Raw genomic sequence first — 72,089 nt, forward strand, 5'->3', positions numbered from 1 at the left:
TATGTACACCGCTGTCTGTATATGCTTGGAAATATCTACACCGCTATTTCTATAAACATAAAAATACATCCACCGCTATCTGTATAAACTTCAAAATATCTCCACCGCTCTCTGTATAAACATGGAAATATCTACACCGCTATCTGTGTAAACATGGAAATATCTACACCGCTATCTGTATAAACATGGAAATATCTAGACCACTATCTGTATAAACATTCAAATATCTACATTGCTATCTGTATAAATATGGAAATATCTCCACCGCTATCTCTATAAACATGGAAATACCTACACCGCTATCTGTAGAAACAGGGAAATATCTACACCGCTATCTGCATAAACATGCAAATATCTACAGCGCTATCTGTATAAACATGGAAATATCTCCACCGCTATCTGTATAAAAATGGAAATATCTACACCGCTATATTTATAAACCTGGAAATATCTACACTGCAATCTCTATAAACATGGAAATACCTACAACACTATCTGTGTAAACATGGAAATACCTACACAGCTGTCTGTGTAAACATGGAAATATGTACACCGCAATCTGTTTGAAGATGGAAATATCTACACCTCTGTCTGTGTAAACATGGAAATATCTACACCACTATTTGTATAAACATGGAAATATCTACACCGCTATCAGTATAAACATGGAAATATCTACACCACAGTCAGTATAAACATGGATGTATCTACACCGCTATCTGTATAAACATGGAAATATCTACACTATCACTATAAACATGGAAATGTCTACTCCGCTATCTGAATAAATATGGAAATACCTACACCGCTATCTCTATAAACATGGAAATGTCAACTCCGCTATATGTATATACATGGAAATATCTACATGGCTATCACTAAAAACATGGAAATATCTTCACCGTATACAGATCTACAACGCTATCTGTATGAACATGGAAATACCTACACCGCGATCTCTATAAACATGGATATGTCTACACCGCTATCTTTAAAAACATGGAAATATCTACACTGCCATCTGTATAAACATGGAAATACCTACACTGCCATCTGTATACACATGGAAATATCTACACAACCATCTGTATAATCATGGAAATATCTACACCGTTATCTCTATAAACATGGAGATACATGCACCACTATCTCTATAAACATGGAAATATCTACACTGCCATTTCCATAAACATGGATTTATGTACCCCGCCATCTGTATAAACATGGAAATATCTACACTGCCTTCTGTATAAAGATGTAAATATCTACACCGCGAGCTGTGTAAACATGGAAATATCTACACCGCTATATATATAAACTTGGAAATACCAACACCGCTATCTGTATAAACTTCGAAATGTGTACAACGCTGTCTGTATAAACATGGAAATATCTACTCCGCTATCTCTATAAACATGGAAATAGCTACACCGCTATCTCTGTAAACAAGGAAATATCTACACCGCTATCTCTATAAACATGAAAATGTATACACCGCCATATCTATAAACATGGAAAACTCTACACCGCCATCTACAAAAAAAAGGAAGTATCTACACTGCCATCTCTATAAACGTGGAAATATCTACACCGTTATCTGTATAAACATGGAAATATCTACAACACTATCTGTGTAAACATGGAAATATCTACTCAGCTGTCTGTGTAAACATGCAAATATGTACGCCGTTATCTGTGTGAAGGTGGAAATATCTACACGGCAATCTGTGCAAATATGGAAATATCTACAACTCTATCTCTGTAAACATGGAAATAGCTACACCACTATCTGTATAAACATGGAAACATCTACACCACTATCTGCATAAACATGCACATATCTACAGCGCTATCTGTATAAACATGGAAATATCTACACCGCTATCTGTATGAACATGAAAATATCTACACCGCTATCTGTATAAACATGGAAATATCTACCACGCTATCTCTGTAAACATGGAAATATCTACACAGCTATCTGTGTAAACTTGGAAATATCTACACAGCTATCTGTGTAAAAGTGGAAACATCTATACAGCAATCTGTGCAAAGATGGAAATATCTACACCGCTATCTCTGTAAACATGGAAATATCTACACCGCTATCTGTATAAACAAGGAAATATCTATACCGCAGTCTCTATAAACGTAGAAATATCTCCACCGCTATCTGCATAAATATGAAAATATCTACACCGCTATCTGTATAAACATGGACATATCTACACCGCAATCTGTATAAACTTGGAAATATCCACAACGCTATGTGTGTAAACATGGAAATATCTACACCGCTATCTGTGTAAACTTGGAAATATCTACACAGCTATCTGCGTAAACATGGAAATATCTACACGGCAATCTGTGCAAAGAAGGAAAGAACTACACCACTATCTAAGTAAACATGGAAATATCTACACCGCTACCTGTACAAACATAGAAATATCTACACTGCTGTCTGTATAAACAAGTAAATATCTACATCGCCATCTGTAGAAACATGGAAATATCTACACCACAATCTGTACAAACATGGAAATACCTACACCGCTATCTGTATAAATATGGAAATATCTACACCGCTATCTCTATAAACATGGAAAGAACTGCACTGCTATCTGTATAAACATGGAAATATGTACACCGCTATCTGTATATACTTGGAAATATCTACACCGCTATTTCTATAAACATAAAAATACGTCCACCGCTATCTGTATAAACTTGAAAATATCTATACCGCTCTCTGTATAAACATGGAAATATCTACACCGCTATCTGTGTAAACATGGAAATATCTACACCGCTATCTGTATAAACATGGAAATATCTAGACCGCTATCTGTATAAACATTCAAATATCTACATTGCTATCTGCATAAATATGGAAATATCTCCACTGCTATCTCTATAAACATGGAAATATCTACAACGCTATCTGTATAAACAGGGAAATATCTACACCGCTATCTGCAGAAACATGCAAATATCTACAGCGCTATCTGTATAAACATGGAAATATCTCCACTGCTATCTGTATAAACATGGAAATATCTACACCGCTTTATTTATAAACGTGGAAATATCTACACTGCTATCTCTATAAACATGGAAATACCTACAACACTATCTGTGTAAACGTGGAAATACCTACACAGCTGTCTGTGTAAACATGGAAGTATGTACACCGCAATCTGTTTGAAGATGGAAATACCTACACCTCTGTCTGTGTAAACATGGAAATATCTACACCACTATCTGTATAAACATGGAAATATCTACACCGCTATCAGTATAAACATGGAAATATCTACACCACAGTCTGTATAAACATGGATATATCTTCACCGCTATCTGTATAAACATGGAAATATCTACACTATCAGTATAAACATGGAAATGTCTACTCCGCTATCTGTATAAATATGGAAATACCTACACCGCTATCTCTATAAACATGGAAATTTCAACTCCGCTATCTGTATGTACATGGAAATATCTACATGGCTATCACTAAAAACATGGAAATATCTTCACCGTATACAGATCTACAACGCTATCTGTATGAACATGGAAATAGCTACACCGTGATCTCTATAAACATGGATATGTCTGCACCGCTATCTTTATAAACATGGAAATATCTACACTGCCATCTGTATAAACATGGAAATACCTACACTGCCATCTGTATACACATGGAAATATCTACACAACCATCTGTATAATCATGGAAGTATCTACACCGTTATCTCTATAAACATGGAGATACATGCACCACTATCTCTATAAACATGGAAATATCTACACTGCCATTTCCATAAACATGGAACTATGTACACCGCCATCTGTATAAACATGGAAATATCTACACTGCCATCTGCATAAAGATGTAAATATCTACACCGCGAGCTGTGTAAACATGGAAATATCTCCACTGCTATATATATAAACTTGGAAATACCAACACCGCTATCTGTATAAACTTGGAAATGTGTACAACGCTGTCTGTATAAACATGGAAATATCTACTCCGCTATCTCTATAAACATGGAAATATCTACAGCGCTATCTGTATAAACATGGAAATATCTCCACCGCTATCTGTATAAACATGGAAATATCTACACCGCTATCTTTATAAACAAGGAAATATCTACACCGCAATCACTATAAACATGGAAATATGTTCAACACTATCTGTGTAAAGATGGAAATGTCTACACAGCTGTCTGTGTAAACATGGAAATATGTACACCGCAATCTGTATGAGGATGGAAATATCTACACCGCAATCTGTGCAAATATGGAAATATCTACACCTCTATCTCTGTAAACATGGAAATATCTACACAACTATGTGTATAAACATGGAAATATCTATACCACGATATGTATAAACATTGATATATCTACACCGCTATCTGTATAAACATGGAAACATCTACACCGCTATCTGTATAAACATGGAAATAACTACACCGCTATCTGTATAAATATGGAAATATCTACACCACTATCTCTATAAACATGGAAATGTCTACACCTCTATGTGAATAAACATGGAAATATCTACATGGCTGTTTCAATAAATATGGAAATATCTAAAGCGCCTTCTGTATAAACATGGAAATACTTACACAGTCATCTGTATAAACATAGAAATATCCTTACCACTATCTGCATAAACACGGAAATATCTACACTGCCATATGTATAAACATGGAAATATCTACACAGACATCTCTATAAACATGGAAATATCTTCATCGCTATCTGTATAAACATGGAAATAGCTAAACCGCTATCTGTATAAACATGGAAATATCTCCACCGCCATCTGTAAAAATATGGAAATATCTACACAGTCATCTGTAGAAACATGGAAATATCTACACCGCCATCTGTACAAACATGGAAATATCTCCACCGCTATCTGTATAAACATGGAAATATCTACACCGCTATCTGTATAAACATGGAAATATCTACACCGCTATGTCTATAAACATGGAAATATCTATACCGCTATCTCTATAAACATGGAAATATCTACACTGCGATCTGCATATCCATGGAAATATCTGCAACGCCATCTGTATAAAGATGGAAATATCTACACGAGAATCTGTGTAGAGATGGAAATATCAACACCGCCATCTGTACAAACATGGAAATATCTACACCGCTATCTGTATAAACATAGAAATATCTACACTGCAGTCTGTTTAAACATGGAAGTATCTACACCGGTATCTGTATAAACATGGAAATATCTACACCACGATTTGTATAAACATGGAAATATCTACACCGCTCTCTGTATAAACTTGGAAATATCTACACTGCTATCTCTATATATATGGAAATATCTACACCGCCATCTGTATAAACATGGAAATAATTACACAGTCATGTGTAGGAACATGGAAATATCTGCACAACCGTTTGTATAAAGATGGAAATATCTACAACGTTATCTGTATAAACATGGAAATATGTACACAGTGATCTGTATAAACATGGAAATATGTACAGCACTCTCTGAATAAAGATGGAAATATTTACACCGCTATCTCTATGAACATGGAAATATCCACACCGCTATCTCTATAAACATGGAAATATCTACACCGCTATGTGTATTAACGTGGTAATATCTCCATTGCTATCTTTACAAACATGGACATATCTCCACCGCAATCTCTATAAACATGGAAATATCTACACTGCCATTTGTAGAAAGATGGAAATATCTACACCGCCATCTATATAAACGTGGAAATATCTACAACGCTATCTGTATAAACCTGGAAATATCTACACCGCAATCTGTATAAACATGGAAATATCTACACAGCTATCTGTATAAATATGAAATATCTAAACCGCTATCTCTATAAAAATGGAAATATCTACACCGCTATCTGTATAAACATAGAAATATCCTCACTGCTATCTCTATGAACATGGATATATCTACACCGCTATCTCTATAAACATGGAAATATCTACACCGCCATCTCTATAAACATGGAAATATCTACACCGCCATTTGTATAAACATGGAAATATCGCCACCGCTATCTGCATATACATGGAAATATCTACACCGCTATCTGTATAAACATGGAAATATCTTCACCACGATCTGTATAAACATGGAAATATCTACACTGCGATCTGTATAAACACGGAAATATCTACATCGCGATCTGTATAAACATGGAAATATCTACACCGCTATCTGTATAAACATGGAAATATCTTCAGAGCTATCTGAATAAACATGGAAATAACTACACAGCCATCTGTATAAACATGGAAGTATCTACACCACTATCTCTATAGACATGGAAATACCTACACCGCTATCTCTATAAACATACAAATATCTACACCGCAATCTCTATATACATCGAAATATCTACACCGCCATCTCCATAAACATGAAACTATCTACACCGCCATCTCTATAAAGATGGAAATATCTACAATGCTATATCAATAAACATAGAAATATCTACACCACTATCTCTATAAACATGGAAATATCTACACCGCTATCTGTATAAACTTGGAAATAACTACACCGCTATCTGTAAAAACATTTAAATATCTACACCGCTATCTGTATAAACTTGGAAATATCTATACCTCAGTCTGTATATACTTGGAAATATCTCCATCGCTATCTGTATAAACATGGAAATATCTCCACCGCTATCTGTGTAAACATGGAAACACCTAAACCGCTATCTGTATAAACATGGTAATATCAACACTGCTATCTGTATAAACATGCAAATATATACAGCGCTATCTGTGTAAACATGGAAATAACTACACCGCTGTCTGTGTAAACATGGAAATAACTACACCACTATCTGTGTAAAGATGGAAATATCTACAGCACAATCTGTGCAACGATTGAGATATCTACACCGCTATCTGTGTAAAAATGGAAATATCTTCACCGCAATCTCTGCAAAGATGGAAATATCTACACCGCTATCTCTGTAAACGTGGTAATATCTACATCACTATCTGTATAAACATGGAAATATGTACACCTCTATCTGTATAAACATGGAAATATCTACACCGCCATCTGTATAAACATGGAAATATCTACACCGACATAAGAACAAACATGGAAAAATCTACACCGCCATCTGTATAAATATGGAAATATCTACACCGCTATCTCTATAAACATGGAAATATCTACACCGCTATCTGTATAAACATGGAAATATCTCCACCTATATCTGTATAAACATAGAATCATCTACACCGCTATCTGTATAAACATGGGAATATCTACACCGCTATCTGTATAAACATGGAAACAGCTACACCGCTATCTGTCTAAACATGGAAATATCTACACTGCTATCTGCGTAAACATGCAAATATATACAACGCTATCTGTGTATACATGGAAATATCTACACCACAGTCTGTGTAAACATGGAAATATCTACACCAGTATCTGTGTAAAGATGGAAATATCTACAGCACAATCTGTGCAACGATGGAAATATCTAAAACGCTATCTGTATAAACATGGAAATATCTAAATCACCGTCTCTACAAACATGGAAATATCTACACTGCCATCTGTATAAACGTGGAAATATCTACACAGCCATCTCTATAAACATGGAAATATCTACACCGCTATCTGTATAAACATGGAAATAGCCACACCGCTATCTGTATACACATGGAAATATGTACACCGCCATCTGTAAAAACATGGAAATATCTTCACAGTCATCTGTATAAACATGGAAATATCTACACCGCCATCTCTATATACATGGAAATATCTACACCGCTATCTGTATAAATATGAAAATATCTACACCCTATGTCTATTAGCATGGAAATAGCTACACCACTATCTGTGTAAACATGGAAATATCTACACAGCTATCTCTATAAACATGGAAATACCCACACAGTCATCTGTATAAGCTTTGAAATGTCTACACCACCATCTCTATAAACATAGAAATATCTACACTGCCATCTGTATACACACGGAAATATCTACACAGATATTTGTATAAACATGGAAATATCTACACTGCTATCTGTATAAACATGGAAATAACCACACCTCTATCTCTATAAACATGGAAATATCTACAACGCCATCTGTATTCACTTGGAAATACCTACACAGCCATCTGTATAAACATGGAAATATCGACACCGCTATCTCTATAAACATGCAAATACCTACACCGCCATCTCTATAAACATGAAAATATCTACAGCGCGATCTCCATAAACATGGAACAATCTACACCGCCATCTGTATAAACATGGAAATATGTATACTGCTATCTGTGTAAAAATGGAAATATCTACACCGTCATCTGTATGAACAAGGAAATATCTACACCGCAATCTGTGCAAAGTTGGAAATATCTACTACGCTATCTCTGTAAACATAGAATTATCTACACCACTATCTGTAAACGTGGAAATATCTACACCGCTATCTGTATAAACATGGAAATATCTACACCGCTATCTCTATAAATATGAAAATATCTACACCAGCATCTCCAGAAACATGGAACTATCTACACCGCCATCTGTATAAACATGGAAATACCTTCAAAACCATCTCTATAAACATGGAAATATCTAAACTGCCATCTGTGTACCTATGGAAATAACTACAAAGCCGTCTGTGTAAACTTGGAACTATCTACTCTGCTATCCCTATAAACATGGAAATACCTACAACGCTATCTCTACATATTTGGAAATGTCTACACCGCAATGTCTATAAACATGGAAATATCTACACCGCCATCTCTGTAAAAATGGAAATATCTACATTGCTATCTGTATACACGTGGAAATATCTCCACAGCTATCAGTATAAACATGGAAATATCTACACGGCTATCTGTATAAACATGGAAATATCTACACCGCTCTCTGTATAAACATGGAAATATCTACGCTTTCTCTGTAAACATGGAAATATCTACACAGTTATCTGTGTAAACGTGGAAATATCTACATAGCTATCTGTGTAAAGATAGAAATATCTACACCGCAATCTGTGGAAAGATGGAAATATCTACACCGCTATCTCTGTAAACATGGAAATATCTACAATGCTATGTTTATAAACATGGAAATATCTACACCGCTATCTGTATAAACAAGGAAATATCTACACCGCCATCTGTATCAACATGGAAATACCAACAAAGCTATCTGTATAAACAAGGAAATATCTACACCGCTATCTGTATAAACATGGAAATATCTTCACAACTATCTCTATAAACATGGAAAAAACTCCACCGCCATCTCTATACACATGAAAGTATGTACACCGCTATCTCTATAAACAGAGAAATATCTACACCACCATCTCTATAAACATGGAAATATCTACAACGCCATCTACATGAACATGGAAATATCTACAGCGCTATCTGTATAAAAATGGAAATTTCTACACCGCCATCTGTATAAACATGGAAATACCTACACCGCTATCTTTATAAACATGGAAATATCTCCACCACGATCTGTATAAACAAGGAAATAACTCCACCACTATCGGTATAAACATGGAAATATCTACACCGCTGTGTGTATAAACCTGGAAATATCTACACCACTATCTGTATAAACATGGAAATACCTAAACCGCTATCTCTATAAACATGGAAATATCTACACCGCCATCTGTATAAACATGCAAATATCTACCCAGTCATCTGTATAAACATGGAAATATCTACACCACCATCTCTATAAACATGGTAATATCCACACTGCCCTCTGTATACACATGGAAATATCTACAATGCCATCTGTATAAACATGGAAATATCTACACTGCCATCTGTGGAAAGATGGAAATATCTACACCGCGATCTGTAAAAACATGGAAATATCTACACCGCTACCTGTATAATTATGGAAATATCTACACCGCTTTCTGTATAAACATGGAAATATCTACACCACAATCTGTATAAACAAGGAAATATCTCCACCACTATCTGTATAAACCTGGAAATACCTACACCGCTATCTCTATAAACATGGAAATATCTAAACCACCGTCTGTATAAACATGCAAATATCTACCCAGTAATCTGTATAAACATGGAAATATCTACACCGCTATCTCGATAAACATGGAAATACCTACACCGCTATCTCTATAAACATGGAAATATCTACACCGCAATCCCTGTAAACATGGAAATATCTACACCATCATGTCTATGAACATGGAAATATCTCCACTGCCATCTGAATACACATGGAAATATCTACACAGCCCTCTGTATAAACATGGAAATATCGACACCGCTATCCCTATAAACATGGAAATACCTACACCGCTATCTCTATATACATGGAAATATCTACACCGCTATCTCTATAAAAATGGAAATATCTGCACCTCCATCTCTATAAATATGAAAATAACTACACCACCATCTCCAGAAACATGGAACTATCTACACCGCCATCTGTATAAATATGGAAATATCTACACCACTATCTTTATAAACATGGAAATATCTATAATGCCATCTGTATGGGGATGAAAATATCTACACCGTGAACTGTATAAACATGGAAATATCTACACCGCTATCTGTATAAACATGGAAATACCAACACCGCTATCTGTATAAACCTGGAAATATCTACACCGCTATCTGTATAAATGTGGAAATATCTACATCGCTATCTGTATAAACGTGGACATATCTCCTCTGCTATCTGTATTTATATGGAAATATCTACACCGCTATCTGTATAAACATGGAAATACCTACGCCGCTATCTGTATAAACATGGAAATACCTACAACGCTATCTATATTAACATGGAAATATATACAACGCTATCTCTGTAAACATGGAAAGATCTGCACAGTTGTCTGTGTAAACTTGGGAATATCTACACAGCTATCTTGGTAAAGATGTTAATATCTACACCGCAATCTGTGCAAAGATGGAAATATCTACACTGCTATCTCTGTAAACGTGGATATATCTACACCGCTATGTGTATCAACATGGAAATATCTACACTGCTATGTTTATAATCAAGGAAATATCTACACCATCATCTGTACAAACATGGAAATACCTACACCGCCGTCTCTATACACATGGAAATATCTACACCGCTAACTGTATAAACATAGAAATATCTACACCGCCATCTCTATAAAGATGGAAATATCTACACCGCCACCTGCATGAACATGGAAATATCTAAACCGCCATCTGTATAAACATGGAAATACCTTCACCGCGATCTGTGTATACAAGGAAATAACTACACCGCTACCTTTATAAATATGGAAATATCTAGACCGCGATCTGTATGAACATGGAAATATCTACACCACGATCTGTATAAACAAGGAAATATCTCCACCACTGTCTCTGTAAACATGGAAATATCTACACCGCTATGTGTATAAACATGGAAATATCTACACCGCTATATGTAGAAACATGGAAATATATACACCGCTATCTCTATAAACATGTAAATATCTACACCGCCATCTGTATAAACATGCAAATATCTACTCAGCCATCTGTATAAACATGGAAATACCTACACCATCATCTCTATAAACATGGAAATATCTACACTGCCATCTGAATTCACGTGGAAATATCTACACAGCCATCTGTATAAACATGGAAATATCGACACCGCTATCCCTATAAACATGGAAAAACCTACACCGCTGTCTCTATTAACATGGAAATATCTACACCGCAATCTCTATATATATGGAAATATCTACACCTCCATCTCTATAAATATGAAAATATCTACACCACCATCTCCAGAAACATGGAACTATCTACACCGCCATCTGGATAAACATGGAAATATCTACACCACTATGTTTATAAACGTGGAAATATCTACACTGTCATCTGTATAAGGATGAAAATATCTACACCGCGAGCTGTATAAACATGGAAATATCTACACCGCTATCTGTATAAACATGGAAATACCAACAACGCTATTTGTATAAACCTGGAAATATCTACACCGCTATCTGTATACACGTGGAAATATCTACAACGCTATCTGTATGAATGTAGAAAATATCTACATCGATATTCGTATAAACGTGGACATATCTCCACCGCTATCTCTATAAGCATGGACATATCTACACCGCTATCTGTATAAACATGGAAATAACTAAAACGTTATCTGTATAAACATGGAAATATCTACAACGCTATCTGGGTAAACATGGAAATATCTACACAGCTATCTGTTTAAACTTGGAAATATCCACACAGCTAACTCTGTAAAGATGGAAATATCTACACCGCAATCTCTGCAAAGATGGAAATATCTACACCGCTATCTCTGTAAACATGGAAATATCTACACCGCTATCTGTATTAACATGGAAATATCTTCACCGCTATCTGTATAAACAAGGAAATATATACACCACCATCTGTATAAATATGGAGTTATCTACACCGCCATCAGAATAAACATGGAAATATCTACACTGCTTTCTGTATAAATATGGAAATATCTACAACTCTAAATCTATAAACATGGAAATATCTACACCGCTATCTTTATAAACATGGAAATATCTACAATGTTATCTCTATAAACATGGAAATAACTACAACGCCATCTGTATAAACATGCAAATATCTACACAGTCATCTGTATAAACATGGAAATATCTACACCACCATCTCTATAAATATTGAAATAACTGCACTGCCGTCTGTATACACATGGAAATATCTACACAGCCATCTGTTTAAACATTGAAATATCTACACCACTGTCTCTATAAACATGGAAATACCTACCACACTATCTCTATAAACATGGAAATATCTACACCGCAATCTATATAAACATGAAAATATCTACACCGCCATCTCTATAAACATGAAAATATCTGCACCGCCATCTCCAGAAACATGGAACTACTTACACCGCCATCTGAATAAACATGTAAATATCTACACTGCTATCGGTATAAATATGAAAATATCTACACCGCTATCTTTATAAACATGGAAATATCTACACCGCCATCTGTATAAACATGGAAATACCAACACCGCTATCTGTATAAACATGGAAATATCTACACCACTTTCTGTATAAACATGGAAATATCTACACCGCTATCTCTATATACATGGAAATACCAACACCGCTATCTGTATAAACATGGAAATATCTTCACCACTATCTCTATGAACATGGAAATACCCACAACGCCATCTCTATACACATGGAAATATCTACACCACTATCTCTATAAACATAGAAATTTCTACACCGCCATGTCTATAAACATGGAAATATCTACACCGCCATCTGCATGAACATGAAAATGTCTACACCGCTATCTGTATAAACATGGAAATATCTACACCGCCATTTGTATAAACATGGAAATATCTATACTGCCATCTGTGGAAAGATGGAATTATCTACAGCGCGATCTGTATAAACATGGAAATATCTACACCACTACCTGCATAAATATGGAAATATCTAGACCGCGATCTGTATAAACATGGAAATATCTACACCACGATCTCTATAAACAATGAAATATCTCCACCACTATCTGTATAAACTTGCAAATATATACCCCGCTATGTGAATAAATATGGAAATATCTACACCGCATTCTGTATAAACATGGAAATACCTACACCGCTATCTCTATAAACATGGAAATATCTACACCGCCATCTGTATAAACATGCAAATATCTGCACAGTCATCTGTATAAACATGGAAATACCTACAACTCCATCTCTATAAAAATGGAAATATCTACACTGCCATCTGTATACCCATGGAAATACCTACACAGCCGTCTGTATAAATATGGAAATAACTAGTCCACTATCCCTATAAACATGGAAATAACTACACCGCTATCTCTATATATATGGAAATATCTACACCGCAATCTCTATAAACATGGAATTATCTACACCGCCATCTCTGTAAACATGGAAATATCTACATCGGTATCTGTATAAATATGGAAATATCTCCACCGCTATCAGTATAAACATGGTAATATCTACACCGCTATCTGTATAATCATGGAAATATCTACACCGCTATCTGTATAAACATGGAAATATCTACTACGCTATCTGCGTAAACATGGAAATATCTACACAGCTCTCTGTGTAAACTTGGAAATATCTACACAGCTATCTGTGTAAACATGGAAATATCCACACCGCAATCTGTGCAAAGATGGAAATATCTACACCTCTATCTCTGTAAACATGGAAATATCTACACCGCTGTCTGTGTAAACATGTAAATATCTACACCGCTATCTGTAAAACGTGGAAATATCTACACCGCTATCTGTATAAACGTGGAAGTATCTACATCGCTATCTGTATAAACGTGAAAATATCTACAACGCTATCTGTATAAACTTGGAAAAATCTACATCAATATCTGTATAAACGTGGACATATCTCCACCGCTATCTCTGCAAACATGGAAACATCTACACCGCTATCTGTATAAACTTGGAAATATCTGCAATGCTGTCAGTATCAACATGGAGATATCTACAACTTTATCTGTATAAACATGGAAATATCTACAAAGCTATCTGTGTGAACATGGAAATATCTACACAGCAATCTGTGTAAACTTGGAAATAATTACACAGCTATCTGTGTAAAGATGGAAATATCTACACCGCAATCTGTGCAACGATGGAAATAACTACACCGCTATCTGTGTAAACATGGAAATATCTATGCCGCTATCTGTATAAACATGGAAATATCTACACCGCCATCTCTATAAACATGGAAATATCTACACCGCCATTTGCGTGCACATGGAAATATCTACACCGATCTCTCTATAAACATAGAAATATCTACACCGATAGCTCTATAAACATGGAAATATCTATACCGCTATCTTTATAAACATGGAAATACCTAAACCGCTATCTGTATAAACTTGGAAACATCTACAACGCTATCTGTGTAAACATGGAAATATCTACACAGCTATGTGTGTAAACATGGAAATATCTACACAGCTATCTGTGTATAGACTGAAATAACTTCACTGCAATCTTTGCAAAGGTGTTAATATCTACACCACTATCTCTGTAAACATAGAATTATCTACACCGCTATCTGTAAAAGCATGGAAACATCTACACAGCTATCTGTATAGACATGGAAATATCTACAACACTATCTGTGTTAACATGGAAATATCTACAGAACTATATGTAAACTTGCAAATATTTACACAGCCATCTGTGTAAAGATGGAAATATCTACACTGCAATGTGTCCAAAGATGGAAATATCTACACCACTATCTCTGTAAACAAGGAAATATCTACACCGCTATCTGTATAAACATAGAAATACAAACAACGCCATCCGTATAAACATGGAAATACCAACACCGCTATCTGAATGAACATGGAAATATCTTCACCACTATCTCTATGAACATGGAAATACCTACACCGCCATCTCTATAGACATGGAAATATGTACACCGCTAACTCTATAAACATGGAAATATCTACGCCGACATCTCTATAAACATGGAAATATCTACACCGCCATGTACATGAACATGGAAATAACTACACCGCTATCTGTATAAACATGCAAATATCTACACCGCCATCTGTATAAAGAAGGAAATACCTACACTGCCATCTGTGGAAAGACGGAAATATCTACAACGTGATCTCTATATGCATGGAAATACCTACACCACGATCTGTATAAACAAGGAAATATCTCCACCACTGTCTGTATAAACATGGAAATATCTACACCGCTATCTGTATAAACATGGAAATATCTACACCGCTATCTGTATAAACATGGAAATACCTACAACGCTATCTCTAAAACATGGAAAAATCTACACCGCCATCTGTATAAACATGCAAATATCTACACACTCATCTGTATAAACATGGAAATATCTACACCATCATCTCTATAAACGTGGAAATACCTTCAGTGCCATCTGTATACCAATGAAAATACCTACACAGTCAACAGTGTAAACATGGAAATCTCTACTTCCCTATCTCAATAAACATGGAAATACCTACACCGCTATCTCTATAAACATGGAAATATCTTCTCCGCTATCTCAATAAACATGGAAATACCTACACCGCTATCTCTATAAACATGGAAATATCTATACCGCCATCTCTATAAACTCGGAAATATCTACAACGCCATCTCTGTAAACATGGAAATATCTACATCGCTGTCTGTATAAACATGGAAATATCTCTGCCGCTATCAGTATAAACATGGAAATATCTACAAAGCTATCTGTATAAACATTGAAATATCTAAACCGCTATCTGTATAAACTTGGAAATATCTACACTGCCATCTGTATAAACATGGAAATATCTACACTGCCATCGGTATAAAGTTAGAAATATCTACACACCTATCTGTATAAACATGGAAATATCTACAACGCTATCTCTATAAACATGGAAATACCTGCACAGCCATCTCTATACACATGGAAATATCTACACCGCTATCTCTATAAACATAGAAATATCTACACCGCCATCTCTATAAATATGGAAATATCTACACTGCCATCTGCAAGAACATGGAAATATCTACAACGCTATCAGTATAAACATGGAAATATCTACAACGCCATCTGTTTAAACATGGAAATATCTACACTGCCATCTGTGGAAAGATGGAAATATCTACACTGCGATCTGTATAAACATGGAAATATCTACACCTCTACCTGCATAAAAATGGAAATAACTACACCGCAATCTGTATGAACATGGAAATATCTACACCGCAATGTCTATAAACATGGAAATATCAACACAGCTATCTGCGTAAACTTGGAAATATCTACACAGCTATCTGTATAAAGATGGAAATATCTACACCGCAATCTTTGCAAAGATGGAAATATCTACACCGCTATCTCTGTTAACATGGAGATATCTACACCGCTCTCTGTATAAACATGGAAATACCTACACCGTTATCTGTAAAAACAAGGAAATATCTACACCACCATCTGTATAAACATGGAAATATCTACGCCGCCATCTGTATAAACATGCCAATATCTACACAGTCATCTGTATAAACATGGAAATATCTCCACCACCATCTCTATAAAAATGGAAATATCTACACTGCCATCTATATACACATGGAAATATCTACACAGCCATCTGTATAAACATAGAAATATCTACTCCGCTGTCTCTATAAACATGGAAATACCTGCACCCCTATCTCTATAAACATGGAAATATCTACACCGAAATCTCTTTAAACATGGAAATATCTACACCGCCATCTCTATAAACCTGAAAATATCTACACCGCCATCTCCAGAAACATGGAACTATCTACACCGCTATCTGTATAAACATGGAAATATCTACACTGCCGTCTGCATAAAGATGAAAATATCTACACCGCGAGCTATATAAATATGGAAGTATCTACACTGCTATCTATATAATCATGGAAATACCAACACCGCTATCTGTATAAACATGGAAATATCTACACCGGTATCTGTATAAACAAGGAAATATCTAAAACGCTATCTGTGTAAACATGGAAATATCTACACAGCTCTCTGTGTAAACTTGGAAATATCTACACAGCTATCTGTGTAAAGATGGGTATATCTACACTGCAATCTGTGCAAAGATGGAAATGTCTACCCCACTATCTCTGTAAACATGGAAATATATACACCGCTATCTCTATAAACATGGAAATAACAACACCGCTATCTTTGTAAACAGGGAAATACCAACACCGCTGTCTGTATAAACATGGAAATATCTACACCGCTATCTGTATAAACATGGAAATATCTTAACCACTATCTCTATAAACATGGAAATACCTGCACCGCCATCTCCATACACATGGAAATATCTACACCACAATCTCTATAAACATAGAAATATCTACATCGCCATCTCTATAAATATGGAAATATCTACACTGCCATCTGCATGAACATGGAAATATCTACAACACTATCTGTATAAACATGGACATAACTACAACGCTATCTGTATGAACATGGAAATATCTACAACGCTATCTGTATAAACATGGAAATATCTACACTGCCATCTGTGGAAAGATGGAAATATCTACACTGCGATCTGTATAAACATGGAAATATCTTCACCGCTACCTGTATAAAAATGGAAACATCTACACCGCTATCTGTATAAACATGGAAATATCTATACCGCAAAGTCTATAAACATGGAAATATCTACACAGCTATCTGTGTAAACTTGGTAATATCTACACAGCTATCTGTGTAAAGATGGATATATCTACAATGCAATCTGCGCAAAGATGGAAATATCTACACCACTATCTCTGTAAACATGGAAATATATACACCGCTATCTCTACAAACATGGAAATACCAACACCGCTATCTGTGTAAACAGGGAAATACCAACAACGCTATTTGTATAAACACGGAAATATCTACACCGCTATCTGTATAAACAAAGAAATATCTTCAACATTATCTCTATAAACTTGGAAATACCTCCACCGCTATCTCTATACACATGGAAATATCTACACCGCTATCTCTATAAATATGGAAATATCTACACTGCCATCTGCATGAACATGGAAATATCTACCACGCTATCTGTATAAGCATGGAAATATCTACAACACCATCTGTATAAACATGGAAATATCCACACTGCCATCGGTGGAAAGATGGAAATACCTACACTGCGATCTGTATAAACATGGAAATATCTACACCGCTACCTGTATAAAAATGGAAATATCTACACCTCTAGCTGTATAAACATGGAAATATCTACACCACAATGTGTATAAACATGGAAATATCTACACCGCTATCTCTGTAAACATGGAAATTTCTACACCGCCATCGGTATAAAGTTGGAAATATATACACCAATATCTGTATAAACAAGGAAATATCTACACCACCATCTGTATAAATATAGAAATATCTACACTGCCATCAGTATAAACATGGAAATATCTATACCGCTAACTGTATAAATATGGAAATAACTACACCGATATCTCTGTAAACATGGAAATATCTACACCGCTATCTTTATAAACATGGAAATATCTACAATGTTATCTCTATAATCATGGAAATATCAACATCGCCATCTGCATAAACATGCAAATATCTGCACAGTCATCTGTATAAAGATGGAAATATCTACACCACCATCTCTAAAAACATGGAAATAACTACACTGCCATCTGTATACACATGGAAATATCTACACAGCCATCTGTATAAACATGGAAATATATACACCACTATCTGTATAAACATGGAAATATCTACACTGCTATCTGTATATACATGGAAATATCTACACCGCGAGCTGCATAAAGATGGAAATATCTACACAGCTATCTGTATAAACGTGGAAATAACAACACTGCTATCTGTATAAACATGGAAATATCTACAACGCTATCTGTGTAAACATGGAAATATCTACACAGCTATCTGTGTAAAGATGGAAATATCCACACCGCAATATGCGCAAGGATGGAAACATCTACACCGCTATCTCTGTAAACATGGAAATATCTGCACCACTATCTGTAAAAACATGTATATATCTACAGCGCTATCTGTAAAACGTGGAAATATCTACACCGCTATCTGTATAAACATGGAAATATCTACACTGGTATCTCTATAGAGATGGAAATATCTACACCGCGAGCTGTATAGACATGGAAATATCTACACCACCATCTGTATAAACATGGGAATATCTACACTGCCATCTGTATACACATGGAAATGTCTAGACCGCCATCAGTACAAACATTTAAATATCTACACCACTATCTGTATAAACATGGAAATATGTAAACTGCCATCTGTATAAACATGGAAATATCTACACAGCCATCTGTATAAACATGGAAATATCTTGACCAGTATCTCTATAAACATGGAAATACCTACACCGCTATCTCTATAAACATGGAAATATCTACACCGCTATCTACATAAACATGGAAATAACTACACCGCTATCTGTATAAACAGGGAAATATCTACACCACCATCTGTATAAACATGGAAATATCTTCACCGCCAGCGTTATAAACATGGAAATATCTACACCGCTATCTGTATGAATATGGAAATATCTACACCGCTATCTCTATAAACATGGAAATATCTACACAGCTATCTTTATAAACATGGAAATATCTACACTGTTATCTCTATAAACTTGGAAATATCTACACCGCCATCTGTATAAACATGCAAATATCAACAGAGTCATCTATATAAACATGGAAATATCTACAACACGATCTCTATAAACATGTAAATATCTACACTGCCATCTCTATACACATGGAAATATCTACACAGCCATCTGTACAAACATGGAAATATCTACTCCGCTATCTCTATAAACATGAAAATACCTACACCGCTATCTCTGTAAACATGGAAATATCAACTCCGCTATCTGTATAAACATGGAAATGCGAACACCGCTATCTATATAAATATGGAAATATCTACACCGCTATCTGTATAAACATGGAAATATCTACAACACTATCTGTGTTAACATGGAAATATCTACACAGCTATCTGTGAAACTTGGAAACATCTACACAGCTATCTGTGTAAAGATGGAAATATCTGCACCGCAATCTGTGCAAAGATGTAAATCTCTACAACGCTATCTCTGTAAACATGGAAATAACTACACCGCTATCTGTATAAACATGAATATGCCTACAACGCTATCTCTATCAACATGGAAATATCTACACCGCAAACTGTATAAACATGCAAATATCTACACAGTCATCTGTATAGACATGGCAATATCTACACCACCATATCTATAAACGTGGAAATATCTTCACTGCCATCTTTATACCCATGAAAATACCTACACAGCCATCAGTGTATATATGGAAATATCTGTTCCGCTATCTCAATAAACATGGAAATACCTACACCGCTATCTCTACAAACATGGAAGTATCTACGCCACCATCTCTATAAACGTGGAAATATCTACATTGCTATCTGTATAAACATGGAAATGTCTCCACCGCTATCAGTATAAACATGGAAATATCTACACTGCTATCTGTATAAACATGGAAATATCTAAAAAGCTATCTGTATAAACTTGGAAATATCTACAACACTATCTGTGTAAACATGGAAATACCTACACAGCTATCAGTGTAAACTTGGAAATATCTACACAGCTATCTCTGTAAAGAGTAAAATATCTACACCGCAATTTGAGAAAAGATGGAATTACCTACACCGCTATCTCTGTAAACATGGAAATATCTACACCGCTATCTTAATAAACATGGAAATATCTAAACCAATATCTGTATAAACAAAGAAATATCTACACCACCATCTGTTTAAACATGGAAATATCTACACCGCCATCTGTATAAACATGCAAAAATCTACACAGTCATCTGTATAAACATGGAAATACCTACACCGCCATCTCTATAAACATGAAAGTACCTGCACCTCCATCTCCAGAAACATGGAACTATCTACACCGCCATCTGTATAAACATGGAAATATCTACACCACTATCTGTGTAAACATGGAAATATGTACACCGCTATCTGTATAAACATGGAATTATCTACAACGCTATCTGTATACACATGGAAATAACAACACCGCTATCTCTATAAACATGGAAATATCTACACCGCTATCTGTATAAACATGGAAATACCTACACTGCTATCGCTATAAACTTGGAAATATCTACACCGCCATCTGTATAAACATGCAAATATCTACACATTCACCGGTATAAACATGGAAATATGTACACCACCATCTCTATAAACATGGAAATATATACACTGCCATCTGTTTACCCATGGAAATACCTACACAAGCATCTCTGTAAACATGGAAATATCTACTCCGATAACTCTATAAACATGGAAATACCTTCACTGCTATCTCTATAAACATGTAAATATATACACCGCTATCTCTGTAAACATGGAAATATCTACACCGCTATCTGCATAAACATGGAAATATCTACACCACCATCTGTATAAACAAGGAAATATCTACACTGCCATCTGTATAAACATGGAAATATCTACACCGCTATCTGTATGAATATGGAAATATCTACACCGCTATGTCTATAAACATGGAAATATCTACACTTCTATTTTCTTAAACATGGAAATATCTACTCCGCTAACTCTATAAACATGGAAATACACCGTTATCTCTATAAACATGGAAATGTCTACACCGCAATCTCTATAAACTTGGATATATCTACACCGCCATCTCTATAAACATGAATATATCTACACCGCCATCTTCAGAAACTTGGAACTATCTACACTGCCATCTGTATAAACATGGAGATATCTACACCACTATCTGTATAAACAAGGAAATGTCTACAATGCCATCTGTATAAAGATGGAAATATCTACACTGCGAGCTGTATAAACACGGAAATATCTATACCGATATCTGTATAAACATGGAAATACCAACACCGCTATCTGTATAAATGTGGAAAAATCTACACTGCTCTCTGTATAAACATGGAAATATTTACAACGCTATCAGTGTAAACATGGAAATATCTACACAGTTATCTTTGTAAACCTGGAAATATCTACACAGCTATCAGTGTAAAGATGGAAATATGCACACCGCAATCTGTGCAAAGATGGAAATATCTAAACCGGTATCTCAGTAAACATGGAAATATCTACACCACTATCTGTATAAAAAAGTATATATCTACATCGCTATCTGTATAACGTGGAAATATCTACACCGCTATCTGTATAAACGTGGAAATATCGACAACGCTATCTGTATAAACGGGGAAATATTTATATCGATATCTGTATAAACGTGGAAATATCTCCACCGCTATCTATATAAACATGGACATATCTGCACCGCTATCTCTATAAACATGGAAATATCTACACCGCTATCTTTTTAAACATGGAAATATATACAATGCTATCTGTATAAACATGGAAATATCTTCAATGCTATCTGTGTAAACATGGAAATATCTACACCACTATCTGTATAAACATGGAAATATCTACACGGCCATTTGTATAAAGATGGAAATATCTACACCGCGAGCTGTATAAGCATGGAAATGCCTACACCGCTATCTGTATAAACATGGAAATGCGAACACCGCTATACGTATAAACATGGAAATATCTACACCGCTATCTTTATAAACATGGAAATATGTACAACGCTATCTGCGTAAACTTGGAAACATCTACACAGCTATCTTTGTAAACTTGGAAATATCTACGCAAATATCTGTGTAAAGATCGAAATATCTACACCGCAATCTGGGCAAAGATGGAAATATCTACTCCGCTATCTCTGTAAACATGGAAATATCTACACCGCTATCTGTATAAACATGGAAATATCTACACCGCTCTCTGTATAAAAAAGGAAATATCTACACGACCATCTGTATAAACATGGAAATATCTATACGGCCATCTGCATAAACATGGAAATATCTTCACCGCTATCTGTATAAATATGAACTTATTTAAACCTCCATCTCTATAAACATGGAAATATCTACACCACTATCTTTATAAACATGGAAATATCTACATCGCCATCTGTATAAACATGCAAATATCTACACAGTTATCTGTATAATCATGGAAATATTTACACCACCATATTCATAAACTTGGAATATCTACACTGCCATCTGTATACACATGGAAATATCTACACAGCCATCTCTATAAACATGGAAATATCTACACCCCTATCTCCATAATCATGGAAATGCCTACACTGCTATCTATATAAACATAGAAATATCAACAATGCAATCTCTATAAACATGGAAATATCTATACCACTATCTGTATGCACATGGAAATACCAAAACCGCTATCTGTAAAAACATGGAAAAATCTACACCGCTATCTGTATAAACAGGGAAATATTTACAATGCTATCTGTGTAAACATGGAAATATCTACACAGCTATCTGTGTAAACTTGGAAATATCTACACAGCTATCAGTGTAAAGATGGAAATATCCACAACGCAATCTGTGCAAACATGGAAATATCTACACCGCTATCTCTGTAAACATGGAAATATCTACACCGCTATCTGTATAAACATGTAAATATCTACATCGCTATCTGTAAAATGTTTTAATATCTACACCGCTATCTGTATAAACGTGGAAATATCTACACCGCTATCTGTATAAACGTGGGAATACGAACGCTATCTGTATAAACGTGGAAATATCTCCACCACTATCTGTATATACATGGACATATCTGCACCGCTATCTGTATAAACATGGAAATCATCTACACCGATATTTCTATAAACATGGAAATATATACAATGCTATCTGTATAAACATGGAAATATCCACAACGCTATCTGTGAAAATATGGAAATATCTACACAGCTATCTGCATAAACGTGGAAATATCTACACAGCTATCTTTGTAAAGATGGAAATATCTACACCGCAATCGGTGCAAAGATGGAAATATCTACCCGGCTATCTCTGTAAACATGGAAATATCTACACCGCTATCTGCATAAATATGGAAATATCTACACCGCTGTCTGTATAAACAAGGAAATACCTACACTACCATCAGTATAAACATGGAAATATCTACACCGCTATCTGTATGAATATGGAAATATCTACAATGCTATCTCTATAACCATGGAAATATCTACACCGCTAACTTTATAAACATGGAAATATCTACCCCGCTAACTCTATAAACATGGGAATAACTACACGGTTATCTCTATAAACATGGAAATATCTAAACCGCAATCTCTATAAACATGGAAATATCTACACCGCCATCTGTATAAACATGCAAATAGCTACAGAATCGTCTATATAAACATGGAAATATCTACACCACCATCTCTATAAACATGGAAATAACTACACTGCCATCTGTATAAACATGGAGATATCTACACAGCCATTTGTATAAACATGGAAATATGTACACCACCATCTCAATAAACATGGAAATATCTACACCGCCATCTCTATAAACATTAAAATATGGACACCGCTATCTCCAGTAACATGGAACTAGCTACACCTCCATCTGTATAAACATGGAAATATCTACACCACTATCTGTATAAACATGGAAATATCTTCACTGCCATCTGTATAAAGACGGAAATATCTACACCGGGAGCTGTTTAAACATGGTAATATCTACACCGCTATCTGTATAAACATGGAAATACCAACACCGCTATCTGTATAAACATGGAAATATCTACAATGCTATCTCTGTAAACATGGAAATATCTACACAGCTATCTGTGTAAACTTGGAAATATCTACAGAGCTATATGGGTAAAGATGGAAATATCTACACCGCAATCTGTGCAAAGATGGAAATATCTACACCGCTATCTCTGTAAACATGGAAATATATACACCGCTATCTTTATAAACATGGAAATATCTACACTGCTATCTGTATAAACATGGAAATACCAACACCGCTATCCGTATAAACATGGAAATATGTACACCGCTATCTGTATAAAAATGGAAATATCTTCACCACTATCCCTGTAAACATGGAAATACCTACACCGCCATCTCTATAAACATGGAAATATCTACACCGCTATCTCTGTAAACATAGAAATATCTACACCGCCATCTCTATAAACATGGTAATATCCACAACGCCATCTTCAAGAACGTGGAAATATGTACACCGCTATCTGTATAAACTTGGAAATATCTACACAGCCATCTGAATAAACATGGAAATAACTACACTGCCATCTGTGGAAAGATGGAAATATCTACACCACGATCTGTATAAACATGGAAATATCTACACCGCTACCTGTATAAATTTGGAAATATCTACACCGCTATCTCTATAAACATGGAAATATCTACACCAGGATCTGTATAAACAAGGAAATATCTCCACCACTATGTGTATAAACATGGATATGCGAACACTGCTACCTGTATAAACATGGAATTATCTATACCGCTGCCTGTATAAAAATGGAAATAATTACTCCGCTATCTGTATAAACATGGAAATATCTACAAAACTATCTGTGTAAACATGGAAATATCTAGACAGCTATCTGCGTAAACTTGGAAATATCTACACCGCTATCTGCGTAAAGATGGAAATAACTACACCGCAATCTGTGCAAAGATGGAAACATCTACACTGCTATCTCTGTAAACATGGAAATGTCTACACCGCTATCTTTATAAACATGGGAATATCTACACCGCTATCTGTATAAACATACAAATATCTACACTGTCATCTGTATAAACATGGAAATATCTACACCACCATCTCTATAAACATGGAAATATCTACACTGCCATCTGTATACACATGGATATATCTACACAGACATCTGTATAGACATGGAAATATCTACACCACTATTTGTATAAATATGGAAATATCTACACCGCTATCTCTATAAATATGGAAATGTCCTCACCGCTATCTGTATAAACATGTAAATATCTACCCCGCCATCTCTACAAACATGAAAATATCTACACAGCCATCTGTATAAACATGGAAATATCTGCAACAACATCTGTATAAACATGCAAATATCTACACTGCCATCTGTATAAACACGGAAATATCTACACAGACATCTGTATAAACATGGAAATATCTCCACCGCTATCTGTATAAACATGGAAATACTTACACCGCTATCTGTATAAACATGGAATTACCTAAACCATTATCCCAATAAACATGGAAATATCAACACCGCTATCCGTATAAACATGGAAATATTTACACCGCTAGCCGTATAAACATGGAAATATCTACACCGCTATCTCTATAAACATGGAAATACCTACACCTCTATCTCTATAAACTTGGAATTATCTACACCGCTATCTCTACAAACATTGAAATATCTACACCGACATCTCTATAAACAAGGTAATATCTACACCGCCATTTGCATAAACATGGAAATATCTGCACCGCCATCTGCATAAACATGGAAATATCTACACTGCCATCAGTATAAACATGGAAATATCTACACGGCTATCTGTATAAACATGGAAATATCTGCAACACTATCTGCGTAAACATGGAAATATCTACAGCGCTATCTGTGTAAACATGGAAATATCTACTCCGCTATCTGTATAAAGATGGAAATATCTACACCGCTATATGTATAAACGTGGAAATATCTACACTGCTATGTGTATAAACGTGGAAATATCTACACCGCTATCTGTATAAACGTGGAAATATCTACGCTATCTGTATAAACGTGGAAATATCTACATCGATATCTGTATAACCGTGGAAATATCTCCACCGCTGTCTGTATAAACGTGGAAATATCTACACCACTATCTCTATAAACCTGGGAATATCTACACTGCTATCTGTATAAACATGGAAATACTTACATCGCTATCTGTATAAACATGGAAATATATACAGCGCTGTCCCAATAAACATGGAAATATCAACACCGCTATACGTATAAACATGGAAATATCTAAACCGCCATCTGTATAAACACGGAAATAACAACACAGTCTTCCGTATGAACATGGAAATATCTACACCACTATCTGTATAAACATGGAAATATCTACACTGATATCTGCATAAACATGGAAATTCCTACATCGCCATCTTTATAAACATGGCAATATCTAAACCGCTATCTGTATAAACATGGAAATATCTACACAGCTATCTCTATAAATATGGAAATATCTGCACCACTATCTCCATAAACATGGAAATATCTACAACACTATCTGTGTAAACATGAAATATCTACGCAGCTATCTGTGTAAACTTGGAAATATCTACACTGGTATCTGTGTAAACATGGAAATATCTACACAGCTATCTGTGTAAACTTGGAAATATCTACACCGCAATCTGTGTAAAGATGGAAATATCAACACCGCAATCAGTGCAAAGATGGAAATATCTACACCACTATCTCTGTAAACATCTAAATATCTACACCGCTATAGGTATAAAAATGGAAAAATCTACACGGCTATCTGTATAAACATGGAAATATCTACACCGCCATCTGTATAAGCATGGAAATATCTACACGGGGATCTTCATAAACATGGAAATATCTAAACTGCTATCTCTGTAAATATGGAAATATCTACACCGCTATCTCCGTAAACATGGAAATATCTACACCGCTGTCTGTATAAACATGGAAATTCCTCAACACTATCTCTATAAACATGGAAATATCTACACCGCCATCTGTATAAACATACAAATATCTACACAGCCATCTGTATAAACATGGAAATATCTACACCGCTATCTCTATAATTATAGAAATACCTACACTGCTATCTCTATAAACCTGGAAATATCTACCTGGAAATCTCTATAAACATGGAAATATCTACACCGCCATCTCTATAAACATGAAAATATTTACACCGCCTTCTCTATAAATATGGAAATAGCTACACCAATATCTCTATAAACATGGAAATATCTACATGGCCATCTCTATAAACATGGAAATGTCTACACCGCCATCTCTATAAGCATGAAAATATTTACACCGCCATCTCCATAAACATGGAACTATCTACACTGCCATCTGTATAAACATGGAAATATCTACACCGCTATCTGTATAAACATGGAAATAACTACACTGCCATCTGAATAAAGATGGAAATATCTATACAGCCAGCTGCATAAAGATAGAAATATCTACAACACTATCTGTATAAACATGGAAATATCTACACCTCTATCTCTACAAACATGGAAATACCTACAACGCCATCTCTGTAGACATGGAAATATCTACACCGCTATCTGCATAAACATGGAAATGTCTACACCGCTATCTGTATAAACATGGAAATATCTATACCGATATCTGTATAAATATGGAAATATCCACACCGCTATCTGTATAAACATGGAAATGTCTACACCGCTATCTGTATAAACATGGAAATATCTACACCTCTACTTCTATAAACATGAAAATATCTACACTGACATCTGTATAAACCGAAATACCGACACCGTCATCTGTATAAACATGGAAATGTCTACACCACCATCTGTATACACATGGAAATATCTATAATGCCATCTGTGTAAACATGGAAATACCTAAATCGCTATCTCTATAAATATGGAAACATCTACACCACTATCCCTGTAAACATGGAAATATCAACAACGCTATCCACATAAACATGGAAATATCTACACCGCTATCTCTTTCAACATGGAAATATCTACACCACTATCACTATAAACATCGAAATACCTACACCACTATCTCTGTAAACATGGAAATATCTACACCGCCATCTCTATAAACATGGAAACATCTAAACCACCATGTCTATAAACTTGGAAATATCTACACCGCCATCTGCATAACCATGGAAATATCTACTCCGCTGTCTGCATAAACATGGAAAAATCTACACCGCCATCTGTATAAACATGGAAATAACTGCAACGCTATCTGTGTAAACATGGAACTGTCTGCACCGTTATATGTGTACACATGGAAATATCTACATCGCTATCTGTATAAACATGGAAATATCTACACCGCTATCTCTATAAACATGGAAATATCTACAACGCTATCTGTATAAACATGGTAATATCTACACCGCTATCTCTATAAAGATGGAACTATCTACACCGCCATCTGTATAAACATGCAAATATCTACAAAGTCATCTGTATAAACATGGAAATATCTACACCACCATCTCTATAAACATGTTAATATCAAGACTGCCATCTCTAAACACATGGAAATATCTACACAACCATCTGTATAAACATGGAAATATCGACACCGCTATCTCTATAAACATGGAAGTATCTACACCGCTATCTGTATAAACATGGAAATATCTACATCGCTATCTGTATAAACATGGAAATATCTCCACCGCTATCTCTATAAATATGGAAATATCTACACCACCATCTGTATAAACGTGGAAATTTCTACACCGCAATCTGTATAAACGTGGAAATATCTACACCACTATCTGTATAAACGTGGAAATATCTACACCGCTATCTCTCTAAACGTGGAAATATCTACGCTGTCTGTATAAACTTTTAAGTATCTACACCGCTATCTGTATAAACCTGGGAATAACTACACTGCTATCTGTATAAACATGGAAATATCTACAACACTATCAGTGTAAACATAGAAATATCTACACAGCTATCTGTGTAAACTTGGAAATATCTACACCGCTATCTGTGTAAAGATGGAAATATCTATACTGCAATCTGTTCAAAGATGGAAATATCTACACTGCCATCTCTGTAAACATGGAAATATCTACACCACTATCTGTGTAAAGATGGATAGACCTACACCGCAATCTGTGCAAAGATGGAAATATCTACACCGCTATCTCTGTAAACACGGAAATATCAACACCACCATCTGCATAAACATGGAAATATCTACACTGCCATCTGTATAAACATGGAAATATCTACACAGTCATCCGTATAAACATGGAAATATCTACACCGCTATCTGTATTAACATGTAAATACCTACACCGCTATCTGTATAAAAATGAAAATATCAACACCGCTATCCGTATAAATATGGAAATATCTACACCGCTATCTCTATAAACATGGAAATATTTTCACCACTATCTGTATAAACATGGAAATGTCTACACCGCTATCTCAATAAACATGGAAATATCTACACCGCCATCTGTATAAACATGGAAATATCTACACCGCTACCTGTATAAAAATGGAAACATCTGCACCACTATTTTTAAAAACATGGAAATATCTACACCGCGATCTGTATAAACATGGAAATACCTACACCGCTATCTGTATAAACATGGAAATATCTACACCTCTGTCTCTATAAACATGGAAATATCTGCAACGCTATCTCTATAAACATGGAAATATCTACACCGCCATCTTTAAAAACATGGAAATATCTACACACTCATCTGTATAAACATGGAAATATCTACACCATCATCTGTATAAACATGGAAATATCTACACCGCTATCTGTGTAAAGATGGAAATATCTACACCTCAATCTGTGCAAAGATGGAAATACCTCCACCACTATCTGTGTAAAGATGGAAATATCTACACCACAATCTGTGCAAAGATGGAAATATCTACACCACTCTCTGTGTAAAGATGGAAATATCTACACCACAATCTGTGCAAAGATGGAAATATCTGCACCGCTATCTCTATAATCATGGAAATATCTACACTGCAATCTCTATAAACATGGAAATATGTAAACCGGCATCTGTATAAATATGGAAATAACTACACAGTCATCTGTATAAATACAGAAATATCTACACCACCATGTCTATAATCATGGAAATATCTACACCACCATCTCTATAAACATGGAAATATCTCCACCGCTATCTGTATAAACATGGAAATATCTCCACCGCTATCTGTATAAACATGGAAATATCTGTATCGCCATCTCTATAAACATGGAAGTATCTACACCGCCATCTGCATAAATATGGAAATATCTACACCGCCATATGTATAAACATGGAGAATCTACACTGCCATCTGTAGAAGCATAGAAAAATCTACACTGCCATCTGTAGAAAGATGGAAATATCTGCACCGTGATCTGTATAAACTTGGAAATATCTGCACCTCCACCTGAATAAACAGGGAAATATCTACACCGCTATCTCTATAAACATGGAAATGTCTACACCGCTATCTGTATAAACATGGAAATAGCCACATCGCTATCTGTATAAACTTGGAAATATCTACACCGCCATCTGTAAAAATATGGAGATATCTACAAAGTCATCTTTATAAACATGGAAATATCTACACCTCCATCTGTATAAACATGGAAATATCTACACCTCTATCTGTATAAACATGGAAATATATACACCGCTATGTGTATAAACATGGAAATATCTACACCGCCATCCCTAAAAACATGGAAATATCTACACAGTCACCTGTATAAACTTGGAAATATCTACAACTCCATGAGCATAAACATGGAAATATCTACATAAATATCCGTATCAACATGGAAATAGCCACACCGATATCTGTATAAACGTGGAAATATCTACACCGCCATCTGTAAAAACTTCGAAATATCTACACAGTCATCTGTATAAACATGCAAATATCTACACCTCCATCTGTATAAACATGGAAATAACTACACTGCCTCCTGTGTACACATGGAAATATTTACACAGCCATCTCCATAAACATGGAAACATCTACACCGGTATCTCTATAAACATGCAAATATCTACACCGATATCTGTATAAACATGGAAATATCTACATCTCTATCTGTATAAACATGGAACCATCGCCACCGCTATCTGTATAAACATGGAAATATCTACACCGCTATGTGTATAAACATGGAAATATCTACACCACTATCTCTATAAAAATGGAAATATCTACACCGATATCTCTATAAACATGGAAATATCTACACCGCCATCTGTAAAAACGTGGAAATATCGACACTGTCATCTGTATAAACATGGAATTATCTACACCACCATCTGGAAAAACATAGAAATATCTACACTGCTGTCTGTATACACATGGAAACATCTACACAGCCATCTGTATAAACATGGAAATATCTACACCGCTATCTCTAAAAACATGGAAATACCTACACCGCTATCTCTACAAACATGGAAATATCTACACCGCTATCTCTATAAAGATGGAAATACCTACACCGCCATCTCTATAAACATGAAAATATCTACACTGCCATCTCCATAAACATGGATCTATCTACAACGCCATGTGTATAAACATGGAAATAACTACACCGCCATCTCTATAAACGTGGAAATATCTACACCGCCATCTGTATAAACTTGGAAATATCTAGACCGCTTGCTCTATAAACATGGAAATATATACACCGCCATCCCTGTAAACATGGAAATATCTACAACAACACCAAAATAAACAAGAAAATATCTATATCGCCATCTATATAAACATGGAAATATCTACAACGCTATCTCTATAAACATGGAAATATCTACACCGCCATCTGTAAAAGCATGGAAATATCTACAATGTCATTTGTATAAACATGGAAGAATCTACACTACCATCTGTATAAACTTGGAAATTCCTACACTGCCATCTGTATACACATAGAAATATCTACACAGCCATCTGTATAAACATGGAAATATCTACACCACTATCTCCATAAACATGGAAATGCCTGCTCCGGTATCTCAATAAACATTTTAATATCTACACTGGTATCTCTATAAACATGGAAATAGCAACACTGCTATCTCTATAAACATGGAAATGTCTACACCACTATCTCCACAAACCTGGAAATAACTACACCGCCATCTCTATAAACATGAAAATATCTACACTGCAATCTCCATAAACATGGAACTATCTACACCGCCATCCATATAAACATGGAAATATCTACGCTGCCATCTGTATAAAGATGTAAATATATACACCGCGAGCTGTATAAACATGGAAATATCTACACAGCTATCTGTATAAACATGGAAATAGCAACACCACTATCTGTATAAACATGGAAATACGTACACAGCTAGCTGTATAAACATGGAAATACCTAACACGCTATCTCTATAAACAAGGAAATATCTACATCGCCATCTATGTAAACATGGAAATATCTAGACCGCCATCTGTATAAACCTGGAAATACCTACACAGTCATCTCTATAAACATGGAAATACCTCCACCAGCATCTGTATAATAATGGAAATATCAACACTGCCGTAGGTATAAACATGGAAATATCTACACAGCCATCTCTATAAACATGGAAATAGCTACACCGCTATCTGTGTAAAAATGGAAATAGCCACACCGCTATCTGTATAAACATGGAAATATCTACACCGCCATCTGTGTAAACGTGGAAATATCTACACAGTCATTTGTATAAACATAGAAATATCTACACCGTCATCTGTATAAAGATGGAAATACATACACGGCTATCTGTATAAACCTGGATATATCTACACCACTATCTGTATAAACTTGGAAATATCTACACCGCTATCTGTATAAACATGGAAATATCTACACCGCTATCTGAATAAACATGGAAATACCTACAATGCTATCTGTATAAACATGCAGATATCTACACCACTATCTATATAAACGCGGAAAAATCTACATCGCTATCTGTATAAACATGGAAACATCTACACCGCTATCTGTATAAACATGGATCTACACCGCTATCTTTATAAACATGGAAATATCTACATCGCCATCTCTTTAAACAGGAAAATATCTACACCGCTATCTGTATAATCATGGAAATATCTACACAGCCATCTACATAAACAAGGAAATAACCACACCACCATCTGTATAAACATGGAAATATCTTCACCGCCATCTGTATAAACATAGAAATATCTACACTGCCATCTGTAGAAAGATGGAAGTATCTATACCGCGATCTGTGTAAACATGGAAATAACTACACAGCTATCTTTGTAAACTCGGAAATATCTACACCACTATCTGTGTAAAGATGGATAGACCTACACCGCAATCTGTGCAAAGATGGAAATATCTACACCGCTATCTCTGTAAACACGGAAATATCAACACCACCATCTGCATAAACATGGAAATATATACACTGCCATCTGTATAAACATGGAAATATCTACACAGTCATCCGTATAAACATGGAAATATCTACACCGCTATCTGTATTAACATGTAAATACCTACACCGCTATCTGTATAAAAATGAAAATATCAACACCGCTATCCGTATAAATATGGAAATATCTACACCGCTATCTCTATAAACATGGAAATATTTTCACCACTATCTGTATAAACATGGAAATGTCTACACCGCTATCTCAATAAACATGGAAATATCTACACCGCCATCTGTATAAACATGGAAATATCTACACCGCTACCTGTATAAAAATGGAAACATCTGCACCACTATTTTTAAAAACATGGAAATATCTACACCGCGATCTGTATAAACATGGAAATACCTACACCGCTATCTGTATAAACATGGAAATATCTACACCTCTGTCTCTATAAACATGGAAATATCTGCAACGCTATCTCTATAAACATGGAAATATCTACACCGCCATCTTTAAAAACATGGAAATATCTACACACTCATCTGTATAAACATGGAAATATCTACACCATCATCTGTATAAACATGGAAATATCTACACCGCTATCTGTGTAAAGATGGAAATATCTACACCTCAATCTGTGCAAAGATGGAAATACCTCCACCACTATCTGTGTAAAGATGGAAATATCTACACCACAATCTGTGCAAAGATGGAAATATCTACACCACTCTCTGTGTAAAGATGGAAATATCTACACCACAATCTGTGCAAAGATGGAAATATCTGCACCGCTATCTCTATAATCATGGAAATATCTACACTGCAATCTCTATAAACATGGAAATATGTAAACCGGCATCTGTATAAATATGGAAATAACTACACAGTCATCTGTATAAATACAGAAATATCTACACCACCATGTCTATAATCATGGAAATATCTACACCACCATCTCTATAAACATGGAAATATCTCCACCGCTATCTGTATAAACATGGAAATATCTCCACCGCTATCTGTATAAACATGGAAATATCTGTATCGCCATCTCTATAAACATGGAAGTATCTACACCGCCATCTGCATAAATATGGAAATATCTACACCGCCATATGTATAAACATGGAGAATCTACACTGCCATCTGTAGAAGCATAGAAAAATCTACACTGCCATCTGTAGAAAGATGGAAATATCTGCACCGTGATCTGTATAAACTTGGAAATATCTGCACCTCCACCTGAATAAACAGGGAAATATCTACACCGCTATCTCTATAAACATGGAAATGTCTACACCGCTATCTGTATAAACATGGAAATAGCCACATCGCTATCTGTATAAACTTGGAAATATCTACACCGCCATCTGTAAAAATATGGAGATATCTACAAAGTCATCTTTATAAACATGGAAATATCTACACCTCCATCTGTATAAACATGGAAATATCTACACCTCTATCTGTATAAACATGGAAATATATACACCGCTATGTGTATAAACATGGAAATATCTACACCGCCATCCCTAAAAACATGGAAATATCTACACAGTCACCTGTATAAACTTGGAAATATCTACAACTCCATGAGCATAAACATGGAAATATCTACATAAATATCCGTATCAACATGGAAATAGCCACACCGATATCTGTATAAACGTGGAAATATCTACACCGCCATCTGTAAAAACTTCGAAATATCTACACAGTCATCTGTATAAACATGCAAATATCTACACCTCCATCTGTATAAACATGGAAATAACTACACTGCCTCCTGTGTACACATGGAAATATTTACACAGCCATCTCCATAAACATGGAAACATCTACACCGGTATCTCTATAAACATGCAAATATCTACACCGATATCTGTATAAACATGGAAATATCTACATCTCTATCTGTATAAACATGGAACCATCGCCACCGCTATCTGTATAAACATGGAAATATCTACACCGCTATGTGTATAAACATGGAAATATCTACACCACTATCTCTATAAAAATGGAAATATCTACACCGATATCTCTATAAACATGGAAATATCTACACCGCCATCTGTAAAAACGTGGAAATATCGACACTGTCATCTGTATAAACATGGAATTATCTACACCACCATCTGGAAAAACATAGAAATATCTACACTGCTGTCTGTATACACATGGAAACATCTACACAGCCATCTGTATAAACATGGAAATATCTACACCGCTATCTCTAAAAACATGGAAATACCTACACCGCTATCTCTACAAACATGGAAATATCTACACCGCTATCTCTATAAAGATGGAAATACCTACACCGCCATCTCTATAAACATGAAAATATCTACACTGCCATCTCCATAAACATGGATCTATCTACAACGCCATGTGTATAAACATGGAAATAACTACACCGCCATCTCTATAAACGTGGAAATATCTACACCGCCATCTGTATAAACTTGGAAATATCTAGACTGCTTGCTCTATAAACATGGAAATATATACACCGCCATCCCTGTAAACATGGAAATATCTACAACAACACCAAAATAAACAAGAAAATATCTATATCGCCATCTATATAAACATGGAAATATCTACAACGCTATCTCTATAAACATGGAAATATCTACACCGCCATCTGTAAAAGCATGGAAATATCTACAATGTCATTTGTATAAACATGGAAGAATCTACACTACCATCTGTATAAACTTGGAAATTCCTACACTGCCATCTGTATACACATAGAAATATCTACACAGCCATCTGTATAAACATGGAAATATCTACACCACTATCTCCATAAACATGGAAATGCCTGCTCCGGTATCTCAATAAACATTTTAATATCTACACTGGTATCTCTATAAACATGGAAATAGCAACACTGCTATCTCTATAAACATGGAAATATCTACACCACTATCTCCACAAACCTGGAAATAACTACACCGCCATCTCTATAAACATGAAAATATCTACACTGCAATCTCCATAAACATGGAACTATCTACACCGCCATCCATATAAACATGGAAATATCTACGCTGCCATCTGTATAAAGATGTAAATATATACACCGCGAGCTGTATAAACATGGAAATATCTACACAGCTATCTGTATAAACATGGAAATAGCAACACCACTATCTGTATAAACATGGAAATACGTACACAGCTAGCTGTATAAACATGGAAATACCTAACACGCTATCTCTATAAACAAGGAAATATCTACATCGCCATCTATGTAAACATGGAAATATCTAGACCGCCCTCTGTATAAACCTGGAAATACCTACACAGTCATCTCTATAAACATGGAAATACCTTCACCAGCATCTGTATAATAATGGAAATATCAACACTGCCGTAGGTATAAACATGGAAATATCTACACAGCCATCTCTATAAACATGGAAATAGCTACACCGCTATCTGTATAAAAATGGAAATAGCCACACCGCTATCTGTATAAACATGGAAATATCTACACCGCCATCTGTGTAAACGTGGAAATATCTACACAGTCATTTGTATAAACATAGAAATATCTACACCGTCATCTGTATAAAGATGGAAATACATACACGGCTATCTGTATAAACCTGGATATATCTACACCACTATCTGTATAAACTTGGAAATATCTACACCGCTATCTGTATAAACATGGAAATATCTACACCGCTATCTGAATAAACATGGAAATACCTACAATGCTATCTGTATAAACATGCAAATATCTACACCACTATCTATATAAACGCGGAAAAATCTACATCGCTATCTGTGTAAACATGGAAACATCTACACCGCTATCTGTATAAACATGGATCTACACCGCTATCTTTATAAACATGGAAATATCTACATCGCCATCTCTTTAAACAGGAAAATATCTACACCGCTATCTGTATAATCATGGAAATATCTACACAGCCATCTACATAAACAAGGAAATAACCACACCACCATCTGTATAAACATGGAAATATCTTCACCGCCATCTGTATAAACATAGAAATATCTACACTGCCATCTGTAGAAAGATGGAAGTATCTATACCGCGATCTGTGTAAACATGGATATATCTACACCGCGACCTGTATAAACATGGAAATATCTACACCGCTATCTGTATAAACATGGAAATATCTACACCACATTCTGTATAAACATGGAAATATCTACACCACTATCTGCATAAACATGGAAATATCTACCCCACCATCAGTATAAACATGGAAATATCTACACTGCCATCTGTATAAACATGGAAATATATACACAGCCATGTCTATAAACGTGGAAATAGCTACACCGCTATTTGTATAAACATGGAAATAGCCACACCGCTATCTCTATAAACATGGAAATATCTACACCGTTATCTGTATAAACATGGAAATATATACAGCGCTATCTGTATAATCATGGAAACTTCTACACCACGATCTGTATGAACATGGATAGATCTACACCGCTATCTGTATAAATATGTAAATACACTGCTGTCTGTATAAACATGGAAATATCTACACCACTATCTGAATAAACATGGAAATATCCACACTGCCATCTGTATAAATGCGGAAATATCTACACCGCTATCTCCATTAACATGGAAATATCTACACCGCCATCTGTATAAACATGGAAACAACTACACAGCTATCTCTATAAACGTGGAAATATATACACCGCCATCTCAACAAACATGGAAATATCTACAGCGCCATCTACATAAACAAGGAAATATTTACACTGCCATCTATGTAAACATGGAAATATCTACACCGCTATTTGTATAAACATGGAAATATCTACAGTGCCGTCTGTATAAACATGGAAATATCTACACCGCCATCTCTATAAACATGAACATATCTACACCTCCATCTCCATAAACATGGAACTATCTACACAGCCATTTGTGTAAACATGGAAATATGTACTCCTCTATCTGTATAAACATGGAAATATCTACTCAACCATCTTCATAAACATGGAAATATCTTCATCGTGACCTGTATAAACATGGAAATATCTACACCGCTATCTCTATAAACGTTGAAATATCTAGAGCGCTATCTCTATAAACATTGAAATATCTACACCGCTATCTCTATAAACTTGGAAATATGTACACCGCCATCTCTGTAAACATGGAAATATTTATACCGCCATCTACATAAACTGGGAAATATCTACACCGCCATCTATATAAACATGAAAATATCTAAACCGCCATCTGTATAAACATGGAAATATCTACACTGCCGCCTGTAGAAAGATGAAAATACCTACAGCACGATCTTTATAAATATGGAAATATCTACACCGCTATCTGTATAAACATGGAAATATCTACAATGCTATCTGTATAAACATTGAAATATCTACACCATGATCTGTGTATACATGGAAATATGTACACCGCTATCTGCATAAACATGGAAATATCGACACCGCTATCTCTATAAATATTGAAATATCTATACCACTATCTCTATAAACATGGAAATATCTACATCGCTATCTGTATAAACATGGAAACATCTCCACTGCTGTCTGTATAAACATGGAAATATCTGCACCGCTATGTGTATAAACATGGAAATATCTACACCGCTATCTGTATAAACATGGAAATACCAACACCGCTATCTGCATAAACATGGAGATACATACACCGCCATCTCTATAAATATGGAGATATCATCCCCGCCATTTACATAAAGAAGGAAATAACTACACCGCCATCTATATAATCATGGAAATCTCTACACCGCCATCTGTATAAACATGCAAATGTCTACACTGCGATCTGTAGAGAGAAATATCTACACCGCGATCTGTATAAACATGGAAATATCTACATCGCTATCTGAATAAACATGGAAATATCTACAACGCTATTTGAGAAAACGTAGAAATATGTACACCATGATCTGTATAAACATAGAAATATCTACACCGCTTTCTGTATAAATATGGAAATATGTACACCGCTATCTGTATAAACATAGAAATATCTACAACGCTTTCTGTATAAATATGGAAATATCTATACCACTATCTCTATAAACATGGAAATATCTACACCGCTATGTGTGTAAACATGGATATATCTCCACTGCTGTCTGTATAAACATGGAAATATCTACACCGCTATCTGTATAAACATGGAAATACCTTCACCGCTATCTGTATAAACATGGAAATATTTACACTGCCATCTGTATAAAGATGGAAATATCTATACCGCGAGCTGCATAAAGATAGAAATATCTACACCGCTATCTGTATAAACATGGAAATACCAACACAGCTATGTGTATAAACATGGAAATACCTACACCACTATCGGTATAAACATGGATATATTTACAACACTATCTCTATAAACATGGAAATACCGACACCTCCCTCTCTGTAGATATGGAAATATCTACACCGCTATCTGCATAAACATGGAAATGTCTACACCGCTATCTGCATAAACATGGAAATAACTATACCGCTATCTGTATAAATATGGAAATATCTACACCGCTATCTGTATAAACATGGAAATGTCTACTCCGCTATCTGTATAAAGATGGAAATATCTACACCTCTATCTCTGTAAACATGGAAATATCTACACCGCTATCTCTATAAACATGGAAATATCTACACAGTCATCTGTATAAACATGGAAATATCTACACCACCATCTGTATAAACATGGTAATATCTATACTGCCATCTGTATAAACATGGAAATACCTAAACCGCTCTCTGTATAAATATGGAAACATCTACACCACTATCCCTATAACCATGGAAACATCAACAACGCTATCCAAATAAACATGGAAATATCTACACCGCTATCTACTTCAACATGGAAATATCTACACCACTATCACTATTAACATGGAAATAACTACACCGCCATCTCTATAAACATGGAAATACCTACACCGCCATCTCTATAAACATGGAAACATCTATACCACCATGTCTATAAACATGGAAATATCTACACCGCCATCGGCACAACCATGGAAATATCTACCCCGCCGTCTGCATAAACATGGAAAAATCTACACCGACATCTGTATAAACATGGAAATATCTGCAACGCTATCTGTGTAAACATGGAAATATCTGCACTGCTATATGTGGAAACATGGAAATATCTACATCACTATCTGTATAAACATGGAAATATCTACACCGTTATCTCTATAAACATGGAATTATCTACACCGCTATCTCTATAAACATGGAAATATCTACACCGCTATCTGTATAAACATGGAAATATCTACACCGCTATCTCTATAAAGATGGAAATATCTACCCCGCTTCTGTATAAACATGCAAATAGCTACACAGTCATCTGTATAAACATGGAAATATCAACACCACCATCTCTATAAACATGGAAATATCAAGACTGCCATCTCTATACACATGGAAACATCTACACAGCCATCTGTATAAACATGGAAATATCTACACCGCTATCTCTATAAACATGGAAATATCTACATGGCTATCTGTATAAACATGGAAATATCTATATCACTATCTGTATAAACATGGAAATATCTCCACCGCTATCTCTATAAATATGGAAATATGTACACCGCTATCTGTATAAACATGGAAATATCTACACCGCTATCTGTATAATCATGGAAATACCTACACCGCTATCTGTATAAACATGGAAATATCTACAACGCTATCTGTGTAAACATGGAAATATCTACAATGCTATCTGTGTAAACATGGAAATATCTACACAGGTGTCTGTGTAAACTGGGAAATATCTACACCACTATCTGTGTAAAGATGGAAATACCTACACCGCAGTCTGTGAAAAGATGGAAATATCTACACCGCTATCTCTGTAAACACGGAAATATCAACACCACCATCTGCATAAACATGGAAATATCTACACTGCCATCTGTATAAACATGGAAATATCTACACAGCCATCTCTATAAACATGGAAATATCTACACAGCCATCTGTATTAACACGGAAATATCTACACCGGTATGTGTATAAACATGGAAATACCTACACCGCTATCTGTATAAACATGAAAATATCTACACTGCTATATGTATAAATATGGAAATATCTACACCGCTATGTCTATAAACATGGAAATATCTTCACCGCTATCTGTATAAACATGGAAATGTCTACACCGCTATCTCAATAAACATGGAAATATCTACACCGCCATCTGTATAAACATGGAAATATCTACACCGCTACCTGTATAAAAATGGAAACATCTGCACCGCTATCTTTAAAAACATGGAAATATCTACACCGCCATCTGTATAAACATGGAAATACCTACACCGCTATCTGTATAAACATGGAAATATCTACACCTCTGTCTCTATAAACATGGAAATATCTACACCTCTATCTCTATAAACATGGAAATATCTACACCGCCATCTTTAAAAACATGGAAATATCTACACACTCATCTGTATAAACATGGAAATATCTACACCATCATCTGTGTAAACATGGAAATATCTACACTGCCAGGAGCTCAAGAGCAGCCTGGGCAATACAGCAAGGCCTCATCTCTAGAAAAAACTTAGAAATATTAGCTGGCCATGGTGGTGTGCACCTGTAGTCCCAGTTTCTTGTGAGGCTGAGGTGGGAGGATCCACGGAGCCCAGGAGTTTAAGGCTGCAGTGAGCTTGGATAAAGACGGCACTCCAGCCTGGATGACAGAACAAGAACCTGTTCCGAAAAAGAAAAAAGAAAAAAAAACCTAAAAACTAAAAACTGGATGTAGTTTGCTAGTAACTAAACAGCAAATTAATTGTAACATGCTTACATATCAACGATGTCTTTCTTCTTTGATCATAAACCTGCTCACTAAGAAGCTGCTGAAGTCCATGGTAGTGACAGGTACATATCTGCATCCTTGTCCTGACCTGCATCTTCTTTGATTGTCCCCATCTGTGTCTCCGACTGGCGCTGCCAAACCGTCTTGCTACCTGATCAATATTGTACTGAACCGGACTGCTAACTGATCAATGTTGTCGAGCTCACTGCACAAAGCTGTTCTTACAAGGTAGATTTCTGCCTGGAATAGCCATACTTACACTGTTTATATTCCTTACTCCTGACCCATCCAACGCAGCACAAGTTCTATTTATTGCCATAGAAACATAGGTCATTTGGAAACACCTCCTTCATTTCTATGGAATGTTCAAACATTTCTGACATTTTGGACTCTGTTCTAGCCTCTTGTTAAATATATCCAGAAAAGAGACAAAGCTTTATGGGGGGGCTATATGCACACATATGCTATAGAATAAGCTATCTAAATGCTTAAAAATACTTTCCATCTGTCACCGCACCTTAATAGGTACACAGAAATTAAGTATGTGTATATCTGTCTGTATAGATACGTATAAATATATATCCCCAAAACAAAAACTCATTCTCTTACTTATACATAGGTAGAATATAGGTGAATATACATATACATTTATAGGTAGAACAAAAAAACCCTCAGCCTCTTTAGGGCCATGTGTTTTCTCTGAGTAATTGTCACAATTAATTAAAATACATGTGTATGCCTTTTTAGATAAATTTCATCAGACCAGTTTCTGTCTGGTTGGAAAATAATAACTGCCTATTTGCTAAGTGCCCCTGCCCCCATACTATGTTCCAGTGAACTAAAGACCTCTGGCAATCATAGATTTACAACTCAGCAAGATTAAACAATTTATTGTTATTTATGACATCCAAGCTGTATCTTCTGTATTATATTCCACATTAGCATCTATCACTTTACATTTGGGAGATCCTGTCCAAAAAATGATTATGCCTCCTAACCAAACATTCAGCAGGGCTGCAGGAACAGGCCCCCTGAACAAACATCCTGCCAAAGTACTTTAAAGCACCGTGAGCTGCCACAGCTGTGCATTTTCAGATGACTCAGCAGATTAGCGTGGAGTCTCTTAGCCTCTGCTTGGTCTGTTCCTTTCAGTGATCTCTCACATGGCCCAGTCCATTCGGTTTGAAAATCCTCATGAAATGAGCAGATTATGATCTGGCTTCAGTAGAGGGCCATGGGGTGGGCATGGAGGGGAGAGGGTTTGCTCTTAACACAGCCTGAGCCTCAGAAAGGTTTCAGATGGAAAAGCATGGCACTGACTCAGCTCATGCTTAACAGGAAATAATGCACAGACCACACCAAAAAAGCCCTTATGTTGTGTGAAAGTCTATGCCGGAGCAGCTGCTGCCACCTCATGTACTGTGATAGAGTGTGCATGTGTGTGTTTGTGTGTGCATGAGTGTGAGTATGCACACAAATGTGTGCTGGGAGGGGGAGGAGATCACACCTTCCACAGTCGCCACCTCAGCCTTAGCTAGCAGCGTGGAGAATTGCCAAAAGTCAAGAGGAAGCTGCACCAAAGCAACTGTGATCACCACATCAGCAGGCGCTTTCTGGTTAGTAAAGCTACTGGGACTGAAAAACACACACGATCTCGTCCTTCTTTTATTTTAATCAGAGCAAAATATTTTTATAATAATTGTGTTCTATGAATAAATAATTCATAATGCTGTAACCCATTATCACATTCAATCCTCCCAACAACCCTAGAAGATATGTAGACAAGTATTATTACTTTCCCTATTTTTATAAATGAGGAAATAAACCCCAGGAGGCTAGGCGACTTCCCCACGGTCATAGAAGTTGCAAACAGTAGTATCATGATTCAAATCCAAAGCTTCTCTTTTTGTCTTTATCATTTTAATTTTGAAGGTAATGCATATGCATGTATGATCTTTTAAATCCAGAGATGTATATGGAATAGATAGGAAAAGGGACTCTCCTTCCCCATTATACACCCCCTCCACCCAAGCTATATACACTGTTGACTAGAGTATGTCCTTTCAATCCTATTTTCTATGCCTACATTATATACAGAAAAGCAGGATTACGTTACACACAATATTCCAGTCATTGCTGTTTTTCACCAACAAGCTATCATTCACATCTTTTTCATACTACATATAAATTTATATCCTTTATTTTAGTGGTGTATATTGTGCAGTTGTGTCATAAATTATGTACCTGTTCTCTGTTGAACATATAGATTTTTTCTGAGTTTTTCCTTAGCAAAATGCTGCAGTGAGTACCCTTGTACACAGATGTTTGTACATTTGTTCTAGAAAAATGTACAGCAAAGATTCTTAGATTAAGAGATTCCCAGGTTATTAGAAAACTACTCTATTAATTTAGATAGATACTTCCAAATTGCCTGACCAAAAAGTTATGTCAATTTAACTTCTATGAACAGTATACAAACATGACAATTTTCCATCACCTACACCAACTCTGGGTAATTTCATCATTTTTACAAGTTGATGGATTGTTTTCATTTATATTTCTCTGGTTATTAATAAGGTTGGCCACCTGTTCATGTGTTATTATTGATGATATTTGTATTGAATTGTTTGAATTTTCTTGATTTCAAAAAACGTTTTACATGTCATAGATATTAAATATTTGTTGTAAAACTCTCCTTCCAGTATTGTGTATGTGTTTGGTCAAGTAGAATAAACTCTCGTCCTCTGATTTCAGATTCCTTTCTCTTTCCATTAGAAATCCCTAAATGTAAAACTACATATTGATAGCTAAAAACCAGGATGTTTACTAGAGAAAAAGAATACAAAGGCAATAATTAAATATTATATTTATACAAAATACCTACTAGTACAAACTTAAAAAGAGAAAGTAAAAGTCAAATGCTTCTACGACTTCAGACTAAGAAAAAGAACTTTTGAGGTTGAATGTTCCTGAAATTTTTCTTTTCATACAACTACGGACATGACTTCAAAAGTTGATGTGACTAAAAAATGTAAGATATGAAAGATATTTGAAGACTCAGAGAAGGTGGATTTTCATTTTAACAAGTCACATATATATTCTAGATATCCTCTTTTTCGTAACTAAGAGAGTCAAATCAGATGAAACAATCTAAAAATTTCCCTTTGACTGTGTTAAGTAGAAGTAGTAGAGGCATATTGGCCAAATCTTGAGTGTTTGCAAATTGACTCTTAAGGCTATAGGCTGGCACAGGTCATTGAAGCCCTAGCTTTTTATCTTTAATTTTAAAATCCCCAAACAATTTATACTAATTTTTCTTGTCCATTATTTCCAAATAATCTTGTTGAAAGGTTATTACAGTGCTTGCTCATGTTACTGTTGTCTAACAGAAGGGTATCCGGGGCCTTAAAACTGAGAGGGTTAGGATTAATGATTCCAATACCTATGCTTGGACATCTCCAAAAGTGGGTTCCAACTTCTTGTCCTCAAGTCTGTATAGAAACTAGCAAACTTCCAGAGTTCACAAAAGGCTCAAAGAGAACAGATGTTTTATAGAAAATTCTTAGAGCAAGTTTCACGCATAATGTTGCTGATGCGTGTCTGCCTTTTCAATAAACATCACTATGCTTTATCACAAGATTTAATAAAGCAGCTTAGTTAAAAATGCCATCTGGGTCTCTGGACACATTAAACAAAGCTTAAAATAACCACCCCAGCAACTGGGAGGACCCAGCTGTTCTCATAATCTGTCCCACTCCTTTTACTTCCCCATAAAAAGAGTGAATGAAGACCACAGACTAAAAGCATCCAGAAGGAACTGACACAAACAGGGAGATAGATGGAGCCAAGGGCTCCTGTAAGTTTGCTATTGCTCACATAATAGATTTGCTAATTCCACAACCTGCGGATGGTGATTAAGAACGGGAAGCAGAAAGAGGGAAGAGAGAATCATAGAAGGGCTCATTCAAGTTTTCTAATGTATCACAAACCTGTCCTCCCTAATGTCTGGATCATAGCAGCCCATTCCATTCACCTATTCTCTAGTGAACTCCAATAGAAAATACAAAGCCATCACCACCCAGTTCTTTCTCCCTTCTAGAGATGAGATATTAGCCACCCAATCCCAGATTCTCAGATCCATTCCAGGAAAGAAGCCCTAGGTATTGAAGCACAGCTTTCCCTCCCTCCCTTCTTTCTTCCACCCCAAGATTTGTTCCCCAGATAGTTCTAGTAAATGCAAAACCAAGTATATTCTCATTCTTTAGAGCAACCAGCTTTTCATGGCCAACTGGAATCAAACACAACATGCACAAACATCTATCTGGAGGACACTCCCAAGGCTCCTACTGAGCCAGCCTTCTGCATACCACTGCATTTCAGCTTCCTAGTTCACAAGACACTGAGACATTCTTGAATTCTGCAAGGTGCACTGTGTGTTAATATCTTGGCTGCTCATCATGTGGCCAATAAAGGGCATGACTAGTCAACAAATAAATTTTCTCTTGGCTAAAACTTGCAACAAAACTGTAAGCTGTTTACCAAGGGGCCCACTACAGGTTATATTCAATATATACAGTCAAATCCTAACTATCTGAGATATATTCAGTTGACCATACACCTTTATATTTCAGTAAAAGGTCTTTACATTTCCCAGTGCTATCGATGTTACAAAGTGCTTTCATATGCAGTGCTTCATCTGATTTCCAGGATAATTAAATGATCCTGTCATACCTGATTTTTAGATGAGGAAACAAGTGGTTTCTGGGTATTTCAAGAGGCTAACGCATCTGCCCTCCAACTTGTATGTGAAAACCAAAAACAAAATTCCAAGGCCCTTCAACCATCTGAATAGACTTTGACTCTTTTGGTCAATATATGGCAGAGCTAGGAAAAGAAGGTGAGTCTTCCAGCTGCTGATACAGGGTTTTTTCTGCCATACTCCATTACCTCCAAGGCTAAAGTCAAAAGAGGGTGTGGTTATCACATGAAAAAATCTGGTTTGGATTTCCCAAATGTGTATGTAGTATTTGGGGATTTACCTTAACTTAACCTACAGTTCTTTTGGGTTGTAACAGTCTGACTCCATTTTTGAAAACAAAACAAAATCGATTTTAAATGCTGAATTATAGATCTTTGCTGTCCAGTATGGTAGCTACTAACCACTTATGGTTATTTGCATTTCTATTTTAATTAATTAAAATTCAGTAAAATGCAAAATTCAGTTCTTCAGTTGCTCTAGCCACATTTCAAGTGTTACAGTAGTCACATATGGCTAGTGGCTGGGACAATGCAGATTATAGAACAGTTCCATCATCAAAGAAACTTCTATTGAACAGTGCTATTATATAATGTCATCTCCAGAGAAAGAAGACTTTAGAAAAAGTCAGAAACGGCCGGGTGCAGTGGCTCACACGTGTAATCCCAGCACTTTGGGAGGCCAAGGCAGGCAGATCCCTTGAGGTCAGGAGTTCAAGACCAGCCTGGCCGACATGGTGAAACCCCGTCTCTAGTAAAAATGCAAAAAATTAGCTAGGCGTGGTGGTGCATGCCTGTAACCCCAGCTACAAAGGAGGCTGAGTTGGGAGAATCACTGGAACCCAGGAGGCAGAAGTTGTAGTGAGCCAAGATTTTGCCACTGCACTCTAGCCTGGGTGACAGAGCAAGACTCCATCTCAAAAAAAAAAAAGAAAAAGAAAAAGTCAGAAACATCTTGAGGCAGGCATAGTGCTGTCATCTGTCCAATATTGAAGATGATTTAAGAATAAGAAAGAAGAAGAGAACAAAGAAGAGAAAAAGAAGTTGCCTTAGGTGTACCTACCCAGAAAAGGACAAAGGCATTCTTGTAGTCACTGTGTTGTATTTTAGCTCTTAAACTTTTTAAGAGATTAGAATAATTTGACACATAGAAGATCTAAACCACTGAAGAGGCTCTGAAGCAGATAAAAGTAGAAAGAAAATAAAAAACTAATTAGGTACAAACTAAGCTTAACCACAATTCGTTTAAACGGTACTATTTACTCTTCACATGATTGGTTTTTCTTTTGCTTTATAGTATGACATAGTTTATATCTTTAAAGGGGAATTAAAATATTTCTGGGAATTTTTAAAAGTAAGTTCACACAGCCACATAAAAACTACAGAAACAGATAAAACCTATCTTCTCATTTATTCCCCAATCCATTCAAATTAAATATAAAAATCCAAGCAGCCACAGTGATATTCAAAAAAGCAAAAGTGAGACAAAACAAAATTCATTTGTCACCTGTGGAGGTAGTTAGCTCACCTAATCTTCATTCCAAACACCAGTAATTTTTAAAAGACAGAAATAAACATATGTTCTGCCTTCCCGGAAGGAACTATGTTTCAGGGTAGCCAAATAACCCAGTTGTGAAGAAAATGGTCTGCTTATAGAAAAATGCCAGCTAAAACATGTAGATAGAATTAGAGAATTAGAAATTCACCATTTTGAAACCCCTAATGAAATAATCAACTCAAGCAAGGATCATTAATAAATGCTAAAACAATCAAGTAACTATTGATACAGAATATAACTGAATATACACATGGTACAAAGTTCACGTCACAGACTACTGCTTGACCCAAGGGGGAATATAGCAGAGGAGATAGGCAGTGATCACCCTAACCTTGCGATCATCTCACCATCACTAATGATGGGATGTGAATACACATTATTGCCTATGAAATAGTCTTTAAAAAAAGAAGTTGAACCTGAATCTAACTAAACCTTGCAATGGGCTGAACGTGTATGTCTTCCCAAAATTAATATGTTGACATCCTAACCCCAAAGGTGCTGGTATTAAAAGGTGGGGCCTTTAGGGGGTCATTAGATCATAAGGACAGAGGCTTCATGATTGGAATTAGTGCCCTTATAAAAGAGGCCCCAGAGAGCTAGCTAGTCTCTCCCACTATGTGAGGGCCCAGCAAGAAAGCCAATCTATGAACCAGAAAGTTGGTCCTAACCAGATATCAAAACCACATGCTCCTTGATTTTAAACTTGCTAGCCTCTAGGACTGTGAGAAATAAATTTCTGTTCTTTATAAGTCATCCAGTTTTTGGTATTTTGTTATAGCAGGCCTAAAAGCCTTTAGAACTAACTTCCAGTTAACCAGGATAAAACAGAGTGAAAAGTTAAATGACACCATAAAAAGCAACCAGAAAATTCCAGAAGGGGAAATATTCTACAGGACAACTGACTAGTTTTTCAACAAGTCAATTTCACTAAATAAATACATAAACAAAGAGTATGGGTATTTTCCAGGTTAAAACAGTCTTGAGCTAAATAATCAAATGCAATGTGTGTCCCTTGATTAGAAGAAACTAATTTGAACAAACCAGCCACAAAAGATATTTCAGGGAGACCAAGCTGGAAGGATCACTTGAGGCCAGGAGTTTGAGACCAGCCTGGGCAACGTAGTAAGACCTCCATCTCTACAAAAACAATAAATTAGCTGGGCATGGTGGTGTGCACCTCTAGTCCTAGCTACTCAGGAAGCTGAGGCAGGAAGATCACTTGAGCCCAGGAGTTTGAGGCTGCAATGAGCTATGATTGTTTCACTGCACTTCAGGCTGTGTGAAAGAGCAAGACTTTGTCTCAACAAATAAAAGGACATTTCATAATAATTGAGGAAATCTGAATGTGGACTGGGTAATAAATGATATAAAAAAGCCATTTTTTATTTTGTTTGAAAAGATGATTTTGTAACTATACAGGAAAATGTTCTTATTGTTTTAGAAATCTGTACTAAAGAATTTAGGGGTAAAATATCATTTTCTTTAATATACTTTCAAACACAAGCAAAAAATAGTCATGACACAAATATAGCAAAATGTTTACAATCTATGTTCTATGCTTGCCTGTGAGTGCCATTAATCTCATCTCTCTGCTTTTCTGAAAGTTTGAAAATTTCAAAGTTTTATAATAAATTTTTTTACATCCCATAATTTTATAATAATTTTTTAAAAGTTTGAAGCAAATCAACAACTATAGCTTCAAAAATATCCTGACCCACAATAAACATTGAACAGGGTATATTTCTCCCATTTCCTAAAAAAGTTGGCCCAGGAAGGAGTATGAGAGCTGCCATAGCTCTCCCAAGGCTCATTATTCTCCATCACTCCATGGGAAATCCCAAAATAAATTTTTTAAAAAGTTGTTTAAATTTATAATGTTTTTGATTCTATAATAATTTTATAATAAAATAATTGTAAAATGTTTTTGATTTTATAATTTATAAAAATTTTTATACATGTTTATGTTTGAAATGTCTATTTCAAACTTTATGAGATATTAAAATATAAGTAATATAGTTCATCATTTTAGAAATGCCATGCTTTTCTTCTCCAGCAATTACATAATCAAAGAGTAACTGTAGTTTTTCCTAGAACATTGCTTTGTAGGCTGGGCATGGTGGTTCATGACACTTTAGGAGGCCAAGGCAGGCAGATCTCTTGAGATCAGGAGTTTGAGACTAGACTGGGCAACACAGAGAAACCCTATGAGTAGTAAAAACACAAAAATCAGCTGTGCGTAGTGGCGTGCACCTATAGCCCCAGCTACTCAGGAGGCTGAGGTGGGAAGATCACCTGAATCTGGGGAGGTCAAGGCTACAGTGAGCCAAGACTGTACCATTGCACTCCAGCCTGGGCAACAAAGTGAGACCCTGTGTCAAAAAAAAATGAAATTTAATTTAAAAAAAGAAAATTGCTTTGTAAAATTAACTTTTTCAATCAAAACCAAGATTTTTCAGATATAGAGAATGCAGCCCACTGGTCAGATTTGTCAGTTCAAAGAGAAAAAATTCTAGTTTCCTATTTTTCTAGCCTGCTTATGATTATCCAATAGGATATCAAAAAAGACCAAAGCCTTTGGGATCCATGTTCAGTATTCCTGAGTCTAACTCAGGATGCCAAATCAGGAGACAAGCACATTCTCATCAATTTTCAATCATTCGAGACCAATTTTGCTTATAATTATCCAGTTCTTTTAGACCACCTTTCTCCTGTAGCCAGCCTTATGGCTATTCACTTCACTTTAGCATAAGCCCCCAAGAAGGTGAACAAAATGAGGAAACGATTGGTTAAAGTTGGCATTTGAAATTCTGAAACATGTCCACCATTCCCTTCACCCATGCCCGCACCTCTTAGAAGTAGTACTTTCAGATTATTTAAGAGTCGATGCTTCTATGTGGATTTTGTCATCTGTCCTTTATAACAGCTAGTAGGTTTAATTTGACTCTATTTTCAGCATATATTGACCTATGCTAATTATCTGTTAAAATAAATTCCACTCTTAGAGTTAATAAAGTGTGTGTGTCATGGAAGACCCATTGAAGTAAGAAGCTGAGGAGCCCTTATGGTAAAGTGGGACAAGAAATAATAAGACATAATAATTTTCCCAAGCAAATCAACAACCGTGGCTTCAAAAATATCTTGACCCACAACAAGTATTGGACAGGCCATGTTTCTCTCACTCCCTAAAAAATTGGCTCGGGAAGGAGTATGAGAGCTCCCATAGCTCTCCCAAGGCTCATTATTCTCCATCACTCCACAGGAACAGCCTGTCAGAGAAGAGTGAAAGACCATTTGTCAACCTCTCTTCAACTCCCTGATTCTAGCCAAACTTCATCAATCTCAAGTGAGGAGCCAGAGAGAAATCAAACCCCATATATCCAGCATCATTGTCTACTGGAGTCAAAAATCACAATTCCACTACCCACCCCAACACCATTGGCCCTGTTTCTCCCAATTGCTTTTTATTGTGTTTTTTAAAAAATCCTCTTTCCCCATCCCTGCAACACCGAGAAGGAGGAATTATAGTAGATAAATATGAAGCATGGAGATCCTTTAAAAATGTTTTTAATAATAAATGAGAAAATGAAAAGGAGAGGGTTGGGAAGGAAGGAGGGAATTCAAATGCCAGGGAATTGTGCAGTTTCGCTTTTAAAGATGTTAACACTCATTTATACATCTGCAAGACACTCCCCTTAAAGAAAAGTTCTATGAGTGTGGGTCTGGTTGCATGAATAAGGATAAAATTACCTTTTTAGACGATGTTTCCCACATATCATTCAGAGACCCCTGAAGTTAGGTATCCCTCTTGTAGATGTCCTTGAGATGTTTCTGGACCTGGGAAAGAGGAAACTGGGATATGGGTCTATGCCAAAAGGTGCTTCTAGTTATAGGACAGAGAGGAAAGGGGCAGAGGGAGAAAAACCCGAAGTCTGAGAATCTGGATTGCAGAAGACTACCGAGGTCGTGGGAGAAGGGAGAGAAAACAAGGATGAAAAGCGAAAGGGGAAGAGGCATGAAATGTTGTCAAATGTCAAAAGGCATTTGGAGAGAAGTTGGGAATTGCATTAAGAAAACCACTGCAAATCTCGTTTCAGACCATTTAGAGATATGCCCCCTGGGAACTGCGAGCTCAGGCTGTTTAGCATCAAACAAATGGATTCACTCCATCCCTACCCTAATTAAATAAATCATTCAGTAATTCCACTGGGTTAAAGAACCAAAATATTAAAAACCTTCAGGGCCTACTCTTGCCAAATATGTCAGGGATCGTGTGTGTGTGTGTGTGTGTGTGTGTGTGTGTGTGTGTGTGTGTGTGTTCTGAGACACCACTACTGTTAAATAGGCAGAGCTAAGACTTAGGGGACTGGCAGATTATTGCAAAAAGGGCACGGGGCAGAGGGACTATGTTGTGAGCCTGGGAAAGAAGTTTGTGTGGGGACTGTGGGCAGTGAACGCGTTGGGAACAATATGGAAAACTGGGAGCTGCCTTGGAATCTACAGGGCCGGGTAAGAGAATGTCCGAAAGAAAAATGAGCAGGTGCGGGATGTGTGCAGAGTCGGAGAAGAGTCCAGGGCACCCGGAGTGGCTCCAGGAACGACGGACACCCCTCAAGGCTTTTGGGGGCGGTGGGTACTAATAGAACCCAGTGTCCGGGGTGCGCCGGGGAGGCTGCAAGCACGGTGGGAGTGGGGCGCTGGAGGGTGAGGACGCGGGAGTGAGGAAGCAAAGCCTGGGCCGGGCAGGGCCTCCCAGCTGGGCCTGGAGGCAGCAGGGGGACAAGGGCTAGGAGAGGGCATGGCGGCAGCGCGGCGGGAAGCGAGGGGCATCTGGACACTCACCCCGTTGGCCACGGCCATCTGCCCCACGATCTCGATGGCCGTCCTGCTAAAGTACCTGCCGTCGCTGCCCACCACCGTGGTGCAGCCCCGACGGTCGCGCAGGTCAATGGACGATAGCACGCTCTGGATGAATTTGGGCAGGTAGTTGCGCTGGCCCTCGAAGAGGCCGGTAGGTCGCCGCAGAACCCCGCCGCCGGCCCGCCGCAAGTCCTCGTAGGGCACGGTGGGCACTGTCAGCACCGGGATGGGGCTCCCCTCCGTGGTGCCTCCTGGCCGGTCCTGCTGTGGCTCCCGGGGCCGGAGGGAATCTGCAGCCTGCCGGGGGCCTCCACCAGCCTGGCCGCGTGCTGGGACTCCGCCTCGCGCCCGGGCCCCCTCTCCGGCAGGTCTGCACCCTGCGCCCGCCCGCCTGGGGACCGCCCGCCCCTCCTCTCAACGTGGCCGCTCGCTGACTCCCTCGGCGGAGATTGCTTCTGCCTTCCTGTAAAGTTTTCTCCCGCCCAACTTCTCCGCTGCCAGACCGCCCGAGGTGCCCTCAGTTTCTCCCCAAGTTGGACTCACTTTCGGGGTGTCCCAAAAGCCTGATTCCAGGGCCTGCTAGCCCGACCCCTGTGACGCCTGCACCCGCGCCTGGCCCCAGCCTTCACGCGCGATCGCCGCCCTCCGGGGCACACCCTCCGCCAGATAACAGCTGGCGGGCGGCAAGACTTTGGGCAGAGTCCGGGTTCCTCTCTGGCGCCAGGCCCGTCTCCCTGTCTCCCTGGGAATGCGCAGCCTACAGGCACCAGTTTCTCTTTAGAACAAGCATGGGGAGGGATTTGGGAGGGGGCTGAAAACTTTTGCCATCAGCGAACAGCCTCAGCCAAAAATAACCCTGGAAAGGCGAGCTAAGAATGGTTATCTCCTGCCAGCGCTGAAATCGGAGGCTTGGTGCTGCGTGTGGGGTGTGTGTGTGTGTGTATGTGTGTGTGTACCCTCCCACCCCGACCATTTGTTGAAGGGAATCACCACTGTCAGACTTCAATCCAACAGGACCCACTCGAGCCATCCACACTTTCCCCAGCCTCCTCCAAAACAGCACACTTTCCGGTATGGACAATTCTTTTTTTTTTTTTTTTTCACTTGTTTGTTTGTTTTGGTGGTTGCAACAGCAGCAACACAGACGACACATATTTCCCTATTCTTCTCGCCCTTCTCACCCTCCCTACCCAGCTCCTGCCTTAGAAACAGGCTTGGCCTACACTGTATCTGTCCACACTGCCTGAACTCTTCCCTGAATTAATCGTTTTCAATAGGAGGGGGCTAAATCCCTTATTAATGCCCTACCAGGAGTGAATGAATAAAGCCAAGTTAAAGGGGAACTGGGTACCACATACTGTGCTAGGTTCCTTTGCATGTATCCTTTCATTCTGCTGGAGCTAAAGATGTTCTGCCTCCTCTCCATAAAACGCACCCAAACTCCAAAACCAGGAAATTCTCCATAGAAAATAGGAGTGAAGAGAGAAAAGACTAACAGGATAAACCCCAAAGCAGGAAGAAAGTTTTGTCTCCCATTTCGCTCAAGGAATTTTTGGACCCACCAAGGCTACTGTCCTGAAAGATCCTGCTGCTTCTCCTTCCCCAAATATTGTCCACTTCCTGAGAGTAAGGCTGACTTGCCACAGGCTTATAAAGTGTTTGGTCACAGTAAGACAACTGTGAGTAATAACACACATTGTATACTGTTTTGCAATTGATAAAAGGCTTTGCATCTGTTTTTTCTTTGGAGGCTGAAGAAAAGAAGAATGGTATTCACGCAGTTCCCATTTTACAGATGAAAACAAGAGGACTTTTTCTGTGAAGTCAGGAAAGTGGTTACAGTGGTACTTTCCGCCTGTCCAAATTATGTATTGCCCCTCCCCTTTCTATTAATAACATTGAAGTGTGATGGGACAACCACTGAAGCCGTCAGTTGAAACCTGCTGGGACTTTTTAGCCATTCTCTTCAACATAAAGAATGGGTGTTTTTGGAGGGGGTGAGAGGAATGGGGAAATGTTGTCAAAGAGTACAATGTTTTAGTTGAGACAGGAAGAATACATTTTGTTGAGATCTACAGCACAGCATGGTGACTGTAGTTAACAATGAAGTATTGTGTATTTCAAAATTGCTAAGACAATAAATTTCAAATGTTCTCACCACAAAAAAGATAGGTTTTGAGGTGATGAATCTATTAATTCTCTGGATTTACTTATTCCACAATGTATACATATATCATAACATCACATTATACCTCCGTAAATACATACAATTTTAATTTGTCAATTAACATTTTTTAAAAGAATAGTGTGGCCAGTTGGGGAGGTAGTTTTTTTTTTTTTTTCCTCTAGTCTCTACTCAGTCTCCAAGATCCCATTCCCCATAAAGTTCCTGTCACCCAGGTGGAGTGCAGTGGCACAATCATGGCTCACTGCACCCTCTCCCTCTTGGGCTCAAGCGATCCTCCCGCCTACAGGTACATGCCACCACGCCCAGCTAATTTTTGTAGTTTTTGTAGACATGGGGTTTCACCATGTTGCCTAGGCTGGTCTCGAACTCCTCAGCTCAATCAATCTGCCCACTTTAGCCTCCCACAGTGCTGGGATTACAGGTGGGAGCCACCAAGCCCAACCCATAAAGTTCCTAACTTTTTATCTCCCTGGGAGTGCACAGCCTACACACACCAGTTTCTCTTTAGAACATACTTAAGAGTCTTGGCTTAGCATCCAACAGACAGAACTTTAACACTTCTATGGATCTGTGCACCTGTCTATGGTGTGGGGTTTTTAAGATCTCTTTCTAATGACACTTTTATTTGCAAAGCAGGACAGTTTCATTCCCAGAAGAGCAGGTATGGTAAATCCTTTCTTCCAGTAATGAAGACAATGACCCAAACCCTAAGCCTCAGAGAAGCCCAGAAACCCTCCAGGCCTCCATCTCTCTGCTCCTAGCACCTGCCTCTCTCTTGACATCAACATCATTCTCCCCTCTCACAGCCCAGCTCCTTCCACAGACCCAGGGATTAGGCACCAGCACCTCAGACTAGATTTTAGAGAATTACCATTCAAGAGGCAATCCTCTTCCCTTGGTCCCAATTTCAAGGTTCTCAAAGACTGGAACAGGGCTAGTTTGAGGCAATGTGCCCCATCGCATAGCCAGAAAGAACCTTACAGTGAAAAGGAAAACAATTCTTCCAAAGTAAGGGGGTGCTGATCCCCAGAGGGAGGACAGATGGGCAACCAAACAGTAACCGGGCCACCACATGCTTCACAGTCACTGATCAAGGATTTCTAAAACCACTTTTCTTTTCTCTGAATTTACATAGGACTTTGTATCACTCATAAAGGAATGTCTTATAGGCTAATAACACATTTCTATTCATGCTTATACTTAACATTTAGGCTAGGATAATTTCCTAACCTCAGTGGCCTCACTATAAGATGGGAATTATTATAATCCCTACCTCATAAATTGTTGGGAGCATTAAAATACTTAGTAAAGTGCCTGACTAATAGAAAGGCATTCAATAAATATTAGCTATTCATGGTGTCATCATCATTATATTTACCATTATTACTAATCTCCTGTATTGCAAGAATTACACTTTATATTTTTGTAGACCATCACTGTAGCTAAAGGGTCTTTGGGCCATAAGTGATATTCCATAAAGGTTGGTTAAATTGATCTGTGGTTTTTGACTATGGAAACTCAGAACTCCCTCAAAATGTACAAAACAGATTTACCTGCTAAATAAATCTCTTCAAAGCTGACCCCAGGTTTGATTGAATTAATTCCAATGAATTTGTCACAATGATGGAGAAAGGAAACTTAGAGGGCCCCACAGTTGTTTGCTGGTAAAATGAGAAGTTTGGATTAGATCAATGTTTCCCAAAATATTTTCCTCAGAATGTTAGTGCCCCTCGAATCCTGCACAAAGCAAGAGTTTCATGACCAAGTAGCTTTTAAAACTCCTGTACACTCTACTCCCATTCTTCACAATGCACACTTTCATATTAAAAGTTCTGAGAGGTCCTCAACAGAAGACATCACTTAACTTTTTTTTTTTTTTTTTTAAGACAGATTCTCACTCTGTCACCCAGGCTGGAGTACAGTGGCCACCACTCCTGGCCTAAAATTTTTTTAACCTGGTGCTTCCCAATCTAAACTCACAGGGACCAGTTTTCTTAATGAAAGAGAATCAGACTAGCTTGTAACCATAGCTGGTGACACTCCCCTGCCCCATTCCTTGTATGTCCTCAGTGGACTAGGTCAGGAATAAATAAATTTTCCTGATTCTCAAGGGCTGGTCACTCCTTTGCACTGAGCTCAAAGCTTCTCTGTAGCATGGGTCACAATGAATGTTAGCCCTGATAGCCTAGAGTAGCCTTTCAGCCTTCTCTGAGCCTCTAAAGACTGAGGATCCTTGGCATGAAATGGAGCAACTGATATACCCTTGCTTCCCCTGGGGACTCTCTTGCTCTCAAAAAGGAATCAGCCATCATCTCCATCTAGAGAATATACTATCTGACTCAGCTTGACCAGCCTGTCCCAAAATGAGAATCTGGGTAAAATAAGCATTGAAACACTTCATTCTTTGTAGATTCACAAAACATATTAGCATATTAAAGACTATGAAGTTCTGCAGGAAAAAAAAAAAACCTATTTAACTTTAATCCAACATTGCCAAGTTTTATTTGACCATGGAAGATTTTTCCAAAACACTTACAAACAGATCAAGGACATTAATCTTTCATGAAACACTAGATCCCCAGGGTAATCTCCAGCTACATCATTCTGTGATTTTCTTTTTTATTTATGATGCATTAAAAGATTAATCTCTATCAGACTTCCATTTAGAAATTCACCAGAATGTGCAAAGGCAGCAGGTAAAATTGCTGAAGGGTATTATAAAAATACCCTCCAGTGATTTTTGAAACTTAAACTGAAATATTTATATAACTATATATTTCAGTTTGTATATTATATATATATGTATATACACACATATATATGCATGTATATACACACATATATATGTGTGTATATATATGTATACACACATATATATGTGTGTATATATATTGGTGTATGTATATCTATATCTATGTATATATGGCATTATATCCATTTTACAGATGCAGAAACTGAGCTTTAGAGGGGGTGAGCAATTGGTCCAAAGCCACACAGCACACAGGTAGTCATTGATAAAGGTAAAAACAAGAGTTGAAGCCTGAGGTGTAAGGACACAGAGACAAGTACACAAATGTTTACAAGTTACACATATGACACGTGCCTTTAACATGAATTTCTTGAACATTCATTTAGAGGCCTTACAATGAAGACATCAGAGTGGCAGCAAGTTCTGTTGGAATCAGGGGAGCGTGTTCTTCTATAATCCCCTGGCTAACAGGAAAGCACACTGATTTGGCCCATGGTAGTTATACACTCCCATTGAGTCAGGGGCCACTTCTATGCACACAGGAGGTGCTAAAAATATGCTGTTGACTCATTGCCTCTAAGAGCAGAAGAAATGCCAAAAGTAGAGGACAAGAGGCAGAAAAGCACACGGAAAAATGTCGTAGGGCAGTCCTCTGAGGAAGTGTTAGATCCCTTTGAAATCTGTCCAAACACTTTCTTGTGCTGGGGAAAGTCAATTACATATTTCAAGCAAGCCCACATGTCATACGAGTATCTTGTACGTGTTTGTGTACTCGTGTCTGTGAACTTACATCTCAGACTTCAACTTCTCGCTCCCCACCCTTATCAATGACTGCCTGCATGGCCTTGGGCAAGTTGCTTTCCCTCTTCAAAGCTCAGTTTCTGCATCTATAAAATGGACATAATGCTACCTACCTCATGGGGTTAGTGATCACATTTAAGGAGCTAATATGTGGAAATTGCTTACACAGTACCTATCACATAATAAGGGTTTAATAAGTGTTTGATGTAATTGTTTTGATTATTACTACTATTACTAAAATAATAATTACTACAATAATAATGATTCTTATTCTCTATATTAGTATTATCTTTGAAAATGGGCATGGATTATGTCTATGTAACACTTTTGGCACAATATCTAGCATTATATCACACACAAATTAGAGAATTCATGTTATTAAGGATGAAAAAATATTTTTACTGACCCTTCAATTCTTCGTAAGTAACTGCAAAAGAAGCCATTATCCCAACACATGAAATAAAAAAGAAAATTCAGTTCCTCTGGAGTTTGTTTTTGGAGGTAGCCACAGGATACCTAAATTTTTTTTTCTTTTCAGAGAGACCGAGGGGCTCACTAGGTTGACCAGGCTGGTCTTGAACTCCTGGTCTCAAGCCATCCTCCCACCTCAGCCTCCCAAAGTGCTGGGATTACATGCATGAGCCACCACATCCAGCCTACCTAAAATATTGAATGCTGTTAATAAATCTCCTGAGGCCAGCATAAGAAGGTGATGGGCAAAACTAATGCAGGTATGTTTTTCTGGCTTTTTCATGTATTGGGCCAAACTTTGAAAAGCACTTACTATTAATGGCTAACTTGCAAAATTTGTGATTTATTAAAAGCAGATTTTAATTGTTTTACCTAAAAATAATAGGCCTCTGATCTGCCAAAGATGAAGATTTAATTTCTAGGTGTTCCCCACAATACCTAGAAACATCAGTGGAATCGAGTATTAAACACTTTAGAACTATTCTCATCAAAGTTCTTTAATATATAATACAGCAAAAGAAAAGTTTCTTTTCTAAAGGCTTCTCTATACTTTTTTTAATAGTTGAATTTCATTTCTGAAGGCTCCTAAAAAGAATAGAATTTAGATCTTTATTAAAGAGGAAATATATTTTCCATGTTTAATTTAAATGACATTCCATCAGTCATTTGCAATCTTAGCCTACACGGAATTTCTTTTTTTGGTAGTTTTTATGTTTGGGCTTTAGGAGGGGATTCCCAATAATCTCTATATAAATATTTCTAATCTCTATATAAATATTTTAACATTTCAATGTAAATTAGTTTTTTAAAGCTATTTTATCCATAAAAATAATAAATTTGCATGGCTGAGGGTGAAATAATGTGTTACCAGGACCCCTCAGTTTTGGGGGTTGTGAGTAGATCCCATCTTCATGTTCCTCCAGCCCAGCCCAAGCCTGGCTCAGGGCCTCCTCCCCCATTTGCCAGGAACCACCATCCCCAGGGATTCTATGTGCCCTGCCTGACCAGTGTTCTCCATCAGAGTTTACCAATCTTTTGTTCATTCCCTCAGAGCACAGCTAAGCAAGAGTACACTAATTTGAAAATTAACTCAAGCAAATAGAGGAACAATATCCCCAACACATTGCATTTTAACATAGGGTTTCCTGGACACACTGTTTCAACCCAAGAGTTGGGCTAATAGTAGGAGTTCCATCTGCTAAAATACGGCTGTCAGCTTCAGAGGGAAATTCATGAACGTCTTCGTAGTTTGTTATTACGTTTCACTTGGCACTGTTTCTAAAATTTCCTCTGAAGCCAAAAAATAAGTTATTTCCCAGCACACTGGGCACTTTTCATTTATCATTGGATTGATTTTTGTAACTTGCAGTAGGAGCTGAAATCGACCAGGGGGTTCTTATCCAACAGACAGCAGCAAAACTCTTTGTGTATCTGCGTTCCTTTCAACAAGCGTGACTTCCTCAATGGCATCATTCGTGACCGTAACACAGAGCTCAGCAATAACGTTTCTTCACTAACCCTACCAGGCATCCAACATAGGATGTTATTTCCTTTCACTGTTTTCCGACTCCTGGCAGATATTAATCATTGGGATTTGGGAACAAGGAAATAGAATTTCTGAGAATGCTTAGGAATTCCCAAATTCATATGATTTTCATAACACTTCACTTACAAGTTTTTGAAAAATAATAAATGAGTATAATAACAAGCAAATAGTCGTTTTTTTTCTGTAACAGGATTATATGAAAAGTTTTAGTAGTCTTCTGTTTTAAAGAGCTATGATAACAAATGATGATTTATTATTATTATGAGCCAACATATTGTAACAAGATTATAAAATCCAATAGCATTAATAGAGAAAACATTAAAAAGAAATGAATGTTATCACAAAATAAATGCTAAAGAAAAGTCCTTTAAAGATTGAAAGGTAACACCACAAATACTTAATGCTTTAATCGTTGTTTACATGACATTGTTATACAAGGCATCAATCATCCCCTCCAATACCATTTAAATAACATAACATTCTGATCTCCTGGCAAGATGAATAGCACTAGAAAGAAGCAACTGTCAAAATTGCCGATTTAAGTGTATATTTTGTTTCTAAAACTTGGCATTTCTTAGAAAACCTCTCATAGGATTTGTAAAACATATACTATGCCTAGGAACACATTAATATTTATTTGCAGAAATGGTTCACTGTTAGCAGTGGACAAGGCCATGAACACACACTTGTAACACAGCAACAGATACAAGAAAGTCTGACTGAGGCTCCTTTACTGCTCCTGTCCTGTTCACCTTAACTTTCATCTCCACAAGTCAGTGCTTCCTCATCTTGCTTGACTTGAAGTCAGTGCATTTCTTCAAGCCAGTAAGTTCTCTATACTGACTATTAAGCTGTAATTTTCACAGGAAAATTAGAATGTTCCTTCCCATTTTCCTAATTTCTCAACTGATTTTTCTCAGAATTCAGAATCCATAAATATTGAAATGCCAGGAGAGAATTTCCAAATGGAAATGCTGTTCCCTTCGTCCATTTTCAGAAGAAACCGTAGGATAGTGTTATCCTTCTCTTCTCCAATTTTTTTTTTCCTGCAAACTTATGGTTATCACCTCTTTAAGTGAGTAGCTCACAATTTTGCCTCCCCTGCAAATGGTCCCAAAACAGTGAAGTGGGTCCTCTTTAGCTGTGTCTTTAGTACATAATCCTGCATTTCTGACCATATGCAGGGAGTGTGACCCAGGGAAGGATCCCTGACTCAATGGGATTTCTCTTGCTGTCTCTAGAATTTGAACACCGGAACCCAGACGTACAGAGGCTGGGAGCCATCGTGGTGTGCTATATTGATGACGGCAGCAGTGGGTGGTGTGGGGGCAGTTAATTGACAGCTACCTGTTGCTGACATCCCAGGAACTGCCTGAACCTCCTCTTTCCCAGTCATAAGATATCTAAGATTCTGCAGTATTCTTCATTAAATCCTAGCATGGTTTAAGCTAGCCAGAATTAGGTTCTGTTGCTTTCAATCAACAGAACCTTAGCTAATACATTGTTATTTCCTGGTCTTTGTTCCTTTAATTTTCCAGGAAAAGAAGGGAAAATGGCTTACTGGTTTTAAAAAGAGACAAGGGACAACATACCATTTATGCAAAATTTAGAAGCACTCAAAGGAAACTCTGGAAAGTTCCTGAGACATATATATGTAGGATCAGCATAAAACTTGAACAGTGTATCTAGATCATGGTTGCCATGGTTGCCTTGACACAATGAACATCTGTATCAAGATCATATTTTCTTGGTGGGACAGAGAGAAGCACAAGGCGGGACTCACATTTACAGTAATCCTTGTTTTCCAGGAACCATACAACCCAGTTTGTCCAGAGCTGTTCATCTAAATTTGTTATCCCACCATAATTATAAATAGAACCTCCTTTTTCTCTCAAGAATATCCCACTTTGGATGATAATTTCTGTGACTACCCATTAACAATATTTAATAACTATAGAAAACTGCTTCTCTATATTTTTTGTATGTTTGAAACATTTTATAACAGTAATATCTTTAAAGTTATCACCTACACAGAATATAGCTGCCAAATGCTCCTACTCTGCTATTCTAACCATGAATCCCTCTTGGCCCCTTCCTCCTACGGCGCTTGTAAGGATGAAATGAAATAAGCTCTATGAAGTGCCCAACAGTGACCAACACTGAATAAAATACAGCCACCATAGGAGGCCTTCCCTTATGTTCACCAAACTCCTGATAAGTTATTCGGTGATGTTTTAATCTTAATATTTTATGTAGATTATACATTCATCTGATTCAAAATGCAAAAGGTACAAAAGCGTATACAGTTAAAAGTTTCCCAACCCACTACCATTTATCTCCCTGGAGGCAACTGTTTCCAGATTTTTGAATATCCTTAAAGAATATCATATGTATGGAAAAGAAAGATTATATATTTATATGCATCTGTGTATGCATTTTCCTATGAGAGGCTCACAAAGTCTCCTTGAAGAGATATCATTATTACAAATACCCCTCAATTTACAATGGGGTTATATTCCAATAAACTTATGAAAATATTGTAAGCTGAAAATGCATTTAATACTCTTAACCTACTAAACATCATAGCTTAGCTCGGCCTACCTTAAACACTCACATTAACCTACAGTTAGGCAAAATCATCTAACAGAAAGCCCATTTTATAATAAAGTGGGCTTTGAATATCTCATGTAATATAATGAATACTGTACTGAAAGTGGAAAACAGAATGGTTGTATGAGTACTCAAAGTACAGCTTCTGCTGAATGTGTATTGCTTTCAAACTATCTTAAAGTTGAAAAATCATAAGTCAAAATATTCTAAGTCAGGGATTGTTTGTACTTCTACTTTACATGATGAAATTGAGCCTTGAAAAGATTAAGTGACTCGCCCAAGGTCACACTGGCAGTTAAATAGTGAAACTTGGATCCAAATTGTTCAGTCACTACATGTATTGTCTTGAAATTTGAAAAAGAGGAAGAGGAATTAAACTACTAAATTGAAGGACTATTTTAGGCATAGAAGAAGCAGATGCCTTCATGTCCAAGTGATTGTGAAAAGCCCACTTGCCCCAAAATATGTCTCCTGGTCATATGAAATTCCACCATTTCAGATTTTTACCTGGGGATTTAGAGTAATCTGCTGTTTTCCTAGAGCTCCCCTAAAATAGAAATAGAAAATTTTGGAAGGCTAAATATATGCTAACATTGGAAAACTCATTTTCTCCCCTTCGTAAGGCAAGGTACTGAAGGAGGGGGCCCTACGGGCCGTGCAGGGACATCCTGGAGGCATGGGGAGAAGAAACTGAAAGGCAAGTTTGTATGGAACAAAGAATACCGATCTCAGGATTCTCCCTTGAACCTGCCCTAACTTTGTTCAAATAGACTTAGCCACTGACCTGCTGTCAAAAGACCACAGCCAATCTGACTTGTTTTCAATATAATGATGAATATTGATTTGGTCCCTTCATCCAACATTCTCAGCTGGATCTTTTTTGACCAAGGATATACATTACTAGGTGAGTACAGGCAGTTAATTCTTCCACACGGGACTTCGGAGTTTCTGAGTTAACCAGAATCACCCACCTTAACATCTGCCAGTTTATACCCCAAGTCCTGACCAGTGCCCCCTACCTACTATGCCTCATGTTTTCAATAGAGCATAAAATCAGTAATGAAAGATGAAACATCATAGCCAATATCACAGAAATACAAAGGATCCTAAGAAACTGCTAGGTATAATTACACACTAACTAATTGGATCATCTAGAAGAAATGGATAAATTCCCAGACACATAAAACCTACCAAGATTGACTCATGAAGAAATTTAAAAATCTGAACAGACTAATAGCAAGCAAGGAGGTTGAATCCGTAAGAAAATGTCTCCTATCAATGAAAAACCCAAAACCAGATGGCTTCCCAGATTAATTCTACCAAATATTTTAAGAAGAACTAATACCAGTCCTTCTCAAACTCTTCCAAAAAGCTGAAGTGGAGGGAATACTTCCAAACTCATCTTACAGGGCCAGCATTACCCTGATTCCAAAGCCAGACAAGAACACTACAAGAAAGGAAAATGACAGGCCAATATCCTTGATCTACATAGATGCAAAAATCCTCAACAAAATCCTAGCAAACCAAATTCAATAGCACATTGAAAGAATCATTCACCATGATCATGTCATGGTTCAACATAAGCAAATCAATACATATAATATACCATATTAGAAAAATAAAGGATAGAAACTATATGGCCATCACAATAGATATAGAAAAAGCTTTTGACAAAATTCGAAACCCTTTCATGGTGAAAAAAAAAAAACACCCAACAGATCACGTATTGAGGGACTGTATCCCAACAAAATAAAGGCCATATATGACAAACCCATAGCTAACACCATGAACAATGGTGAAAAGTTGAAACTTTTCCTCTACCATCAGGAACAAGACAAGGATGCCCACAGACACCACTTCTCAGGGTAATTAGGCAAAAGAAAGAAATAAAAGGCATCCTAATAGGAAACGAAGAAGTGAAACTGTCTCTACTGACGGCATGATCTTGTTATATATAGAAAACCCTACAAACTTCACTAAAAAAAGGTTAGAACTCAACACAAAGAAGGGAACAATAGACACTGGGGGACTCCAAAGGTGGGAGGGAAGGATGGTGGGAGCAAGGGTTGAAAAACTACCTATCGATTACTATGCTCACTGCTTGGGTGGTGGGATCATTAGAAGCCCAAACCTCAGCACCATGCAATATACCTGTTTAAGAAACCTGTACATCTACCCTCCTGACTCTAAAATGAAACATACAATATTTAAAAAACAAAAACAAATAAATAAAATTTGAAAACTGTTAGAATTGAACTGATAGGTGAAATCAGCAAAGTTGTAGGATACAAAATCAACAGATAGAGCCTTGAACACAGCAACATCCAGCTGTCTGACACGAAAGTCTCAGGGGCAAGAAAACCTCTATATGAACTCAGAAACAATGAGCTAAGTTGTGTTTATGTCTGAAAGGATGTTAAGAACTTCATTCATGTTACATCAGAGCCAACAGAAAGAACCAACAGGAAACCTGTACCCAACAAACAGAAATGACAAGATGAAGGGAAAGCAGAGGTAAGGGCTTACCTTAGAAAGGGCAAGTGATTAGCTCAATATGCAATACAATGTTTGCTCCTGAGCCAAAAATTTGTACAATAATTTGGACATTACTTGCACAACCAGAAAAATCAGCCACTCATTAGGAAAATGTGTTTCTGTAGAAGTCTTAGGACTCAGCTATCTATAATAACATGAAAAGACAATATTTTCATCCAAAATGAGTATTTTTGTTTGTCTTGGCTTGTTATTCTAACGTCAACAGCCTCTAAATAAACTGTTGAAGTACATGATATAACCACCTCTTTCTCCATCTTTCCCATTGCTCCTATAGGGTTTCAGTTGTGCAATTTCACCATTAGCAAAGCTTTTTGCTGAAATCTGGCTTTTCAAAGGGAGAGTATCGAGAAACAGAAGATGCTGATCTGGGAGGCTCTTCCTAATAGAACTGCTGCTTCAGTTTAACTTGAAAAAGCCCACACCCAGTTCCTAATGACAAACATCTGAACACCGGGTCTTCCCCTGAGCAAGACCATGCTATGCCTCCTGCTCGCTCTGTTCTATAAGCAACCCACAGATTGCTCCCTGTGAAGAGGAGCCTGCAAGGGGAGCAGCATTCCACCAGACCCTGATTTAGCAAGATATTTCCGTATCATTCCCCCAACCAGCTGGAAGTCCTCCACTGCTCTTGTGTAAAAATCTAACTCATCTCGCTGAATTTCCTGATTTAAAAGTCTAATTCATTTCACCAAAAGTGTGACAGAAGGAAACCAAGTACACCATCTCTCTCTTACCAAACCAAAGCTATTGCATGTGCATTCTGGGGGGAAAACATGGTCCAAATATGTTATGGAGGGGGTGCCAGCCCAGTGTCATCCTCTTACTATTGCCATAGGATCTTGGCTGATGGCATCAGAGGAAAAACAAGTTTATCGATTACTTTCAACCATTAAGCTCACTCCTCCATGAAAAATAGGTCACAAGTCCAATGTCTCTTATTAAAATAAGCACTGCAAAATATAAAGGAGTCACAGTTTTAAAATGGGACACACGTTCTCTAAGCAGTGAACCATGTTAGAGGTGCACTGTTTACATTGTATAAAGTCCCCTGGAGCCAGGGTTAGGAAGCGCATCTGTTCTTTGGTGTTCTGGGATGAAGGAGAAAGGAAAATGTGCTGCCAGAAGTGAGTGGGAAGGAGCCCATGAGATAAAGGAAGTAAATCCATTTGCTGATTGCAATAATAATGGTAATACACGAAGCTATACATACATACATACATACATACATACATACATACATGCAAACTTTCACATTTTTAAAAAAAAGAACTTAAGGCTTCCACTCATGTAATCAGCCCTTATGAACTCTCCTGATTAGCTGCAAGGAAAATCTTCCTTTCTCCTCTTTCTTGCACCATCCTGGGCTCCCTTTTGACTTGTTTTTTTTTTAACTTATAAACGAACAGCTCATATTCTGAAGTTTGTAGTCCCCTCCCGCCCCCTCTCTCTCTATACGGCTCATTTACATTGGCAGCTGTCGTGCTGCTGGGCATCCTCAAACCCACAAGTTTCCCTTTAATGTTTGAGCAGACAAACATGATCATGCACTAGGCATCACTGTGCCACTCAAAATGCTTTTTTGTTTTTTTTATTGCATCTGAGAGAAATCTCAAGGTTGCAAACCTGGAGTCAGAATTGTCTCCATGTGTCTCAGTGGGAAGAGTATCGTGTGAAGGAACAAGTTGATTCTACTAATCAAAAGGAATTTTTTTTGATATCAGGTCATCCTCCGAATGAATTTATATTACCGAGTGGAGGGTCACATGAAGAAAATGGTCAAACAGCACCACCTAGAGCAAGAGCTGAGAAGTGCAGCGGAGCCGGGCTGTGTCAGGAAAGAAAAGCAAGCTGGGGCCTGGCTCAGCGCTCTCCCCTCTGCTCCTGTCTGCACGGAAAGATTAGGATGACAGTGAGAGGAAGCCTGTGCACCTAGTATGCATCACTTGAAGGGAACACACAGATTCCAGTAAACAGTTGGAAGGAAATGTTAATACCAGGCTCTGCTAAACAATATCAAATGAGTCCTAGATGAGGCAAGCGACTTTCATCAAAGTTTCCTGATACCTGAAAAGACAGCCCAGGGGATCCTGCGCTACATGTGGTGTATGTAAATTAAGCGGGTTTTTTTCCCCTTTGTAATCAAGGCTCATACACAAACAAAATCACACTTTAGAAATGGCCTATTTCAACTTGTAACTAGCTTGCTTTCAGGGGCTCCAGGTCAAAATGAAATAGAGCACAAAGACGCTTTCTCCTTAGGGATCATACACAAATTCACTCTGTCCGTTTCTTTCCCACATGGAGCAACAAAGCCGTCAGACCTCTCCATCCACCCATCGGGTCCTTCCTGATTAAAGTGAGATAAATCACAGCCCTCTCTCTCCAGATGGCAGGCGACAAGAGGGGGATGCTTGCCTCAAGAAGTCCTCCCCATCCCTCTGCATTCATGCAAGCCCGAGCGGAGAGATGCAAGAAATTACGGATGCATTTTAATTCCCCAGACCCTGCAATTAAAAATGGAAATTTTTTGGCCACGCCTGTTGGCTCACGCCTGTAATCCCAGCACTTTCAGAGGCCGAGGTCGGCAGATCACCTGGGGTCAGGAGTTCGAGACTAGCCTGGCCAACATGGTGAAACCCTGTCTCTACTAAAAATACAAAAATTAGCTAGGAATGGTGGTGGGCGCCTGTAGTCCCAGCTACTCGGGAGGATGAGGCAGGAGAATCACTTGAACCCGGGAGGCAAAGTTTGCAGTGAGCCAAGATCGCACCACTGCACTCCACTCTGGGTGACAAAGCAAGACTTCATCTCAAAAAATGTTTTTAAAAAATGGAAGTGTTGTTCTTTCATTTGTAAATGTGTTTTGGTAAAAGAGGGGCAGTTTCAGCAACCCTTTCTATTGTCTACATTGTTAAAATTCATCCGACATGGACTCTTGACTCTGTTTTGCCTGGACAGACCTAATTCAAGCATTTACAACAGCTATAACCTCCTCAAATCAAAAAGAGGAATCAGCATTATTGCTAAGTTCAAATAAGGTCTTGTTTTATTTCATTTTTATTTTTGAATGCAGCCATTCCTCCATGTGCTGTCATCAGGTAAGATTGTCAGTCCTGATTAGGTAAAGGTATTATTACAAAATGCAATTCTTAAACATTCAGTGTCTAACTACACTTTTAATAAGCCTTTCCCCCTCCCCTATGCATTCTCCCTTAGACACCCCTTCTCAAATTTAAAATCACAGAAACTAAAATATGATGCCTAAAGAGAGCCTAGCGACTGCCCAGTCCTCTAATTTGATGAGTGGGAGTACTGAAGCCCAGAGGAGGTCAAGTAATTAGTTCCCAATGTCTTAGATAAGAAGAAAATGACCAGCTGGGAAATCCCACTCATGTCAAGGCAGAGGCACAGGGCCACAGACTGTGGTTGAATTGTGCCACACTCCTACATCCTTCTTTAGGAATCACAGAACATTCCTGTGTTGAGTCGGAGTCACTGACTTCCTTTTCAGGCTGATTGAGTTCTGTCCTTACAGGCTGCGACAAGAAGTTTTGGTATTATGCTACACCAAGACCATTTATCTAGTTCAAGAAATGCACAGTCCTTAGAGCCCAGCAACTTTCCCCATGTCCAGTAAATGTAGCTTCTCCATTAGAAGCTGTCAGAATGGAGCCTTCTGGCTCATCTTGATTTTGATTTGTGCAAGAATGAATGGTTGTGCTAAGACAGCTTTCCTAGCTGATAGAGAGCGAAACTTTTTTCTCATAATCTATAAAAAAAATTAAATTAGAACTTTTTTCTCATAATCTGTGAAAAAATATTAAATTAAATCTGGCTCGTCTTGATTTTGATTTGTGCAAGAATGAATGGTTGTGGTAAGACAGCTTTCCTAGCTGATAGTGAGCAAAACTTTTTTCTCATAATCTATAAAAAATATTAAATTAGAAGCATAGAGTTTATTTCATGACTTTTATCTTCCTGCAATTTTCTTGTGGGCATAAATGATTTGTTTTTATCCTGCCTGCCCCCCCAATCCCTTTTCCAAGAGACTAAAAGAGTATCTAGTGCAAAGTGGAGACTCAAATATTTTTTAATAAACAGTGATCCCAGC

Source organism: Pan troglodytes, chromosome 9 (genome assembly GCF_028858775.2).
Source record: "Pan troglodytes isolate AG18354 chromosome 9, NHGRI_mPanTro3-v2.0_pri, whole genome shotgun sequence".
NCBI classification, from domain to species: domain Eukaryota; kingdom Metazoa; phylum Chordata; class Mammalia; order Primates; family Hominidae; genus Pan; species Pan troglodytes.